Genomic DNA, 68,185 nt, shown 5'->3' with positions numbered 1-68,185 from the left:
AAAAAAAGAATTCTAATAAAAATTAAATTTGTATAAAAATCAATGCAGATTCAAACAATACTTTTAGTTTAAGTTAAATGTTTATTTATAAATGAATGTTACGAACGTATATAAAATTATTTCAAATAAAATCTTAATTAGATATTTTTTTTAAAAAAAAAAACAATATCATTAAACAGATAATAAATTGTCTGACTTTTAAGTTTAGTTTCTCAGTTGTATTCTCATCAGTTCACTATTTTATGTCCGTTCAAATTCAAATAATTAAAAATGATTGACTTGAATTATTATTTAGAATTGTTAATCAAATTCTTTATTTAACGTAATATAAATATATCACAAACGTATCAAATCGTTGTTACAACGGCCTAAAAATAATAAGATAATTGCTGTTTATTTTGGATATATATATATATATGTGTGTGTGTGTATTTCATTTATACAACAAAAAAATAACATACGTGTATATAAATCTCATATAAAAAAACAGAGAAACTATGTAAAATTCTTTATTCTCACACCATAATAATGCATTTAAGTATGCACAGTAAAAAACCACACAAAAAAAAAAAAAAAAAAAAACTTTCTTTTGTGTTTTCCTCGGAACCAGACACCATTTTTGTTTCTCCAAATTAAATTAAAGAAGGCCGGTCATTTATAATATATATTTTGTCTTTATAACATTTTATATGATTTACATGTAGGCATACGTGTGCCCTCTTGTTCATTTTATTTAGATCGAGTAATTTGTTGTTAGTTGAAGGATTCAAATCTTAAGAGATACTGTAGGTGGGGTGGATTAAACAATTCTTTTTTTTCATTTTATTTTATTTTTTTAAAAAAAAGTTAATTTATATATTTGGTAATACACCTACACCTATATTTGGATAGTATTTTGTTTTTGTTTTTTTTTTTTTTGGTTCAACGTTGAAGATCATTATCATGTAATGATATGCTTGACCTAATCACACAGCCTGTCCGCGGAGTTAGTAGTAAAATGACAATATTGTCCCTGTATGAGTTGTACAATTACCTAATTTTAAAATTATTATAAAATGTGATGTGAAAAGCCCATGTGGGTATCATTCCAGTAGGCCCCCCTAATTCTGGCTATCTCTTGCTCTGCTCACACCCAAGTTTTTTTAATTAAATTTCTACTTTACATTTATTTATTGTTTAGTTGAGAATACAAACAAGAACCAAGTAGGGTAGGGTGTTGGGGGGGGGGAAGCTTTTATGTTTTTGTATATTTAAAAATCAAATAACCAAAAGAGTAATTCAAGTTGAATCTATGAGTTTAGGTTTTACCTTGTTGGAGATTGAATATCCTTACAATATTTATGATATGAACTCGAAAAAGATGCAAGAAGAAGATTGGAAATAAATGGAGTTCGTGTAGATCCAGAGATGGGAAAATGACACTAACTTTTTTTTCAATCTACAGTGGATTCCAGCTTTTTTTTTTTTTTTTTTTTTGTGTGGGTTTTTTCTTGTTAATATAAAGAGAGAGCATTTCACATCACACACCGAATATGTATCTCTATATATATTATACGTAATAGGCCTACATATGGATATAAATGTATAGACACAAGTGGGAGCATCTTGTTTGCAGAATTTTATCTTCCAAGTTGAAATTCTTATTCCCATAAATCCCAAATTTTTGTTATAAATCATTGCCTTCGCTTACACGCCACTTTCTTTTTTATTTTCCTTTCTGTTTTTCCATAAAAATTTGAGCACACCCATCTCTGCTCACGGGTACATTTACATCATACATACATACATATATATAAAATCATACATGTATAATTGAATCTACAATGGGAAAATTTTACTATGATTTTATATTTATTTTTATAAACTTGGTTAAAAATAATCTATAAAAAGATTTTTTAGTAAAATCATAAACGTTATATGGATTACATTCTACTAAAAAATAATTATTGGAAAAATAAGAGAAAGATGTGGCAATCAGTGACAGACAAGATTATGAAAGTAAACCATTAAAAGAAAGCTCGGTTAGGGATGGAAACAAAACAGTACTTATAACCATTTATATGTATATATATATATATATATATATGTGTGTGTGTGTGTGTGTTTGTGAAAAATTATCCCACTCATTCCATTCTATAGGTAACCCATGGCCCATACCCTATACAATAGGGGTGTTAAAACAAACAATGAAACTATCTTTTTTTCCTTTAAAAAAAAATAAAAAAGAAATTGAGTTTGAGAATTGGATATTTTACATTATAGTAAAATAATGATTTTACTTTTATATTATAAATTTTTATTTAATATTCAATCAAATTAACTCATCAATTTTTTAATTTAATTTTTTTTTTATTTAGTTTCTCCATTTAATTAGTATTAAGTATGATATTACGTTTCAAATTTAACATCACCCAATACTTTTTAATTGTCCTCTATATAAATAAATGTTATGTGGTATTCAATATAATATTTAAAAAATAAATGTGAATAGATTTGATCTTTTTTTTTTAAGTAAAAAATTGAGCAATCCAATGTAGTGAACCTTAAAATATCCCTTCTCTACTCATCTTTCTTTATATGTCTTCTTCTTTAACATCTCAATCGATCCCATTAGGAAAAGATTTTCGATTTTGGGTGAATAAAAAATGGAAAGGGTAGAAGTTAATGTAACGATTCCGAAAATTTTAGAGAAAATAAATTATAAATTTATTGCAGAAGCGAAATAAATAGTTAGAGTTTACATTTCTTACACAATAACTGAAATTACCAAATAAAACTTACGAGAATAACCATTTTAAAAGAACAACTAATAACCAAAGAAATAAATTAAAAGTAAACAAACTGAACGTCCTACTCGCAACTTTTTGTGGATCGGTCTCTGAATTTTAGTTCTCTTGATATGAAATAGTTGATAAAAGAGTGAGCTACACTAACCCAGTAAGAATATCACGCTACTCACCGACACAAAAATGAAGGTTTGTAGAAATCATAAAAATAATTAATAGAGCTCTTAATTAAGCAAATTTGTTTATCATAAATAAAATTATTTACCGTCTACTTACGTAGCAAGATTTACAAAAATAACCTATAGAGTCAATAACATAACACATATCATAACTTCATATGCAATCGATTGGAACAATAATTTTCTCTTTTATCAGCCTACTAATATCCATGGGGGTCCATAATGATGTTCTAACTACGTGTGAACTCTTTCCTTTAACATTTTATATCAACGGGCCATCCTCATACCCCGTCCAACATGAACGCCAAATTACCAAATCTCGATACTCCGTCCAATATGAGACAACGTTCACAGTAAGGTTTCCTATGTACCCGGTCCATCCACCATCTCCCAAGATATCCAGTAAGGCTAATGTTTCATCCATTCACTTAATTAAATAATTTTTCGTTTATTTTTAATTTCTAATTTTTTAAATTTAACTGTAATCACATAAGGCAAGCAATAGATGCATTAAAACTATAAAATCAATCAATAAGATATTATCATGCATTCAAACTGTAAAATCAATCAACAGGACCAACAGTTAATAAATACTGGTTCTGCCTCCATTAGTAATCTGTAATTAATTAAAGATATTTTTTAAATTATACAAAATACCGTATTATTATTAATTAGACTTCAATTCCATAACAGAGAATAAGGTGATGAATTCTTACTCAAATTGATGTCCAAAATGCTAAATTTTCGACTGCGCCTACTGAGGGTCCTCAGGTTCTCTGAATTTTTTCTTTGATGATCAAAATACACTTCAAGTGCCTAAAAATATCCCAAAAAACCTAAAATCGGTGTTATAAACCCCTTTTGGCCAATTCTTGAATTTCAGCACGGCGGCTCTGCTATGCTCGCGATTTACCTCGGGTTGGCTGTTTTCGGCCGAATTCGGCTGGTTTAATACCAATCTCTGCGAGAAAACACGTTAAGGGCCTCAGTTGACTGAAAAAGAGTTGAAAATTCAAAACTTACTAGCGGCGGGGTTCTCCGGTGCGGCGGCTCCGCTAGCTCACCTTCGCGCTTGGGTATTTTAGTTCTGTCAACTTGTAGAGAAGGAAATGGTGATTACAATGATGGAAGAATTATGCAGAACATGAATCGGAAAGGGGCTCATCGGAGCCATTTTTTATAATTTCCCGCGGCGGCGCTACCGGGCTTTGCCTGCGATTTTCGGCCAATCTGCCGGTCCTTTTGTTCTGATTTGGTCATTGAGATGTTTGAAATCGAATTTCAAGCAAAGGAGAAAATGTTTACCTCTTTTGGCAGTCAAAAGTGTCTCCGACACGGCAGTGGGAAACTTCCTTCCTGGCGGTTGGCTCTTCTTCTCCGGCGGGGGTGTCTGACAACTAGGGTTAGGATTTGGTGTGGAGAGGGTTATTTATATATGTCCCTTTTAATCTAGACCGTCAATCATATTTGATCTAAACCGTCCGATCGCGATTAAATTAGAAGTGAATTTGGGCCGTCCATTGCGATTTGATTTGAACCGTTCGATCGCGTTTAAATAAGAAGTAGATCTAAACCGTTTATCGTGTTTAATCGTGTCATCCGATTGCGTCTGAGGAGGGAACGAATCTGGACCGTCCGTGCATGCAAGAACGAATCTGGACTGTCCGATTGCAAGCACGCAGATCGCCCGCGTGACCTCTCGCGTGGCACCGCGTCAGTATCCCTCACCACACGGCGTGCTCTGGTTCGTCAGGCCTGCTAACTGGGCGTTCTACATGACATAATTTTCTTAAATTATATTTTAACCCCCAAATTTTTTAATTTTCTTTTAAAAATACTCCCAGAACCCAAAATTTCACTCATTTTCTCCAAAATTGTTTTTAATTTCATCATCCATTTAATTTTCTTCATTTGTACATTAAATAAGAATTAAAAAAATTAAAAAATTATATTTATTCATTAATTTTAATTATAATCAAAATTAATTAGGGCATTACAACTCTATCCCCCTTAAAAGAAATTTGATCCCTCAAATTTGTCTATTTTTCACTCAATCAAATAGTCGGGGATATTGAGCTCTGAAGTCTGATTCTAGTTCCCATGTGGCCTCTCTCGGTGTGTGATTTTGCCATAAAACCTTAACAAAGAGAATTTTCCAGTTGCAGAGTACTCTGCCCTTTCGTTCCACAATACTGACTGGTACTTCTTCGTATGACAGATCCTCCTTGAGTGAAAGAGGCTCGTGGGCCAAAATATGAGAGGGGTCCAGGTTGTACTTGCATAGCATGGACACATGAAACACATTGTGGACCCTGAAAAGTTCTGGAGGCAATTACAGTCTGTAGGTGGCGGTGCCAACTCTATCTAAGATTTCAAATGGCCAAATAAACCGGTGATTTAGTTTTTCCCTCTTGTCAAACCTACTAATCCCCTTGAAATGAGTGACCTTAAGGAACACCCGATTACCATTCTCAAATTTTAAATCTCTCTTCCGGGTGTCCGCATAACTATTTTGTCTGCTCTGAGCTGTCTGAATATTTTTCTTCATCTTGACTATTTTGGCTGTAGTCTCCTCTATGATATCTGGGTCGAACAATATTTTATCACCTACTTCTTCCCAACAGATCGGCAATCTACATGGGTGGCCATACAACGCCTCGTACATAGCCATGCCAATACTTATTTGGTAGCTGTTATGATATGCGAACTCTATCAAGAAAAAATGATCGTTCCAATGGCCCCCAAAGTCAAAAATACAAGCTTAAAACATATCTTCTAGTGTGCGGATCGTCCTTTCTAATTGTCCATCGGTCTGATGGTGGAATGCAATACTAAGAGAGAGTTTAATTCCCATGATCTGCTGAAAATTAAATAGAACCGAGAAGTGAACCTGGGGTCCCTGTCGGACACTACTATCACTGACACTTCATGTAATCTGACTATCTTCTGGATGTATATTCTTGCTAACTTGTCCAAGGGATCAATCATCCTAATGGCTAAGAAGTGGAAAGACTTGATAAGTCGGTCAACAATTACCCAGATGGCATCATCTCCTAAGCGTGCCCTAGGCAATCCTTTCACAAAATCCACTGTAATATATTCCCACTTTCACTCCAGAATTGGTAATGGTTGAAGTAGCTTGTCCAGACATTGGTGTTCTGCCTTGACCTGCTGACATACCAAACACTTAGAAACAAAGTCAGCCACATTTCTTTTTATCTCGTTCCACCAAAATCGGAGTCGCATACTTTGATACATCTTAATGTTTTCAGAATGCATGGCAAACTTTGAGCTATAAGCCTTTGTCATGATGTCATTTTTCAACTCATTGTTACCTAAAACACACACATTGTCCTGAAATCGAAGCAACCCATCGGTAGAGACTCGAAATTCTGAATAAACTCCTTATTCTGCATCTTTCTTGAGGACTGTTAGGGTGGAATCGACGGATTGAGTTTCTTTTATTCTTTGGATCAACTCAAGTTGAACAGTCAGGTGGCCCAAATATGTGACTCTTTTTCAAGTCCTGAAGTCGTACCTGTTGTGTGGCCCCTATTTTTCTACATTCTGAAACCATCAAGTGAGCTAATATACCTACATTTTTTCTATTAAGTGCGTTGGCTACCACGTTACCCTTACCCGGGTGATATAAGATATTGCAATCATAGTCCTCAAGGAGTTCTATCCATCTTCTTGATGTATATTGAGATCCTTTTGAGTGAATATGTGTTTGAAGCTCTTATGGTCGATATAGATATGAAAAGTCTCCCCATACAAGTAATGACACCAAGTCTTCAAGGCGTGAATAATTACGGCAAGCTCTAAGTCATGGATGAGGTAGTTTTTCTCATGACTTTTTAACTGCCTGGACCCATAAGTTATGACATTCTCATACTGCATCAAAACACAACCCAACCCTAAGTAGGAGGCATCACTACAAACTGTATATCTACCTGATCCGCTTGCAAGGCCAACACAGATGCGGTACTCAACCGTTTTTTTAGTTCTAAAAAACTTCTTTCACAGTTCTCGTTCCACTCAAACTTGACGTTTTTCTTTATAAGCCGAGTAAGAAGAGCATTTAGGCTAGAAAATCCTTCCACAAACCTGCGGTAATAATCTACTATCCCTAGAAAGCTACGAATTTTCTTGATGGATGTCAATTTTTCATAGCCGAGCACTACTTCAACTTTTTCAGGGTTTATTGACACTCTACCCTTTAATATGATGTGTCCTAGGAAGGTAGTCTGCTCAAGTCAGAACCCACACTTACTCAACTTTGCATACAACTTCTTCTCTTTGAGAACCTACAAAACCTGAGTCAGATGGTGAGCGTATTCCTCTCTACTTTTTGAATAAACTAAGATATTATCAATGAATATAATGACAAACTAATGCTAAAATTGTCTGAAAGTCTTGTTAATCAAATTCATGAAGATTACTTGTGCGTTGATTAGTTTAAATGATATGACCAGAAACTCATAGTTTCCGTACCTGGTTCGAAAGACTGTTTTGAGAATGTCTTCTGTCCTTATCTTTATCTGGTGGTAACCTGAATGCAGGTCTATCTTGGCAAAGAGTTAGGCACCCTACAACTTATCAAAAAAGTCATCGATCCTAGAGAGGGAGTACTTATTATTAATCGTAACCCTATTCACACCTCTGTAGTCAATACATAACCTCAACATTCGATCTTCTTTTCTTGCAAATGTGACTCCAGTACCCCAAGGGGACATACTATATTAGATGAATCCATTATTCTGCAATTCATTGATCTGTTTCTTTAGCTCTTCTATCTCCACACGACTCATGCGGTGAGGAGCAACCGAAATAGGTTGGGTGTTTGGCTGAAGGTCTATGGTGAATTCAACTTCTCTGTCCACTGGCAGTCCAGGTAGTTCATCCGGGAATACATCTGGAAAGTCTCAGACTACCAGAATCTCTTGAATATAAATTTTTCTATTGGGTTTGTCCAGTTAGAGAAAACAGCCGAATTAAAGCACTTAATAATAGAAAAATTACCATGAGGGAACAAATGTTAAAGAGTTTTATTAATTGTAAATGACTCCTTATTAGGAGGGTTAAATACAACTTTCTTATAAAAAAATCTATGGTGGCATCATATGCCGCTAGCCAGTTCCTTCTTAAAATTACATCAACGTCCCCCTTATCAATCTCTATTAGGTCCATACTCAATTTTCTACTATATCTATGATACAAGCTCTGTATATAACTTTTCCCAATAGTGTCCTGCTCCTAGGAGTAGATACAAGCAACACAGAATCAAGTCTTTAAAGTAATACATTTAATTTTGATATAAAAATATGTGAACCAAATAAATGTGAGGCACCAGCATCAATTAAAATATGTGTAAGATGGTTACAGATAGTGTACGTGCCTTGTACCACATCCGGGTTCGCTTTTGCACCTTGCTGAGTGAGGTTATAAGCTCTGCCCTGAATAAGAGGTCTGGTCTGGTTCTGGTTCCTTGAGCACTCCCTTGCATAATGCTAGGCACTACCACATATGCGACAAATGTTGTTGAGGTGATAGTAGGGTCGATCCCCATGATCTTTGTCACAGTACTAGCAAGTCCTACCGTGTCCTATTGTTGGAATCTAAGTGGGAGCCTAAGTCATCGATCTGAGTCTCTTATTCTGTTGAACAGGCGCAATAGGTGCTGGTATACGGTGTGGAGCCGAGGGCCTGAGGTTCCCCACTACTTGAGGGAAAATGCGAAGATTCTTCTCCACTAACTATGCCTTGGCCAGAACAGCCGAGTAAGTACTAAGCTCGAACACATACAACTGTTGTCTGATCTCAGGATGGAGACCCCACTCGAACTTTCTTAATTTTTTGCCTTCATCCATCATGCTCTAAAGGGAATACCGATCAAACTCTAGGAACTTTCGAGCATATTCTGATACATTTATGTCCCCCTAGATCATGTGTGCAAACTCCATTTGCTTCAGATATCGAAAATGCTCTGGAAGGTACTCTGCATGAAAGGCCGTCAAGAATTATTCCCAAGTGACTTGAACAGGCATGGTGGCCTGCTTGAGTTGCCACCAGCGACCTGCCTCTCCCACCAACATGTAGGTAGCAAGAATGATTGTCTGTTCGAGAATCATCCCAAGAGTCATGAAGGCTTTCTCTGTCTCAACTAACCAGTACTCGGCATCTTCAAAGGATGATCCCCCTGCAAAAGTATATGGATTTAGTCTTTTATACCTCTTAATGTAGTTTGGATCCATCATGGGAGGAATTGGGTCCCGTGGAAAAGAGACTGGACTGTGCTGAAGATAGACTGGATGGCCCTGTGATAGTACTGAATGATATGATGGAGGCACCAGATTGTACTCTGGTGGTGTCGGGTGATGTCGTAGAGGAGCAGGGTTATACCAGGGTGGCTCAGGATCCTCTCACTGCAGGAGTGGCTCAACATGTGGCAGCGAGGAGAGGGTCAGGTAGCTCCCTCCTTTCCTCCCAGGCCTGTTGAGCAGCGATGAGTCTCTCCAGTATTTCAAATAACCGGTTAACATCCTCTCGAAGTGAACCCTCCGGGGCTACTCAGTTTAATGGAGGTCTTCCTCTCCTCATCTATCTGTACCTACATTTCATAAGGAATGGTTGAGTAATAATTTATTGTTTTTTGTGTTTTCTAAGGATTTTGTGTAAGTAATGGTTCAAAGGAACGCGGCTCTGATACCAACTGTAATGATCCCAGAAATTTCAAAGAAAATAAATTATAAATTTATTGCGGAAGAGAAATAAATAGTTAGGGTTTACATTCCTTACACAATAACTGAAAGTACCAAATAGAACTTACAAGAATAACTCTTCTAAAACAACAACTAATAACCAAAGAAATAAATTAAAAGTAAACAAACCAAACGTCTTACTTGCAACTCTCTTGTGGATCGGGTTCTAGATCCTAGTCCTTTTGATATGAAATTGTTAATGAAAGAGTGAGCTACACTAACTCAATAAGAATATCATGTTACTCACCGACACAGAAATGAAGGTTGGTAGAAATCATAAAAACAATTAATGGAGCTCTTAATTAAGTAAATTCATTTATCATAAATAAAATCATTTACCGTCTACTTAACGTAGTGAGATTTACAAAAATAACCTATAGAGTCAATAACATAACACATATCATAACTTTATATGCAATCGGTTGGAACAACAATTTTTTCTTTTATCAGCCTACTAGTATCCATGGGGGTCTATAGAGATATCCTCACTACGCGTGAACCATTTCCTTTAATATTTTCAATTAACGAACTGTCCCCATACCTTGTCCGGTATGAACATTAAATTACCAAACATCGATACTCCATCTGGTATGAGGGTAAAACAGACCGTCTTCATACCTCGTCTGGTACGAATGCCAAATTACTAAATCTCGATACCCCGTCCGGTATGAGACAACGTTTACGGTAGGATTTTCTATGTACCCAGTCCGTCCACCATCTCCCAGGATATCCAGTAAGACTGTTGTTTCATCCATTCACTTAATCAAATAATTTTTTATTTACCTTTAATTTTCAATTTTCCAAATTTAACTGTAATCATATAAGGCAAGTAATACATGCATTCAAACTATAAAATCAATCAATTAGGTATTATCATGCATTCAAACTGTAAAATTAATCAACAGGACCAACAGTGAATAACTTCCGGTTCTAGCTCTATTAGTAACATTAATTAATTATGAATATTTTTTAAATTACACAAAATACTGTATTATTATTAATTAGACTTCAATTCCATAATAGAGAATAAAGTGAGGGATTTTTTCTCAAATTGATACCCGAAATGATAACTTTTGACTGCGCCTACTAACGGTCTCCAGGTTCCCTGAATTTTTTCTTCGTTAATGAAAACGAGCTTTAAGTGCCTAGAAATATCCAAAAAACACAAAATCAGTGTTAGGAACCCTTTTTTGTCCAATTTCAGAATTCCGGCACAACGGCTCCGCCATGCTCCGGCGACAACACCGCTACTTGCATTGGCAGTTTGCCTTGGGTCGGCTGTTTTCGACCGATTTTGTACTAATCCCTATGAGAAAACACGTTAAAGGGTCTCAGTTGGCCCAAAAAAGTTAAAAAATCAAAACTTACCAGCATCGGGGTTCTCTGGTGTGGCGGCTCTGTCGGCTCACCTTTGTAGTTGGGTGTTTTGCTTTGGTCAACCTGTAGAGAAGAAAATAATGATTATAATGGTGGAAGAATTACACATAACGGGAATCGGGAAGGCCCTCATTGGAAGCCCTTTTTGTAATTTTTTGCGACTACGCCGTCGGGGTTTACCCATGATTTTCGGCCAATTCACTGGTCTTTTTGCTCTGATTTTGCCATGGGGGTATTTAAAATTGAATTTCGAGTAAAAAAAATTTTTTTTTACCTCTTTTGGCAGTCAAAAGTGTCTCCGGCACGACGGCGGGCGACTGGCTCTTCTTCTCCATCGGGGGTGTCTTGCAGCTAGAATTAGGGTTTGGTGTGAAGAGAGTTAGTTATATCCGTCTTCTTTTAATCTAAAATGTCAATCATGTTTGATCTAAACCGTCCGATCGTAATTAAATAGGGAGTAAATCTGAATCATCCATCGCGATTTGATCTAGGTTGTCCGATCACGTTTAAATAGGAAGTGGATCTGGACCGTTCATCGCATTTAATCGTGACCGTCCGATCGTATCTAAGGAGGGAACGGATCCGGGCCGTCCGTGCGTGCGGAAATGAATCTGGACCATCTGATCATAGGCACGTGGATCGCCCGCGTGGCACCGCGTCAGCGTTCCTCGCCACGCGGCGCACTCCGGTTCGTCGGGACTACTGATTGGGCGTCCTATGTGGCACAATTTTTTTAAATTACATTTTGATCCTCAGTTTTTGAATTTTCTTTCAAAAATACCATCAGAATCCAAATTTTCACATCTTTTTCTCAAAATTATTTTTCAATCATCATCAATTTTATTTTTTTTATTTTTACATTAAATAAGAATTAAGAAATTTATATTTATTCATTAATTTTAATTACAATCAAAATTAATTAGGGCATTGCAGTTAAAGTGAGGAATGTTGATTAGAGAAGCAACAACTTCAGGTTAATTTAATTTCGATTATGAAATGTAAAACTCAAATTCTTGGCATGTGTTAGTAGAACTCTGTCATTGAATCACTGCCAAGAACAACATAACTACAAACTGCAATCAACAAAAAAGAAAGAAAAATAAAAAATCAGGTTTATTTCTTTTTTAATAGACAATTGAAGTAAACATCTAATGGAGAGGTGCATATGCAGACCTTGTGGAAGGAGAGAGCAACAACATTGCCAGAGTTAATTCTAGAAGCTAGCAAGAGAGAAGTAACTCCATTGATTGAGTTGTTAGAGTTGAGAGTGAGCTAACATCGAGCTTTCCAGAGATTCTCTTAATATAAATTCAACATTATATTTATTTATACATAAATCAATCAGAAAATGTTATATTTGTTCTAATCATAGTTTAATAGGGAGGAAGTACTTTCCATATTGTGCTTCTGATTTATTTATGGGTAATGCTCTATATAAAATAATAAAAATGTTATTATTATTTTAAAATATTAAATATATATAAATACAATCTGTTTTGAATTTAGGACATTTTATATAAAAAAAAATACTAATTATTTAGCTAATTAGTAATTGATAATTAAAATAATAATAATAATTGAATCTATTACAATTTTTATTTTTATTTTTTGTATAAATGATATTTTTTTAAGTTCAGCATTTAAAGTCAATTTTTTATGAAAGAAAAAAGTCAAATTGAAGTGATATAAATCGAATAAAAACTAACGAATTTTGCACAATTTGAGGGATTAACAGCGACGAAAGAATAATTCAATGAAACGAAAAATATTTAATATGAGAATTTAATAATTTTTTTATTAATTAAAAATCATAAGTTTTCTGTTTTTTTTTTTTTTTTTTAACAAGGGTAATTTTGGGTTGTGCAAGTGACTAATTTTTTTTGGTAACGTTGGAGCATTAATCACATCTTATCTTACAAATTATTAGCTTAACTCAGGACTAACCCAATTTAATTATTAATCAAGGTTAAAGCTTATGAGAACACATAATTTAATTGCTAACTCAATTTAACAAGTTTCGAATCCAATATGTTTTTCAAAAACTTTTCTCAAAAATAGTAAAAATCACATGGTATTTTTAATTTTAACTCTCAACATAATAAATCAAAACGAAAAGAGAAGAAAAGAGTAAAAGTGAGGTCCAATCTTGCGCCAGTTTTGGGACAAGTTGAATGGCCCCACTAAAAGATCTCAATTACCACCCACCATTCCCGGTTGAATTTTGAAATTATTTGAATAAAAAAAACATTTTACCCATTTGAGTTTTAAATTTTTTATTTTCTAAAAACTGACAGTTGTAATGATTTATTTTTAATATATAAAAAAGAAAAAAAAAAAGAAGAAGAAGAAAAAGAAAAAAATACCGGTACCGCAATCACAGGCCTTTTTGACCATTTCAAAGTTAAACTAATAATTAATATAAAATTTTGTTAAATTAAAATAAAAGATGTAATTACTAATATTTGTTATAAACTATTCTTTTGAAGTCAAAGTGTCACACAAGTTAAACCCACATCACATACTGAGACAGAAAAGGAAAATTATTTAGATAAAGATCAAAAAGTTTAATAAATCTTGTCCCCTCTATATTCTACAACCTGGATGTTGGTTGGACGGACGTTCACTGTATCAGATTATGGAGCATCAAAAAGTTTAAGTCTGTAAAGGATCAATCACTCCATCACCATTCATACACAAAAATTCCCCAGTCAGAATACTGGTGAAAACCCAATTGGATTCGAGCTTTCATTCACAAAAGAAGATATACATTCATAAGGTATAATAATCAATCAAAACACAGAAAATGGATAATACGTATGACTATATATGGATATGTGTGTGTGTGTATGTATCATGGAAGAAACACATGAGAAAAACAAATGGCAGCCTGAAAATGGCCATGGGGAAAGGAATCACCTGAATTGCTGAAATCAATACAAGTAAAATGTTCATGATTATACTATAAAATGAAAAGAGCAAAATAAATTAACAAAAGTATGATAATAAAAAGAAAGGAGAAGATAATAAAAAACCCACAAACCAGCAGCAGCAGCAGAGGAGAAGAGCTGCTGCTGCTTTTGTAAGCCCCTTGATTATGGTGGTCCGATCGTCTCCAAATCATCCCTATACATACATTTTATCTGCAATCTAAAATCTTTCTCTGCCATTTTTTATTTCACCCACTCAAATATCCATAACAATTCGAATAAATATGGAGAGACTTTCTCCTCTTACCTCTCCTCTCTACATATATATAGATATATATCGAATTTTTCTCCTCTTCTTTGTGACCTTCGCAAGCAATCAGTTGAACAGACCATTGCAAGACAGAAATGGAATTCTACAAACTGCACAGACTTTCTCATCTGTTTCCTTTTTTTTTTTTTTATTCTTCTTCCAAGAGCGACGAGAATTGCCCAGAGAGAAGAATTTTCCCAGAAAAAATATGAAGAACAAGAAGAGGAAAAAGAAGCCGTTTTTCGAGCTTTCGACGAAAGGTTAGAGGAGGAAATTTCTCAAAAGAATCAATAGAAAGGTGGAGGCGGAGGTGAAGCATATGAGACTCCAGGAATGGGTGGCAATGGGCCCTCATATACGGGAGCCGGTGGAGGTGGGCTCCCGTAAATAATTGGCGGTGGTGATGAAGGAGGCGGAGGCTCTACGCATGGGATTGGAGGTGGTGGTGATGGGGACGGTGGTGGAGGTGAACTATAATGAACTGGTGGTGGCGGCGAACTGTAATGAACTGGTGGTGGCGGCGAACTGTAATGAACTGGCGGTGGTGGACTGTAATGAACTGGCGGTGGTGATTTGTGAACCGGTGGAGGCGGTGGAGATGGTGAGGGTGGCGGCTTGTAAGGAGTTGGAGATGGTGGTGGAGGTGGTGAATACTCTACACAGGGCGGCGGAGGAGGTGGCTCTATACAAGGAGGTGGCGGTGGGGGAGAATGTACCGGGGGCGGTGGAGAATAGACTGGTGTTGGTGGAGGCGGTGGCGACAAGTAAGGATAGGCTGGTGGTGGAGGAGAATGTGGAGGCGGCGGAGGCGAGTGAGGTGGCGATGGCGGAGGTGGGGAGCTATAGTAGTACGGAACCGGTGGTGGTGGAGAAAACACTGGTGATGGTGGTGGGGGCGAATGTGGTGGAGGTGGCGGCGGGGGATGGACACAGTATGGTGGTGGCGGAGACGGTGAAGGTGGTGGGGGTGGTGATGGTGAGGGTGGAGGGGGAGATGGAGGTGGTGGTGATGGTGAGGGTGGAGGGGGAGATGGAGGTGGTGGTGATGGTGAGGGTGGAGGTGGAGATGGAGGTGGTGGTGATGGTGAGGGAGGAGGAGGAGATGGAGGTGGTGGTGAAGGCGGCGGAGGAGATGGAGGCGGTGGTGGTGGGGGTGAAGGGGACGGCGGTGGAGGTGATGGGGGAGGCGGAGAAGGTGGCGGAGGAGACGGTGGGGGCGGAGAAGGAGATGGTGGAGGTGGAGAAGGGGGTGGAGGTGGTGGTGGTGGTGGAGAGGGAGGTGAAGGAGAAGGCGGGGGCGGCGGCGGGGGTGGAGGTGGTAGTGGAGAAGGCGGTGGCGGAGGCGGAGAGACAACTGGTGCTGGTGGTGGTGAAGGGATTGGCATTGGAGGGGAAGGAGGTGGAGGAGGCAATGAGGGAACAAAAGGAGAACATCTAAAGGAATTACAATCCACAGGCCGAGATAAGAATGCCTTACATTGACCAGCTGACCTCTGTTTTGGCCTCGCCGGCAAGCAGTTCATCATGTCGTCGAAATCCTTCAACCTCAAACACTCCGGCGGCTCTCCGGTGAAGAAATTGAAAGAGTACGTGAAGTTCTCCAAGTTTGGCAGCTTACAAATACTCGCCGGAATGCTACCAGAGAGCATGTTATGAGCCACATTCAGCTGTTCAAGGCTCACCATTCCGCCAATCGTCTCCGGCAAAGGCCCCATCAACTGGTTAAAGCTCACATCAAAAACCGTTAGGTTCTTCAACATGCCTATCTCTTTCGGCAGACAAGATCTCAAGCCGTTGTTCATTAAGATAATCTCGTTTAGATTCGACATGTTCCCCAAGCTCGACGGCACGCAGCCATGGAACTTGTTGTTGGCCAGTACGATGACAGAAACCGGAGAGTTCCCAAAATTATCCGGGAGCTCGAATCTGAACCTGTTATGGTTGATGAAGATGGCATCCAAATCTTTGTCGAAAAGCTCTTTTGGAACAGATCCTTCAAACTCGTTGAATCTCAGATCTAGGAATTTCAGCATTGGCAACTCAAGAACCACGCCCGGGAACTTTCCGGCGAACCTGTTATTGCTAAGATCTAGCTCGAACAGCAGCTTCAACTTGTGAAACTTGTGCGGAACAGTACCGCAAAAACGATTAGAGTTTATGTGAAACAATGCAAGATCAGTGAGTAAGCCAAGCTCCTCCGGCAAGTAGCCGGCGATATCACCGTGGTTAAGATCAATGCCGGCGACGGTGATGATAGAAGAATTATCGGGCGCGGGAGCACAGAAAACTCCGGTGTAGTTGCAGACATGAGATCCAACCCAATCGGCGGTGAGATTAAAAGGATCGGAGAGAATAGCTTGCTTCCAAGCTTGCAAAGCTATGTAAGCATTTCGCTGTCGACTATTCTCGAAAACGAGTGAAGGATCGACATCAACTTTCTCCCCTCTGTCACCAAACTCATCCCTGTAGTAGAGAAGCTGGCGCTGCCGGATGTAGTGGGCTTCCTGGTCAGTAAGCCCGCCATGGCTGGAAATGTGGAGAGAAGAAGAGAGGCATACGGTGCCAAGAAAAGAAAATAAAGCGATAAGAAGAGAGAGACGAGAACAGGGGTTGAAATGAGTACTCTTCCTCTTCATCTCACATGAGACATCTGATTTTCCAAATGCCACTTTTCTTGATTTGGAGTCTGCTATCTTGCTTCTTGTTGTTGTTGTTGTTGTTTGTTCTCAAAAGATGAGACGAGCACAATGGGAGTCGGCAAGTTGCAGAAACGCTGCCGTTTGAGAATGTTTAGGTTAAGATCTGAGAGAGGGAGGGAGGGAGGGAGAGAAGGAAGGGGAAGTTTGGGGGGGGGGGGTTAAGGAGAGAGAGAATGGAGCGGGGGGGTATTTTCTAGGGATTTGGAAGCGTGTGAGAAAGAGAGAGAGAGAGAGAGAGAATGGACAGCTAAATCACAGCTCAAAGCCCACCAGATTCTCCTCCTTTCTCTCTCTTTCCTTTTTACCACTGACTTTTTTTTTTTTTTTAATTATTTAAATCTTGATTTTTTATTTATTAAAATTAATTCTAAAATATTTTCTTCCAAAATTACACCATAAACTTTTTCATTTTTGGTATCCAACCATCCACAGTCTGTTTTCATCACATTATATAAATTATGATAACTTTTATTTTCAACTTGGATTTTATTGTGGACACCTAACATTTATCTTAACAAAAAATAAGAATATTCTGACTCGTAAAGGAATATAATCTTTAACAAAAGTTAAAATCTTAAAAAAAATTATGATTGATTAACAAGTTTAAGACTAATAATTGCTTCTCATTAAAAAAAAAAAAAAATGCAGACTAATAATTTGCCATCATTTGAAAATGTTGTTAAAAAAATAAATGGAGTCGGTGCTGCTGCCGTATTCCGGCGAGTTTTGACCCGCCAACGCGTACAGAATTAAAGCAAACCCAGGTTGCCGGTTATCACGAGATTACTGTGAATATGTCACGAAATATTGATATTTTTGTGGGGGCCACGGATGGTGAAGGGAAAATTTTTTAAGAAGAAGAAACTTTAAATTATTCTTTATAATTTGAATTAATTACTTTGCCTTTTTTATATATATATTTTTTTAATTTGTGCCGAGTTATTATCTCAGAATTGTAATTAATTAATATTTTTATTTTATAACAGCACTTTTGAGCGGTGGTGGTTGTTCCGTTTGTTTGTTTTAAGTTGAGTGCGTCTATTGTCAAATCAAACGACTCTTTTGCAGTAAATGAACTGCTGGTAACGTTCTGTGAAATGACAACATTGCCCCTCGGAGCTTTTTTTCTTTTTATGGAATTCCTCCTTGGGATTTTACAGTCTTGCTTCTTACTCTTGGTAAAAGGCTAGTAACCGTTTAACAATGGACAAAACGCGGAAATTTCAAGTCGTCTTTAATTATTAAAATATACTCTCTCTTAAAGTTGCGCGGAAAAGCCTCGGGTTAGCAGCGCAGCAAGTGCAGTGTCTGTTGAAATATTTTAAGAAATCATATTATAAATTGTAACACTTACTCTTGTGATTTATAATTTTGGTTTTTTTTTTTTTTTAATTTATTATAAAATTTATTTCTGATTTATACTTTTTTATATATAAAAAAAATGGCTAGTTTAAGATGGTATCACAATCAAAATTTAAAAATAAATAATCTCACATTATCAGCTTCCCATTTAAACAAATAAAATAAAAGAGCGGTTATTAGAAGACAAATCCATGCTTGCTTGCTTGCATGCATGCCTGCCACGAGTCCACATCAGGGTTTGATGAGGACGCCACATCTACTCTCCGAAACATAGGAGAATCGCCCATACATCCCACCAGCAGCGCCAGCCGGGGAAAAAAAAAAAAAAGACGGCCAATCAACAGGGAGTGCGTTAGGCCGAATCTGGGACCCACGCGTCACATCCTGCACGGCTGGATCATCTGCGTTCTGAGGGGATAAATGGACCCCACTTCCTTCTGGTGCACCGTATCCGCGTAGCACCACGTCATCTCTCTATTTAATTCATTTCGGACCAAAGTAGCCGCTGCCGGGATTACTAATAATATAATATACACACGGTGGTGTGTGAAGAGCAGCAAGGACGCATATTTGCTCACCTTAGATGGGGTAGGATGGTTTTAACGGTGGTCCCTCAAATGCGATATTAACTGAGATATATGACTCTTAACTAATTTTTGTTAACATATTTTGTACTTGTTATATTATTTTTTAGTATTTTAACATTTAATGAAATTTATTGGTTGAGTTTGAGATTCAGTCCAACTCATGCACCAATTAAGGTTACTAGACCAAATGTGTGGTAGACAATTTGCTTTGACCAATTTTAAGTGGTAAATTTGTTATTTAATTTAATGTAAATCATAAAAACTTAAGTACGCTATTAACTCGTGGAATTCATTCATATATATATGCATATTAAATTGTTAAGTTATCATCTCATTTGTTTTAAGTAATGAAATAAATTGGTTGATTATAAGCTAGCTAAGTAATGATTTACTAAACTTTTGTCTCATCGTATTCATGCACCCACTAAACCTTCAAAATTGTTATAATGTCTCCTTGGCGTTTGTTAAAAATTTAATATGATTTTAAATGAGGTAATGTTTTAACTTAATAAACATATATGTAAAACTAAATATTTAAATATTCAATTAAGTTATCTTATTATGTGTATATAATAATAATGATAACAATAATAATATTATTATATTGAGATTTCATATATGTATACTGATATATTATTATTATATAAATTAGAAATACAATAAATATGAAAATAGTGTATTAAAATTTACAAATATTGATGTATATACTATTCAATTTTTTTAGTACAAAATTTTATATAGAAAATTTAAATTAATTAATAATTGAAACTAATTCTCAAATATATAAAAAAATATATATAATTACCGAGTCAAACTCGTTAGTTTGTTATTATAAATTAAATTATCAATGTGCTATTTAGTATAATATTTATTTATTTTTGTAAGATATGTATACATATATATGTATATATATCTTTTTCATGTGCAACGAACATTGGATTCATGTATAATATCATACCTTTTAAAAAATTGTGGGAAAAAATAAAACAAAGTAGACATAAAATATATGATGATTGGTTCTTGTCAACTACTCCATTTTTACAAATTCCACACCATTAATTTAGACATTTAATCAATCAAAATAATTTAAAATGTTTATACCAATTAAAAAAAAAAGAAAAAAAAAATATATATATATATATAAACATAAAAACAGAAAAAAATAATAAATTAATTACATAAAACATTAAAGTTGCTCTAAAAAAGGAGAGAAAAGGCAAGAAAAAACAGATAAGCTTTCATATGTTTCGCTTACAACTTCTAATTGACTATTTCCATCCGCGTGGCAGAAAATACGTTGCGGCTTACAGATTTGTTTGGATTGGTGTATATGTCAGCACAGAGCGTGCGGGTCCCTTTAACCACGTAGGACGAAGAGCCACTTGAGCCCCCCAAACAACTGCCAGCTGTATGTATTCTTATTTAAAAAAAATGTAATGACACGTGGACTATCCGGTGCGTTTCGTCATCTACTTTCCTAATTGCATATTATAGCCTACAGGAGAGGAAAGCCGAAAGCGGGAAAGGCGGGACCCGCCTCAAGTTGTTTTTAAGGTACAGGTAAAACAATAATTAATATGAGATTTTATTTACAACAATTTTGAGTAAATGAGTTTGTAAGCTCATAACTAATTTAGTTATAATAGAAATTTCAATATAAACACAACCTCATGTAATTTTAATTATTTATAAATGAAATAAAAATATAAAATTGGAAAGTGGGGAATTTCTTGCAAAATTATTTACTCTTTTATTAAAAATATTTATATACATTTAAAAAGAAAAGCACGTTTTTTTTATTTGTTTATTTCCTATGGATGCTTTAACAAGAATCTCACGTAAAGTTAAAAATCATGATTAAGAATTTTTCAAGTCATAAAGAGGTTTTTACTCGGTACGTTTAAAGTAATTGTAATTTTATTTAAGATTAACACCATAAATTACTTATAAAATTACAAGTCAATTAGATATCATCGTACTTTATACACACACACACACACACACACATACATATATATATATATATATATAATTAGGTTTTGGAAAGAGTGTTATTGGGGTAAAATAAAAGCAAAGTCATTGAACATAAAAACGATTCATGTAGATTGCCAAAACGACATGTGGAGTAATTAGTATTATTTTGCAATAAAATTAATACTCTCGTACTTATAATTAATTTTAAAAAAAAAAAAAAGAATTAGCAGTGTAAAGTGAAGAAAACAAGAAACGCATGTAGGAAGAGAGGATATGACACGCAATTTACGGATTTAAAATTCAAAAATTTACCCTGAATTTCAGACTCATTCCATGCTTTTTTTATTTTTTATTTTTATAATTAATCTTTTTTTTACTTTTAGTGTAATATTTAACTCACATGTTTATATTGTTTATTTATTTTAATTAAAAATTGATTCAAATTTATAGTATCTTATATACATTATTAATTAATTCTGGACATAAAATTATTTTTGATTAAATAAAAATAATACAAAATCAAATAATTTATATTTTGGTAGCTTTAAGAAAATTAAAAATTCCGACAAATTTTATTTTTTTTACATTGGGTGGGGCCCGCGCCGAGAAACTGGAGCAAAATCATATATCCCGTATCGGCAGATTTTATTTAAAATATTTTTGAAGAGGCAACGCCGTAACGGACTCTCTGGCAGCTCCGGTGACATGACGTGTGTTATCGTCATCGTATTATTATTATTATTATTTTTAATCTCAAATATAGATGGTTAAGAAAGGAATATAAGGGGATGAACAACCACTCTATGCTTTGAATATCGGAAAAATTCTATAGTGACATGATTATTATATGATTTTAATAGATTAATTATTAAATATTTATGAAATATTAAATAAAGAAAACCTACATGCAAAGTGGCTGCAAAACTAATGTAGCTCGATATAGAAACTCTTGAATAATATACATATATAGTTTTTGAAAAGAAAAATCGAATGAAAATTTAAATTAGGCAATTTTGCATATAACCAATAACATACATTGCTCTCGACTCGGCGTTGGGCACGAGTAGCTCAAGTGAAAAAGCCTAATCCACCACAAACATATTAATAAAGACCACAAGTTGATAAAGTTTTTTTTTTTTTTTTTTTTTTGGTGGCGTTCATAATAAAATTAAATATTTATACCATTATAATTATAACCTTGTTTTTCTCTCGGTTGTTATGGTTCTGCTGGTATTAAAATAATTCACAGACAGATGACAACAATTCAAAAAGCCTTCTGTGTTTATTATGATTTTGGATTCACTCTACTAATTGTTGTTGAGACGTCATAACTTCTGTGCGTTATATGCATTTATTATTCGGAGGAATGATGATAATATATACGACTCTGCATTTAGATAATTGTTTATAGCTTTCACACCAACAACTAATGTTTAAGTTTTTTTTTATAATTTATTGGGAAGTTCATGAGCTCAAATTTTTTTTAAGTAAGTATAACTCAATTATTTTGTAAATGTATTATAGGTTGGTAATCAATTTATACAGTTTAATTTAGCAAAAATAATATTTTAATTTATTACTGTATTGATGGAGTTGTCATGAATAAATTACAATTTTATTATAATTAGTTATGATATATTTAAATAAAAAAAAAAATATATTTCGTAAAAAATAAGTTTGATTAGTCGAAATAAAGATGCAAATAAATTACTGATGTTAAGTAAAAACCAAAATAACTATGGCTTGATGAGTATTACTATGAGAATATAATTAGCGTACTCATTATTCATTAGGTTGAAAGATGTAACGGAGTAAGGAAGGTAGATGTGGTTTCAGTGCATCATTCCCACATTATTAGCATTTGTCTTAGAAGCAACGCAGAAAATTAAAGTGTTATATGCGACTAAAATCATAGACTTATTTGATAAATCAATTGACATTTATTTTTTTAAATCTAAATATGCACTGAAATTTATATATTCTTATGGTATTGAAATTTATTTGCAAATACCATATAATTTGATTTAAATAAACATACTACATGAAAACTACAAATATTTTCAGATATCAAACAAAAAGATATATCTTCTATTTATTATCGTCTCATAAATTTAAAATGATTAAAAATATATTTTCAATATTATAACACACCCACAGAATAACGGTGGGCAAAGTTGCTCGTTACAATAGAACCAAATACCATGACATGACCTTATGAATAGTTATAAAGAGCGACCATTTGCGTATTGACTACATATCTAATTTCTCTAAACTCACATGCTAATACAAATACACTAACCAACATTATTAATCATTAGCCATTTATATAATCTATTTTTCTTAATCAATGTTTAAGTTGGCTAATTAGTTCAGATAATAAAGAAAACAGGAAAACAAAAAAGTAGCAAATGATTAGAAGAGATAAGCGTGGAGAAAATAACAAAAAATTAAAATGAGTGGTCCCCAATTCACAACTGTGGTGAGGAGTGCCATGTGGTGGTTTCTCATCGCATCCAAAGACTTTGTACCCCTTGAAGATAAGATGCCTGCGTCCTCCATGTAAAAGAAACCTCGCCCCACCCTAAAAGCTTCCATGTGATGGGTTTAGCTCCTTCTGCTTAAACTTTAGTAACATTTATTGCTTCCCACTTCTGATATTTGCTAATCTTGTGTTTCCTTGCTCAAAGTTGATTTTGACAAATCCAAAGCTGATTTTTGTAACACAAGAAAAACAATAAAAGCCTAATCCCCCCAAAAACAAATTCTACCCAAATTTTGTTTTAGCTTTTACAAAGAAGGAATTTTATGTCATGGTAATCTCACCAATTTGGAGGTGTAAGCGCCTTCTGCAACAGTCTTATCATCAACATGATAGCAAATAATAATAAAAATATATTCATATATGATAATTATTAAAAAAAACCAAATTAGTAACTATAAATAACCAGAAAATTATGATATGCAAGTACCTCAAAACAGAAAAACGTATGATAGAAAAAAGTTTATAAAAAGAACTTGAGTTGAAGTAGTTATGGTTTCTGGCACATACAATTTGCAGCTGCTAATCAAAGCTAGGAGGAAGAAAAAAGAAAATTATCCTAATCATGGGCCAAGTTGCAGACAATCCTATTTGGAGAGATTTTTTACCAAATGAGAAAAATGTCTACTGTTCTATTCTACTCCCTGACTGCTTAGGGTCAGTATCTTACCACAGGCAACACAAAGTTCGTACACATCCTCCAGTCCCAGCAGGTGAAAAATGGTCGGAAATTAAATCTCTTGCTAAAACGCCTCTTAGATTACAAAATTGATCGTTTCCAAAAACCTTCTGGATTCAAATGCGGTATATCAGATAATGAAATCCTAGTATTAGAAACAATAACAGTAAAAGTGAGGTGCAGGAGAAAGCCTTAAAATGCATGCATTTGATCTCAGTCTATCAATCGTTGTGCATACTTAATAATGTTAAACGCACCGAATGTGAACAAAATTGTTTAACCACTATTTTTAACCCCTATTTACAAGCTACGTATATGCATCTTTTATTTTAGTTTTGAAGCAGGTAATATGTCTCTTTCTCAATACCACAAAGCAAAAAAGGTGCTTTTATGTGGGTTGGCAGAAATCACATTATTTGTACTGAACATGAAGACCACTAGTAATTTTTAAGAGTGGAAGCAGCAAGAAAAGACTAACCTTTATACTAAACTAAATATGTGTGAATCTTTCCCCTAAAAAAAATATGTGAATCTGTCGGCACGCGGGAACAAAAAACCCTTATATAATTGAAACCTAACCACAACAAAGTTAGATTCGCTTTAAACGCTCCCCAATAGCAAAACCTCATACCCAATCAGAAAACACTACATTGAAAATGCCAGCTCAGTTCACCTACCTACTCTATAACACAACACAGCAAGAAAAGGCACAAAAGGCAAAGTTTTAAATGTATATGTGTGTGTATATAAATATATATCATGACATTCTTGTGACTTAAAAAAAAACCCTTTTCTTTACTCTCCCTTACCTCTTTGTTGTTGGCGAATAATTTTGCTGAGTATTCTGGTTCATTGTCAGTGACAACCTTTGCTCTTGCATGAAATAATAACCTTTATTAGAGAGAATATCAAATGATTGGCCTATGATTTAACAATGACTATAAGGCATTACATAATGTTGGACTAATTTAACAATGATGACGAAAGATTAAATTAATACTAGAATAAAAAATTTGAGAATAAAACGAATTCTAAATCAAGAAATGGATGATAAAAGAAACAGGATAAATATGTCAACACAACAAAAATTTACTTAATGCCGGAATGTAGTTCAATTCATTGGAAAAGTTTCAACGATCATGTGACATTTCTCCAATTACTAAATTACTGTCAGCCAAAAACAATGGGGCCATTGATTTGCCCCTTATAGGCAACTGGTCTTCCTGCTATGAACCTGTCATGGTGTAATTGTAAGGTGTAGGACATAACAAAATCTATTAAAAATCTTTATCAGATCTTACATAGAGCACTGTTTGCTCTTTTTTTTTTTTTTTTTAACATTCTTTCGTGGAACGTCAATTTCAGCTGTAAAAGTAAAAAAATGTTCAAACAGAGACTAGCAACTTGAGATATGATAAGAGATATCCGTTGAGGGACTAGATTTACAAAGGAACGAATACAGGTCAGCCAGCAAAAAGAAAGTTTGAAGGGTAAAAAAGAAATTATAAAGGCTTCTTCTAAAGGAGAACAGTAAAAGATGCAAAATTATCAGACGCAAGCCATCAGGGACCTACCTAGAAAGACAGCCTAGTCGTCGGTAAAACTTTCAGAAAATGGATGGAAAACCTGTCTATGAGTGGAACCCACTTTAACAAGTCACCAAAAATTGCCGCTTGATCGAATTCAAGCTTTTACCGTAGTACATGAGCATTATCCTGTGCCTCAGGATGATTTCACTTGGTCTAGAATCAGGTGATGTGCTGTACTCTTTTTTACTGAGAAATTAATAAAGGATAGGTATTAACCACCAGTGGTAAACACATCTATAACAGTAGAAATCATACAAGTCATAGTGATTTCTACCAGCTAGAATTTCACTAAGGCACGTGAGCAAAATGTTTAATGGTTTTGCCCGTTGACGCTCTGCACAGAGAAAACTCTCTACAGAGAGTGGCAGAAATCAATGGTAAAAAGCAAATATTGGCCCTCTATTAAATCGGGTTATTAATTCAAAGGGTCCCGCCTACAAGATTAACCCAAATTTCAAAATGATATTGAATGAATGAACCACTGGGTTGTCTCCATAACAACCGAAATACGAACAGAAGATGCAACATTTCAATTTTTATCACTGTGTGATGGAACATATGAATTCATGGTGGCTCCCAAATTCAGCTGCAAGAATCAATGAGGTGAAGGCAGTTTCTAACACCCCTCCCCAATTCCTTCGACTATGTCAAAAATATTTTTATTTCATTTTTTGGACTAATGTAAGAAGGATCAGGTGAGAAACTAGGCAAATTGTACAGAACCCCACGGGTGAAATAATAAATTGAAAATATCGTGATACGATAATTCTGAATAATACCGAAAATTAGATACTTATCAAGAGGAAACAACAGAGGAACTAAAGATTTCTGGTGCAAGTTTTTATAAGTAAAGAAAAATAGTATATAGCTTTTGTGTAACCTGAAAATTGGTGTTTGACAGCTGGAACAACCTGTCTTGATTGGAGCTGGTGAAATGACGTGGATATTACTACCTCATCCAAAACTTGAAGAAAAGAGGGGAAAAAAAAAAAGGAGAGAAAAATTCAGTCCCATTAAGGTCATGCCATCATAGTACTAAAATATTCAACTTTGGATGATACAAACCTGAAACAGGAGAGCATGCAATACAACCTTCAAAGCAAAAAATGTTCCTCAGCAAGAAACAACGGAAGCAAGAAAAGCACTCTTAGCATCTAATTTCAAACAGGAATTAACAAGCAAGTGAAGAGAAGGCCAGCAAAATACAGACTACTCTGATATGAAATGTCCTAAAGGGATCCATTCACACACAAAGAAAAGTTTATTGGAGGTAATTAGGTATTAACATCTTTGTCCAGGTTACTAGTAAGCAAACCTTACCATATTAAGCAACGAAAGTTGCAAGACTAGGAGAATAACAGAACATGTTTTTGGAACATCTTATATAAACTACAGCATCTTATTCACATTCAGCAGTTGACAAAAAGCTAAAATCTGGAGCAACTAAAATTAAAGACGTATCTAAACTAAAATCTGGAGCAATTAAGAAAAGATCTGCAACATCATTTCCAAACTAAAGTAATAGATATATTCCTTAAAAGGAAAAACTTAAAAAGCCAATTAAAAATTTTAGGAAGGTGACTCACTCTGCTCTATGCATATAGAAATAGAGCAAGTGATTCTGAAGCACCCCTGATTTTGAGCTCAACAACTCGGGTAAAATTCCTGCAAACATAATAAGCCCTACATTGATCATAATGTCTAGATTAGAGATTTTAGGCTTACGAGCTTCGTTCATTATACCTCACTCTCTAATGAGCTTTGTTCATTATACCTCACTCTCTTATGAGCTTCATTAATTATACCTCACTCTTTTCAACCTCATTACCTTGTGACGAGTAAAACACCAGCCCTAGACACTCTTCTCTAAATCTATATCTTCATTTTATTTTAACTCATGCAGAAGATCAAACATGCATGCCTACACAGTTCCATTAGAGCATTCATTGACAGATAACAATCTTAAAGTACTTCAGCTAATGAACGAAAGATAACTTGACAAATCAATTATACTATCATATTAATTTTGCTTACTGCAGTGCGTGTAATTATAGGGTAAGCTCAAATTTTGATATGATATTCTGCATGAGATAAGGGAGATGTTGTTATGGTTTCTGTAAATATAAGGTGAAAATACTAATCTGATTCAGTAGATTAGTTTCAAATTATGATATCTCCTTCTTCAAATTACAATATCTCAGTAGATTAGTTTCAAATGTTGGTACGTAATCGCCCCATTAGAGGAAGAAAGGAAGTATGCCTGATGTAAACAAAAAGGACTTCTAAATGAAGCCTTTGACTTACAAAAATTACACATCCTCGGATTAAGGGCTTAGCAGATAAAAGAAAATGGATCAATACCTTCTTAATTTTAAATTTAAGATTCTATGTGAAGAACAACCATCCAGTAATAACAAGTCAGGGTGGGGGCAATCTTCAGGTTCTTTAGCCAAAATGCTACAAGATTTTAAAACCTGCTAGGAAGGTATAATCAGGCCACTAAAGCAAGTTCCATTAGCAGATAAAAGGACAACGAAAGAGTAGAGCAGAACCAAAATGCAAAAGTTCTCTTACAATAACAAGCAGTAAAGCCTTTTACCTCCCTACCCCAAATAAAATGTGATTTTACTCTTTCCAAGCTCATTTATTAAAGATGCGAGTTTTACTTCTGCTTTCAGCATCCACCAAAAGATAACAAATCATCCAAGTCCATTCCACTAAATAAGCATTTCTTAGCAATATCTAACTGTATAACTATTCAATGCTTCAGATAAACCTTTTAGATATAAATAAAAACCACGTGTACTGAAAGATTTTCACTGAAGCTAGCAACTAAATGTTGGCCAACTCATCCTTCACATAAATAAATAGCAATAACCCTTATTTTTCAAGTCTACTACTGGTTATTGGACACAACCCTGGTTTATAATATAAAGAAGAGGCATAGTTCCACATGTTAAAAGCATGAAAAATCACAGAGATCAAGGCCTAGCAATATCTGCTACAACAACAAGCAAATAACTAAGATGAAATACGTTTATAAATCTAGCTTAATTAACATGTAAACATTAAATACCTTGGATGCAATGAAATCCAATTTTGATAATCTAAAAAAGTTTCAGATTGAACAAAACAAATCAGCTAATCAATGAGCAACTACAATGTGTGTGCATTCATGGAGATGTACAGTATGTTGTATATCTTTAACACACGATAAGTTCTTTATGATGCAGTAATTCATTTTGGCTCCTTCAGGACATGCATGCTTTAAACTTCTCAAGAATTAAACTGTATATATTTTTTTATGTCACCTTAGCGAGAAAATGGTCAATCAGCAAAGAAAAAATATATTGTGTTTGTGCTGGATCAAACACATAATGAGAGCATCTTCATCCAATCTCTTATACGATTAATCTGCCACTTGAGTCAACTTATTTGAGAGTCAGTTTCTGTTTGCATAAAAGTTTCTGATGAAGAGAGTTTACAAGTGAAGATATGAATGGCTTCCGTTTAGCCTCAGCCTGTACTTGCTTAGTGCAATATACAGATGAAAAACACATTAGACAATGGTTAGAAGTGAATCCAATTTAGCTTCTGCGTGAGTTCACTCTATGCTTCCTTAGTGCAATATACAGATGAAAGACATGTCAGACAATGGTTACAAGTGAATGCAGTGAAGTTAATCACTTAAAAAGAAATTGTCAAAACTCATAATGTTTGGACCTTCTTATACATTGTACAGGGGCTGGCACCCCCTAGGTGCCGCATACTAATACATTTCACACTTTATATTTAAAAAAAAAATGTTTAGACCTTCTTAGCCCTAAACAGCTTTATTTTGCTTTCACATTCTCCAGAATATTAGCTTATGCGGTTCTGAATCTAAAGTCGTGATCCGTTACAACTTCTAGAGTATCTGACTAGTTAGCAAAAACTTTTATAACAGAGAACTTCAAATGAAGTGCCCATTAGGTAACACAATTTGTCTATACATGGTTACTTATCATTTCTAACAGTCCCATCCTTGGGACTAGCAAGCCACAGGAAGTTCAGGACAGAAAACAAATTGCATACAAATGAACACTATTTGAGAAGGATAGGCTTCATGTCTCAGCACTACAATGATCAGCATCAATTATTCAAATAATTAGCAGAATTTATCCACTTAGAACTGATATCTGATATAAATTCATGTCAAGTGACTCAAGATTCCAAATCTAAAAACAAAAAGATGATGAATCATCAGTACTATATAAGAGCAAATTATTCTCCAAAGTAAAACAAATTTATAGCTATAAGATTAGTTATCGGCATATTCAATCGTACCTTTTACAGTGATTAAAGGGAGGCACTGGCAAAACTCTTAGTTGTCTTTCTTTGGGTTAAATCACTTGCTGAAAATGCCCCTCAAAGAGTTGACAACAAATCCAACTTTTAATCTCAAACCAAAGCTTTATGAGCACGTCAAAGATGACAATAACAGTGTTGGATTGGCAGCCACAAAACTTTTCTAGTCTGTACGTACTTCAAAAAAATTTAATCTTATCCATTCTATTGCAGTTGCTTGCAAAAATAAACATGTCCTTGGTCCCAGATGACATCCCATTATTTACATCTACTATCGTTTAAGCAAATAAACATATTCTTGTCCCCAATAATTCCCCAATGTTTTGTATAATTTTAATGGCTGAACTACAGCCTATAGCACCTTGCTTCCTAGTTACACAATGAACAATAGCTCTTTGGTTAATTGGCAGTTTAAGGATAGCTTTAAAGAGACAATCATATAGGAACCTTGTATTTTGGGAATCGCAGCAAGACACAATAATGTCAAAATGATGGGATGAAACACATAGACATTAGTATTTCAGCACAGTTCTCTAATAAAAAATAGTGAAAACAATCTAGCCTGTGCACCTTGCTTCTGAAACTGCGACTTTTTTTTTTTATTTCTAATTATGATATGGATATTAAATTAAATAAATTTTAAAGTGCATACAACTCTGCCATAAGATCTATAAAAGAAAGCAATATGTCATTTAGCGCTGAATTACATGCTAAACCTGATGCTTACAGATAATTAGAACTCAAGCTACTGTTAAGAAAATCACAAGAACTGAATTATAGAAATACGACCAAGCTATATCGAGCAATTCCAAAATGCACACAGTTCCGTATTAAAGACTTGCAAGTACCATGCCGGAAATATATACGACATAACAGATAATGCATTTATTATCTGTAAAGTAATCAATACAAGTATCAATATACCTCTTTTGAACTTGAAAATACAGGAAGTATTAACCGTAGGTGGAAGAACTTAATTTAGAGTAACATCATTTCTCAAAATCGGATTAACAAGGTTCAGATTAACAGGCTTAACACTCCCGGCTCTTTGCCAAAATTTCTCTGATTATGATTAATAGAAGTCTACATGATTATTAGCAGAATTGCTAGACAATAAAGTAAAAGCAAGAACTAAGACAAAGATAGAGATTATTAGTAGAAATAATATAAACCAAACTGAAGTTTGAATGCGTTGATTGCAAGCACACGCGGCAAAATCACCAAGAGAACACGCACAACAAATAAAAACTAATTGGCACAAACCAAACAGCAGTGAGTTGAGTTTCGGGACGCAGACTGGGGAAATCCCTACTCATGTTTGGCTTACGAGAAAGAAATAATAATTCCGAGAAAATTTCTGTAGGAAACCAAACAATATCATGTAAACGAACAAGAGCGAGAAATCCGAACCATGACAGAACGTGGAGAATCCATGATGATATCTTAACACAACTTTAGCAGTGAAGGTAAAGATAATTAGATGATCGAACATGTAATTTGGTTGAAGAAGCACCGGCGACGGAGAAATGGCAGAACCGCAGAATAGGTAGCGTGTTGCTGATTTTGTACGGAACGGGTATCTCCTGGTGGATCTTGATAGACCCGGTTGGCCAAAAGATTTCGGCCGTCTTGGATCGGGTAAAAATAAGAGCAGGCCCCATTTAAAATTCTAAAGCCCGGGTTACGTTGGTCAACTACTTCAACAACTCCATCTATTTCAAATGAATTTTCTAGTAAAACAAGAGAGAAAGAATAATAAACAAATAAAAAATCCTCTCTATGAGGCTTCCTCCTCTTAGTGAGCCTAAAGACCCACTTTCTTTTTTTTTTTAAAAGTGAATCTTTATTTCTAAAGATTTATTTTTCGTCTAAAAATTATTTTAAAAAGCGAAGTTACCGTTTCTATACTATTTACTAATTACATAGCAACACATAGGAGGGTTATGTAGTCTCCAAATCATCTGCCAAAAGAAACAAAGAGATCAAATTCAAGCATTTAATAGTCAAATGGAGCCATTACTAATCAAGACAAAGTCTACATAGAAGAGTCTTTATTGCTATAGAAAGAGTCAAACAACAATAATCTTTAGGAGCTACCATTGGTAGGTAAAATACTAAGTAACATTAGGAGAATAAATGAATATGTCTCCTTTAAATCCCTAGGCAGGAACTCATTTGTTTGCTTATTTGAGCATGAAACTGACAAAAAAAAAAAAAAATCAATTAGTAGATGTCTATTGAATGTAAGGGGGTTTGCAAAACTCTCAATTGAAAAATTGAATTTTTCAAAAACATTTTTATAGGTTAGAATTACTAGAATATTATTGAAAAATATTCTATGAATATTCTAATATTTTATGAATATTTTCAATATTCCGTGAGTATATATTATTATTAACTATTTCAATTGTAAATGTATAAATTATTTCTCTTTACAAATCAAACCATTTTCTACATATATACATGTATTTTGTATCATATCAATACAATAAAAAAGAATATACTGATTATCCATTAAACGGTTTTTTTACTTTTTTTTTTTCATGGTATTAGAGCGGTGATCCTACCTCTTTATTTGTGTTTGATTTTTATTTTTCCTTCATATGGTTGACAACGGAAGCACCAATACAAACCAAGGTATTTCAAATGCCTTTATGACTACATTAGAAATTAGTAACTTAAATGATTTATGAGTTGATGACAAATAAACTAACTAATATCCCTGAGTTTAATTCTTATACAATTCTTTTGCTTCGTTAAACTAATGAAAAATGTGCTCCTTTCAAGGATAAAGATAAAATCAACCTTGTCTTTAGTACCGTAGAGTTTGATGTCTTTATGTTCCTTCTTTTCCCTTTGAATTGCTCTCTGTTCAAAAATTGATATCACCTTCTAATTGTGAAGTTATATTTTCTCCTTACAAGATTATCTTTTAGGACCTTATTACCAAAAAGACGACTGGTGAAAGATTTTATTTGCATAGACTCTATTATTTTCCTAATTCTTGAGTTTCTAAGAGCTTTCAAGTTGTTTCTTCTTCTATCAATGAACATCTCTTATGGCATCATTGTCTAACACATCCATTAGAATCTATTTTTTCAAAACTAAATCTGGGTTTGCCTAAAGGAATTTATGATTGTGAGATCTGACATGACTCTAAGTTTGTTAGGCTTCTCTTTAATTTATTGTTATCTAAAAGTACTCAAGCGTTTGAACTTGTTCATTTAGATGTTTGAGGATCTTTTTCAACTTCTGTTGATGGTTTTATATATTTTCTAACCTTTATTGATGACTTTTCAAAGGTGACTTGAGTATATTTATTAAAGTCTAAATGCAAAGTTTTTAGTTATTTTAAGGGCTTTCATAGGTTGATTACTACTCAATTCTCAACCCATAGTAAAATTCTTCAAATTGATGATGAAACAAAATACATGTCTCATAACATAAAAAGTTACTTAATTTCTAATGACATACTGTATCAAACTAGTCATGTTAAAATACCTTAGATAAATAGGATTATTGAAAGCAAAAATCATGATTTGCTATAGAAAACTCCAGTCATAATGCTTCAAATGAATGTTCCAAAATCCTTTTAGTCTTATAGAGTCATAACTGTCACTTATCTTGTTAATCGCTTACCCAGTCGGGTGTTGGATTTTCAATGTCCTCTTGAAGTATTGTAGGCTAAAAACCAAATATATCTCATTTAAAAATTTTTGATTGTACTTGTTTTATACATTTATTTGTGACTTACCGTAACAAACTTGATCCGCGAGTAGTTAAGTGCGTATTTCTATGGTATTCATAAATAAAGAAGGGGTACACGTGTTACAATGCTGTCAATAGAACACTCTATGTTAGTATAGATGTTCAATTTATTAAAATAAGTCCATATTTTACGACCTCTACTCAGGAGGAGATGTTAATTGAATTATTTCCTTTACCAAGTGTTGAAGCTTCCCAATAATAACTAGTTAATTTGCTTTACAGAGCATGATACACCTACTAAAGATTCAAATGACAATTCTCTATTAAATATATATACTAGTGATAATTCCTTAAAAATAGACGATGATGTATCTCAAATAGCTCTTATCAATTTACATGAACATAAATAATCTAATATATAACAGTTCTTATTAATTTAAATGAACATGAATCATCTAATACATAAGACTAATCGGTAGTCCCTTGGTGTAATCCTCTTTGGGATCATCATCCTCCTACATAACTACAAGATTATACTATTTATATAGTCAGATATCCTTTTACTAAATTTTCGACTTATCAAAAGTTATCACCTTTTACTCAGCTTTCCTTACAATTATTTTGCATTGATGTCATTTATGCAATTCTCAAAATGGGAATAGAACTAAGATGAACAAAGTCTACGCTTTTCTTTCGCTTGTTCTATTAACGAGCCTGTATAAAGCAGACTAACCCGACCCACGTGACAAAAGACCAAAACACACCGGTTCATTAAATAGTGATTCAGTGCGTTCGAGCTCATGTAAGCTCAGGGACAGAACGGGTTTTTAAACCCATATTCTTCCTTGAAAAACCCTAATTTTTTCTCTTCTCTGCTACCACCGATGGACACCGAAAGCTTCCAGTTTGCTTTATTTTCTTGCATTTTGTTTCTGGTTGTTTGTAGGTGAATACATATGCACATCGCACAACCACTCTAGCGAAGAACTTCTCTCTCCATTCACTCGCCTCCACGCCTTCCGCCTCCACCAAGCTTCTCTCCCCATTCGCTCGCCTCTGTACCTTTCGCCTTTGCCGAGTTTTTCTTTCAATTCACTCGCTTCTGTGCCTTCTGCCCTCACCAAGGATCACCTGCACAATCCAATATTTTTCTTCAACTTTACTTGTTATTTTTTATACAAAACGTTGATTTCTAGATAGCTTGAATAGTAAAATTTATTTTCTTTCATGGTATCAGAGTATATTAGGAATGGAGAGTCAAAATTCTTACCAAACCACTGTAAACTTGAACCCAAACTTTAGGGATTTGGCTATAGCAAACCTGGACCCCTAAAATGTCAACAACTCATATTATCTTGATAAATCACTGAATTTTATGACGGTTCTTATCCTAGAACTACTTAATGACAACAACTATTACATATGGACAATTTCTATGGAGTGGGCATTGAGTATACAAAACATGATAGGGTTTATAGATGGAACCTTAACACAACCCACGGATCCAAACCCATTGAGAATGCACTAAAAACAGTGCAATGATATGGTGATTATTTGGATACAAAATGCGCTAGCACTTGATATTAAGATCGACACATTTTATGTTCAAACAACACATCAGCTATGACATAAACTAGAACAAAGACATTCTGAACAAAATGCAACTAGAGTGTATCAAATTAAGCTATCGATATTTGTTCTCATGCAAAACCAAGAGCCAGTATGGGCTTATTTTTCAAAATTCAAATTTTTTATTGATGAACTCGTAAATTATGAAACCATTCCCATATGCTCATGAGGGGACTTAATCCGATTATTGGGTACCAGGAGAGGGATCACACAATGAGGTTTTTAATGTGACTTAATGAGTCATATGATAAATTAACATACTAAATCTTGGCAAGGAAGCCTCTCCCTAGTCTGAACGAGGCATTTTCTATCATCTAACAAGAGGAGAAAATGAGAGAAATTTTTTTGAAGTCTGCCATTAACCATGCTATGACCTTCAGTATAAAAGAGGCCAACAAGCCACAGAGGACTACCAGCCCAAATAAGGAGAAGTATTATTGTACCTATTATAAGAAGATTATACACTCTTTAAAAAGATGCTTTAAGGCCAATCCAAATAGACTTGTATGCACCAATTGCAATTTGCCAAAACATACATGTGAGGTATGCTATAGAGATAAGAACTAAGTAAAAGGACAAAGGACCCAAAACAAGATAAGACAACCCACTATCAATAAGGTATTCTCTATTTATGCACAAACTGAACTCAAGGGAGAAGAACACAATCTATTGACAAAGGATCAACTCCATTAACTTATGGCCTTCATTTAACGAAGTTAAGCTACTGTCAATATGGTACAAGCAACTTCAGAACAAACTCAAGATTAGAAACTCACTGTATTCTCTTATACATTTTCTTATTTCAGTGTATGGACAATAAATAGAAATATCAACAGACACAACTTGGATAATTGATACTGGGGCCTCAGATCACATAGTACACACACCGCAATTATATATTGAGATAACATCGAATGTTAAATATAAAGTTGTATTATCAAATGGAGAAAGTGTAGATGTGTTTCATGTAGGAGTAGTAAGATTAGTGATAAACTTGTGTTAAACAATATGCTATGTGTGCCCTCATTTAGATTTAATTTATTATCTGTAAGAAGGTTAACACAGGATATTAGGTGTTGTCTAATTTTTTTACAACAACATTGTATCATTCAGGACCTTTTGACCTGAAAGACACTTTAGATGAACGAGATTAAAGATGGACTATATCAGCTTAGACAACCCAAGGATTTAGAAAATGCAAGTCAACAAATCTTTGTAGAAATGACACTACAAAGCTTCAGCAAAGAGGAGAGAGACTTTGATTTATGGCACTACAGGCTTGGACACCCTTCATTCAAATATAGTTTTGATTTTGATATGTTACTAAACAAAGGCTCTAAGTTATGTTGTGTATGCCCATTAGCAAGATGCATAAATCTTCATTTTTTGATAGTAGTAATAAAAAAAAAATAATGTTTTAATTTAATACATTGTGCTATTTGGGGACCTTGTAATAAAATTTCTTATGATAGTTTTAAATATTTTTTAAAAATTATTGATGATTTTACTATATGTACTTGGGTAAATATGATGCAAGGTAAGGTTAAAATAGGTTCACATTTGCAACATTTTTGCACATTTGTTGAGACCCAATTTGACAAAAAAGTAAGAATAATTAGAATTGATAACGGAAGAGAATTCTAAATGAAGAGATTGTATGATGAGAAGGGAATCATACATCAAAAGAGTTGTGTGGAAACTCCACAACAGAATGGGAGAGTAGAGAGAAAACATCAATAAATACTTAACACTGCAAGGGCATTAAAATTCCAAAGTGGAATGGACACTAAATATTGGAGCGATTTTGTTCTTACTACTGCTTATTTAATTAACAGAACACCCTCCTCCGTGTTAAGTGGGAAGACACCTTTTAAGGTTCTACATGGAAAGAAACCAAATTATAGTCACCTGGAAGTATTTGGGTTCTTAGCCTTTGTGTCTACTTTATTGAGTGAAAGACAAAAATTTGATGCAAGAGCAAGAAGATGTGTGTTCATAGGATTTTTTTTTAGTATAAAGGGATACAAATTGTTAGATGAAGAGATCGATGAGATTATTATTTATAGAAATGTAATATTTTATGAAAAAGTATTTCCTCATAAGGAAAGGAAGTGTATAAAGGATATGCAAACTATACATGAGCATAGAAATATATTGATAGACGAACTAGAATCAAACACCTTTGTACAAGATAGCATCAGGGACCAAGTGATGGATCAAGATAGCCCAGATATGGAGGTTAGAGACCTCACACAGATAGAAGAGATATCCAACAATCAAAAAATGATTGATGGGGAAGGAGAAAGAAAAGAAGACCATATGAAAGATGAAGAGATTTCAAGGAGAAAATCAACGAGGACAAAGAAGCCACTAGAATACATAAGAGACTATATATGTGATTAGATTCAGGGGAACAACGATTGCATAGAGCTGTCTGAACCACAAGTCTGCAATGGTGGTGTTGTTCCCCTATCAAGCACAGTTGTATACAGTAGACTTATGGGGGGACATAAGAAGTACATACTTGCTGTAGCATCCCATAATGAACTAAGTTCATATGAGGAGGCCAGCAAGGACCCAAACTGGAGAAATACTATGGAAAACAAACTCCAAGCTCTTGAAGAAAACAAGACTTGGAAAGTAGTTGACTTACCGGCTGGGAAAAGAGCAATAAGATATAAGTGGGTCTACAAGGTGAAATTCAAAGCAGATGGAACCATTGAAAGACACAAAGCTAGACTTGTTGCTAAGGGCTTCACTCAAAGAGAATGTCTAGACTATCACTAGACATTCTCACCTATGGCCAAAATCGACTCTGTAAGAGTATTGTTGGCTCTAGCTGCAATTAGAGGATGACACCTTCAATAGTTAAATGTCAACAATGTTTCTTTACAATGAGATTTAAATGAAGAAGTGTACATGGAGCTTCATCCTGGACATCCTAAAAGGAAAGAAAGAAAAATATGTAGACTTCAAAAGAGCTTGTATGGGCTTAAGCAAGTATCCAGACAGTGGTATGCCAAATTCTCTAAATTTATTACTCAATAAGGATTCAAGCAATCCAAGGCCGACTACAGTTTGTTCGTGGGGACCAATGGCAAAAGCTTTACTATACTACTTGTATATGTTGACGACATTATTGTGGCAGGTAATAATGAATATGTTATTAAAAAACTAAAGATAATATTGGATAATGAATTTAAAATTACGGATTTAGGAAACTTAAAGTATTTCCTTGGGGTTGAAGTTGTTAGGTCAAAGAGAGGGGTTCATATAAGCCAAAGGAAATATGTCATAGACCTTTTGAAGGATGTAAAGGGTTAGGAAACAAAACTTCGTCGCTCCCCTTAGACCAGAGTATTAAACTTTTGAAGGATAAAGGAGAGTCAATACTAGATCCAACGATGTATAAAAGGTTGATTGGAAGGTTAATGTACCTCACATTAACAAGACCTAATATGGCTTACTCTATTTAAGTTTTAAGCCAGTTTATGGAGAGTCCTAGAGATTGTCACTTGAAGGCTGCATACAAAGTCCTAAGGTATGTTAAGGGCACACTAGGCCAAAGTTTATTTTACTCAAATATATATGAGCTAAAACTAAATGCTTATATTGACAGTAACTGGGTGGGATGCCCAGATATAAGAAAATCTGTTACAGGATATTGTGTTCTTCTAAGTAATTCATTGATATCTTGGAAATATAAGAAACAATAAATAGTTTCTAAATCTTCAGCAGAGGCGAAATATAGAGCCATGGCCAGTGTGTGTTATGAGTTAACTTGATAAGATACTTGCTTGATGACCTTAAGGTGTGTAATTTAGGGGCAACAGACTTATATTGTGATAATAGGGCAGCCATACACATAGCTGTTAATTCTGTGTTTCATGAAAGAACCAAATACATTGAGATAGATTATTATTTAGTTAGGGATAAGGTACAAGAAAGAAGTATAGTTACAAAGCATGTGAACAACAAACAACAACTAGCAGATATTTTCACTAAAGCTCTATCTAGTTGGCTTTTCAAGGAGCATATGATCAAGATGGGAGCAGAAAACGTCTACTCTCCACCTTGAGGGGGGATGTTATCGAGTCTATATAAAACAGGCTGACCCGACCCACGTAACAAAAGACCAAGAAGCACTGGTTCACTAAAGAGTGATTCGGTGCGTTCGAACTCATATAAGCATGGGGACAAAACGCGTATTTAAACCCGTCTCCTTCTACGAGAAATCTTAATTTTTTCTCCTATTTGCTACTGCCAACAGACACCAAAAGCTTATAGTGTGCTTTCTTTTCTTGCATTTTGTTTATGGTTGTTTGCAAGTGAATACATATGTATATCACACACCCACTCCCGCAAAGAACTTCTCTCTCCGTTCACTCGCCTTCACACCTTCTGCCCTCAACGAGCTTCTCTCCCCGTTCGCTCGCCTCCACTCCTTCTGCCTTCGCCAAGTTTCTCTCTCCGTTCACTCGCTTCCGCGTCTTTCGCTCTCATCGAGGATCACCTGCATAATACAGTATTTTCCTTCAACTTTATTTATTATTTTTTATACAAAATGTTGATTTCTAGATAACTTGAATGGTAAACTTCATTTTCTTTCATGTTCACTTACCTATTTATATGTTTTTAAAATTATTTTTATCCCTCAATATATAGAGTATTAAGGTTAAAATTTTAATTTGTTATTACTACATTCTTGTCTAAACTTTAATATTGAATAATATCTTTACTTTTATTGTTAATTTAACTTGTCTATTATATATATTCATTCGAAAAAAATCAATGTTTATTATTAAAAAAATCAACAATTTTAGAAACTCATTCTCAAACACACTCACAATATGCAACCAAAAAAAGCAAACGAAACAATTTACTTGCAAAACATTAGTCTTTTGCTCAAGAATCCCTCCAAGTATCCCCTCTATTTTATTGCATCCATTGCAAATCTCTCTGTTCTCCTCTCTCAATTTCACATCTCCCTCATGTCAGAAAACTTTTTAGGTTTTTTTTTTTTTTTTTAGTTTTCCAAATTGCAAGATGAGCTTTTTAGCATCTATTTTCATTGATGAAGTAAAGATGCTGTTTGTGTAGAAGAAAAGAAGAGAATGTGGAGAAGTAAACATTAGGAAGACTGAAAAAGTAAATTGTCCCAAACAATTTGAGAAATTTTTATTTTAAAATTTTTAAGAGTTTTGTTTGTTTTTTTTTTAATTTTTAATTTTATTTTTTCCATAGGACTATCTTTTCTACTATAACTATAGATGTTTATTTGGTTCAAGCCATATTAAACTGTAATAAAGATCAAAATTTTAAACTTTTACTGAAGACTAGACTAAAGGAAGGAGATATTGGATTTGATCAAACTATTTTTCAAATATACTTAACTTGGTACTAATATAAATTAATATTATAAATTAAAATAAAATAATAAAACATCTTTCAGTTAACTTTTCTAAATATACTATCAAAAGATGATGAAAACCAAAATATAATTAGCACATAACTTATTAGAATAAAATTAATAAAAAAAATATATATATAATAAACTGCAATTTTTAGCTTGGACTAGATTTAATCCTTTGGTTTCAATGAGGAAGGGAAAGAATCAACAAAATGAAAAGAAAAAAAAAAAAGAAGATTAAAAAATATTTTTTTTTTGAAATTTTTTTGTATATTTATCAACCATGTGTATATATACACAAATATTAATACAATGAAAAGTACTTCCAAACTAAAGCACATGTGGGACAAATCCAAAATTTTATACAGCAAACATTCTTAAAAAAATTAAATTTTCATTTGACCAACTAAAGTCAACAACCATATCAACTAATTTAATATCTTAAGTTAAAATAATTAATTATTATCTTAAGTTAAAAGAGAATTCATTATTCAAATAAAACTAAAATTTTTTGAACTTAATAGGAAAATAAAATTATAATTAATTTGAACAATTTAAAAGGAAGTGATGGAATTTAGGATTCTTAGCCATCCATTGTTTTTAAGTTTTTGCAAACCTTATTATTATTATTATTATTATTACTACGTAGTAGTAATATTGATGAGGACAGTCAAAGTGGAGAAGCTTACTCTTGGTGTGAACACCATAGAATTTTATTTCTGATAACAATAACAAGGAAAGTAGTAATTAAATCAAGGAAACAAAAGTTCTAACCTGAATTACAATTGATGCTAATTCATCTTTTATTCTTAAAAGGCATCAATTGCAATTTGTGCTAAATACCCTGACAATTAGATTAAAAAAATATATACATAAATGGACTAAAATTAATCTAATCTAATCTAATCTTTCTGAACTTCAGTTGATGCAGTATTATCGTCATCATTCGTACTGTCGTCTATTGTTGCTAATTGCTTTTCTTTAGAACTATTTAGAGAAAATCGGCATGCCTCCACCGCATCTTCAATGCACAAAAAGATCGATTCTTTTCCAACCGTGTCGACAAAATGTGATAATGTGAACTTCTCTAGCACTTCTAATCTGGGATTTATCAGTAAAGTCTGTTGCAACAACACAAAGATTGAGGTTTCAGTGTTAAAATTATATTATTTTTTAATAATTAATATGTATATCACAAAAATCGCAAAAAATATATAACAATTGTAAGGAACAATCAATATTCACTCACCTTGATTCCATTTCTCTGCATAGCTCTACGTATTTCCATCAATATGTCAATGCCAGGCAAGTCAATAGATGAAACTCCTACACACACAATTGTAAGTAATTGACATGAATATAATGTATATATAAATGTGTATTATGAATCATAGTGTTATACGTATATATATGTATCCTACCTGTCAAATCTATTAGAAGGTGCTCGATAACATCGTCTTCGGCATTTGAAATAGACTGTTCTTCTCGAATCCACCTCATTACCCTACTCAAGAAGCAGTATAAAAAAAATAACTTTAGAATCAGAAGCTACAACAAACATCTGACTTTTACAAAAAAAAAAAAAAAAAAGTTAAACATCTTCAAAATGGTAATAACACCTCTGATTATATTAAACAATTGAATTAATAAACAAAAAAAATGAAATAAAATCAAATTATGAGTTAAATTAGTATAAATAATACATAATATATTACCTTTCTTTAATGTAAGATACATTTGCATAGTAAACAGGAGATCCAAGTTGCAGAATTAGGATTCCTGGCACAGTTGCAACTCCTGGATATTGCTCTGTGTCGCGATATAAATTTGAATTTGGTAGTCTCCCAAGCTTGCAAGGTGCTGGCCTTGCAACATACAGAAGTCCCCTGATTATCGCCAGTAAAACCTGAGAAGAAAATTAATTTAATTATTAATTGATATATAACGTTACATAAAAGTTGGAAAAAAAAAAAAAAAAAGCCTCAAGTAAACAAATTAAATTCGTACAAAATGTTTGCCGGAATTAAAGGATAGAAATTGGATTAATAGTGTTTGTGATGTGAGTTTGTACTTACAGAGAGGCTGATGCCGACATCCATGCTCAAGAAGGCGACACCCAAGAAGGCAGTCATAGCAATACAGAAATCAAATTTGTCTACTACGAATAAGTGATAAAACTTTTCATATTTGATGAGACCTAACATTGCGGACATAATAATGGCGGAGAGAGCCACGATAGGAGTGTAACTAAAGAGAGGAGCCAAGAACAAAAGCACCAGCATCATGGAAATCGCCATTACTATATTCGACATTGCTGTTCTAGCCCCTGCGTTGAAGTTCACCGCAGTTTTGGAAAATGGCCCTGCCAAAACCATTTCAAAAATTTTTATAAATTAAAGAAAATCACATATCTTTAAGTAATAGTTAAAATCATATATCACAATCTACCGGATGTCAAGTAGCAGGAAGCGAAAGATCCAAAGATGTTCATCAGACCCAAAGCTATCATCTCTTTATTCCCATCAGTTTGCTCGTTTCTCATTACAGCAAAGCTCCTTCCAACTGCTATACCTTCCTGCAAGCATTATTAGTTTTCAAATTAAATGACATTTATCAATTATTTAATAATTAAAATATGAATTAAGGCAGCATTATAGATACAGAAAAAACAAAAAAAAAAAAAAAAAAAAGAAGAAGAAAGAAATAGGGAGGAGAAGTCTTACTGCCAGAGCCACAAGGCCAGTGACGGTGCCAGCTTTCAATACGGCAGGGAGAAACTCGGGGTTAAAGTTCAAAAATTGAATTGATATCGGATTCAATCCTTTCTTCAATTCACCAACCTGAAGTAAATTACAGATTTTTAAAATTTTTTAACAATGTTTTCAAATTATTGAATCGAAAAAAGTAATAATGGCTTACAATTTGGATTCCGTGTTTCTCAATATCGGCTAAGTAGGCAAACAAACAACCGGCTGCAACAGAAATCATTGGAGCCACGGCCGATACCCAAAACAACTTTGGATTTCTTTTACTCTGCCATAATTTAATATCAGTATAAATGTAAATATTATCTATTTAATTTCTAATATTAAAATAGTTTAGATTAACTAATTATATTAATTTAATTTTATAAATACTTTTTAAAATTAAAAAAAAAAAAAAAAAAAAAAAAGTGATGTAGATAACCCACTCACCACACATCTCGTCACTTGAAGGAAAATGAGGAAGCATACACCAACAACTGCGCTTTGCCACCTCCACTGTAATGATAATTACGGAATTAGCTTCAACTTTTTTATATCACAAGTGGATAAATACATTTAATACATGTTGTTTGATACACCAACCACTGATTTATTCTTTCTGACCGGGATGATTTTCTTTTTAAGACGGAATTTGGAAAAAGAAGACTAAAGTTGACAAACCTCGGCTCTATTCTCGAAGATGCTATGCAAAACTGATATGACGTCGGTTTTATTGGTAAATTTTACCAACCCGAGCATTCCCTTCATCTGTTGCAGGCTTATGATCACGGCTGTGCCTCCCATGAAACCAGTAATCGTAGAATGAGACAAGAAGTCCACCAGAATCCCCAGTCTGCATAAATTACACCATAAACATCCATATGTAATTAATACATGCATACAAAACAGATTGATAAATGGGATAATAGCAACAATAAGGAAGAAAATCAGTAAATATTATTAATTCATGTAATGATGATATTTGCTCTACATTTTCATCTTTCGCCTATGTTTCAAATTTTTAGAGTTGTTCGCATTATAAATAAAATAAAAATAGCCGGTAATTAATTTAAATAAAAGGATAAAAATAAGATCCGATAGTAAAGAAGATCACTGCTATAACACACTAATACTAAATCTTCTTCATTCTAGATTCACAATTTTTATAAGACAATCATATATATACACATATCCGGAATTAAATAAAAACACACACATATATATGTATGCATAGGAAAAAAAAATGCAGGGTAGCGGGAGACTGCACCTTAGAAAACCTAAGGCAGCTTGGATAACGCCGGTGACGAAGGCAGTGGTGAAAACCAGGTGAAGATACAACGTGGGTTGTTCTGTGGGAGACGCTTTTTCTCCAAGTGTTTCTGCTATGAGCAAGGTGCAAGCCGCCAGCGTCCCCACGGCTAGATATTTGGAGCTCCCGAAAATGGCGTACACTATGGGTGGTAAAAAGCTGGAATCTGCCCAAAATTAAACACAACAGATTTGAAACACGCCATTGGTGTGTCTTAGATATGCAAAATAATTAATTAATTTAAAATCTCCAACCGTCCATAAAATTAGGCAGGCAATACAATGGTTAATATTCTAGTTAAACAATTAATTAATAGGTAAGAAGACATTAATTCGAAAGAGGAGTCATACAGAGGCCGATAATGGGAGGAATGCTGCCGAGTTTGGCATAGCTAATGCCCTGAGGGATGGCGAGGCTGGTGATGGTCATTCCGGCGAGCAAATCGTATCTAAACAAACGGAAATTATAGGACGGGAGCCATCCGAAGATAGGAACAAAGTATTGGAGAGCCTTTCTGGCTCGTCGGAGAGGCTTGTCATCAGAGAATTGCTTAAAAGGATCGTCGGGGAAGAAAGTCTCTCTGCAGTCAGATTTGAAGGTGGATATAAATCCTCTTGGGGGGGCAAAGTTGACACGATTGGCAGATGCCATAATTGGTGAGTATACACGTTAGCTTGTGATGGAGAAAGAGGAAGACGATGTGAGGGTGAGTGTTTGAGAAAGAGCAATATATAGGAGAGGTGGAAGCAGCTAAGTAGGCATTTATGTAGAGAGCAGGAAGCAGGTAGTGGAAGATGAAATTACAAAAAAGACAAGTTAATTAGGAAAACATTAACGTGAGTGAATCTGTTAGGATTTTGAGTAATTGTCAAATTAGTTAGTTTATCTCTCTCTCTCTTTCTTGCCCTAGTTTTCAGTCAAATAAGACCAAGCAACTAACTACTTTTACAGCTCCAACCAGTTTCAGTAAAATAATATAACTGATGCCAGTGACTGTAAACACTTGTTTTATTATTTATAATTAAGATTTTAATAATTTTATTGAACATCTACAAATATGGATCCACCAAAGAGCGAGTCAGATACCCCATGATCATGGTAATTACTATGCTAATAATATGTTGTAAAGTAACACAAATAATGAGGAAATAGTAATCTCAATTAAAACATGCATTTAATTTAAAATCTGTTGTGGAAATGATAACATAATTAAGCACTTAATTAGAAAATAATTAATAAAAATAAAAATTAAGCATTTATATTATGCCTAAGTGTTTTAGAATTAGAAATGGTTGTCATCATTAACCCGGAAGTGGTAAATTTTAAATACGACGGAGAAATGAAATATATATACTTGGAAATTAATCTTTTTGATCCCTTTATTCCGCACCCATAGAATTAAAATAAAATATATATGATTATTACACATTCATATCATTTGTCTATATAACACGTGCCTAATTAAAATAACTAATTTCCTGTTCTTCCTCTCCTTCTTTTTCTTTTTTGAATTTAAAGTTTGACTCTGTATGTTTCGGAACAAATTAATCACCTACTTTTTTTTTTTTTTTTTTTTTTTTTTTTTTTTTAAATTTGCTTTAAAATTCTTATTTAAATTTTATAAAATCTTTCCAAACAAATACGGCAAAAATATATATATATATATATATATATACATGTAAGTAAATTATATTAATTAGCCTAACATCAATACCAAATTCATATCCATATTTTTAGATAAAAGTTTATATATCTCAATATTGATAAAAGTACAATTAATAATGTTATAATTTTTAATGATAACACACATTTTATTTTGAATTTATATATAAATTATATCACACAACTGAAGGAGAAAATAATAATGAAAAATGACATTTTAGATTTCAATAATCATTCCATTATTACGGTTAAAATGTATAACGTACGGAAAGAAGAGCTCATAGGGCCAGAACTCAGGCCGGCAAAGCAAAATATTTAGCCCAACACAATCCGAATAATCTAAAACTTGAATTACAAGCTGCAATTTCTCAATAATCGAACATATATTGATTAAGAACAAATCAACGAGAAGAATCAATTGGCTTTTCTTTTCTTTTCTTGAAAAAAGTTGGAAAATAACACAATATCCATTAATTAAATAAATTTATACCCACATTAGGATATAATTAACTTAGTTAATTAATTGATTAACGTATTGATTTTTGCTTCCAGAACATCAGAGTAAAAACCCAACCCAGATCACCACACACACACCTCCCTCAAATGCGAACTTTCATAATGCACATCTCTCTGCGCATGCACTGCCACCACATCCATTTCTCTGATTGAGTTTAATTTAAAGTAACTAATTTTAGATCTTAATCATTTCATATGTAACAATTAATCATTAAATTAATTCTATGTTATGTCTGCTTGTACACAATAAGAATTAGAAAACTGTGTTATTTTCATTCACATTTCTAGTTTATGTAACTAGAAATTTGGACCGAATTAATTTAATAGTTAAAATATTAATGCTTCTCGTTAATACCTTTATAGATAAATCAATCATAAACCATAACTACCGGTTTTAGAGTAATTTGAGTTCAAATCATTACGAAATCGATTTGTTTTAAATATATTCTTATTTACTTTCTAAATTTTAATTATTTAATATTTAATAAAAATATTAAAATTCTTAATCAAAATATTCTAATGAGCTTTTTTTAATTTATCATTAGAGTTCAAAATGTCGGAAAATTAAGTATCAATTGCCTATTGACATATTTAATATATTACGATTAGGATCTAAACAATCTTGAGTTAATATAAATTTATTATTTATATTAGGCGTTAGTAATTATTGATTAGAAATCACTAGTTCATCGTTTTAATGAAATTGAATAAAGTGGGAGTGCATGATAATGATGCATTATTTGCATAAATTATAGTTATATAGTTGAGTTTGTATAAGTGTGTTAGTGTACAAATGGTGTTTTGGGAAATGATTATGTTCCATATAATGTAAATATTTCCCACATCAACTCACCCATCTATATAGATGTCAAAAGTAATAGTTAGTTATTTAATTTTTGTTGGTATATTAATGGGTAATGCTAATTAAATATTTCTAAAGTATGATACTAGAATGAAGTAAATAAAATTTTTTGATTAAATTTTGTTTGGTCGAACTTAATATGTTAAAATGTTAATAATGTGTGAATTGAAAAGTAGACACGGTTAAAATATTACATGAAAATTAGTCTACTCCTCAAAACTAACAAAACATATATATAACTTATAGATTATTATACACATTGCAGCTTCCTTACTGTAGCTAATATATTAAAGATTTTGTTTTGTATTTTTTTTTTTAGACAATTCATAAAATATTTTATTAATATTAAAAATATCAAAGAATAATTTTTTTATAAAATCAATAATATAAAAGTCAAAGTACTGTCTAATAGTTTATAAAATAATGAATTTTTATTTAATATTTAAAAAGATGATGATTTTACATACTACAACAAATTTTGGTGGGCAAAATGCAATTATTCTAAAGGATATTATAATATATACATACATAATATATATATATATATATATATGTATAGAGATGAATATCTATTACATTGTGTAACACGTTTTAATATACTTTTCCGAAATTCTTTAACCGATTTAAAAATAAAATCCTAAAAATAATTTTTTTTTATTTTTATTTTTTTTACATCCAGTTACTACACTACGGTTTGTTAATTGTGGCGTACACCTACTAGATAAAGTATTCACTTAGTATCTTTAAAACAGTAAATGTAATTAATAAATTTATGAAATGTTGCCTGTTGATGATAATTTGTAATAATATATTATTCCTGTTTATTAGAGGTAATATATAGCTTAATTTTTACTTGTCCGTTTTTCATACACGCTGTTATGCACGAAGAAGCTATTTAAGAGATGATAATCCCATAATAGCCAAATACAAATATTTAATTATAAAACCCATTTATTGGTTTATTATAGTATAAAATAATGTCTTTTCTTTGTCACCACTTGTAGTTTTTTTAGCTAAAAACTTGTAAATGATTAATAGGAATGAGATACTAAAATCGATATGTCAAATCTCATATCGTATGAATATTTAATGAGATTAACTTTGTGATTGGATTAACCCATTAATTCAATAAGCTTAATAGTAATTTCCTCCAAAAATATGTGAGAGTCAATTTTAGAATTTAACCTTAATCTCATATTATGATTAAAAAAAAATATTTTATTTGAGAAGGTTAAAAAAAAATTAAATTAAATATCTGCTATACATTTTCAGTTATTACTAATGCAATAAATATATGCAAAATAAATTTTTTTTTTAAAAAAAAAAACAAATCATGATTTTAGCACGAATAACTCAAAAAATAAAGAAAAAATATAACTATTCAAAATACACAAAAGCTAATCGGACGCGGCCTCTTTTTTACCTCAAAAAATATATAAGCCTTTGACAAATTCATTGACTGTGATATATAGTATTGCAGAAGTCTTGAAAGTTAAACGCCTCATATTTGTTGGTCATATACACATATATATATATATATATATATATATGGAAATATACGTGGCACCCATTTTTGTATATACTGTATATCTATTTATTGAAATCGAACGTAGATATTGTTGATGCAGAAGATTTCCTCACCAAATCCCATTATTGCTAATGACCAAAAGGTTTGTACATAAATGAAGCTACTCGGGCAGCACCTATTGATAAGATGTTAAATTAAGAACAATTATTAAGTATTTTAATAACATAAATCAGTTAGTAGATTTTATGTATACTTTTAATTTTTTTTTTAAAAAATTGAAATAAACTAATAATATATTTTTAAAATTTATCAGTTCATATATATTTTTAAAAACATTTTATAATTACTCTATCATAAATCTATATTTAGAGAATATTTATATATGTATGACGCCCATGCTATTCCTTAAAGGAATTACAATTGTCAAATACTATATATGCAGCAGAAATACAATTAACAAAATATTTATAAATTCAAAATATTCATCATCTATCATTTGACCATATTATAACATTGTTTACAATACATGATATTCGTATGATAGAGTTAAAACAACATAGATACTCGTTTGGTTGTAAAATATAATTTTTGTCACGGGTGCTCATACAGTTTCTTCTTGATTCGGTTCACATGTGAGATTCTCATAATTCACAATCGGATCATCTTGATCTAGAAAAATGATAATTTAATGGGATGGATAATTTCAACGCGCTCAGTAAGTATGAAAAATAGTTTACACTCTAAGCATATGACATGAAGTCAAACAATCAATCAAGGATGTAAATTTTTTTTTTCTCTTTTTATTTGAAACCTATGAAATGCAAAAGTATTTCATTTCTTATCTCATCTCTCATTGTTCCCCCTAACTTCCTTCTATCTCTCAAAATTCCCCTAAGTTTAGGTATTATCCCTCTAAATTTTCTTACACTTATTTTTCCTCAAAATCCATCTAAATTCATTTTATTCCACAATTTCAAACCATCTTTTTTCTCTCAGAATCACTACAAGAATTTCTCACAAATTTTTGGTCAAATCAAGACATATGTAATTCAATATCCAGGTCTGAAAATTAAGTTCGGGATAATTAAATTATAATAATAAGATAAATTAGAAAATTTTAGTTTTAATTTTTAATTGAAATTTTTAAGAAACTTATGTTTCGAGTGTATTTGAAAATATTTTCAAAAATTAGGGTCAAAGAAAAAATAAGAGAAGATGTACTTAAAAAGAAATCTGAAAAACTGAAGAAAAAAATGAAAATAACAAGAATTCGGCTACGTGGATCGCCACGTCAGCAACGCGGCCGGTCGCCGTGCACTACGTGGTAGACATGCAAACACATGTTCACCCGAGAAGTCACGCAGGAAGCCACGCAAGTGATTCGTGTGCCCACAGATCCAACGACCTAGATCTCCTCCCATGCGAACGGACGACCCATATCCGTTTCCTCTTCAAGAACGATCGAACGGTAAGATTTAATTCGATCATGCGGTCTAAGTTAATTTTCTAAATAAGAGCGATTTGACGGCTGAGAATGGGCCACGGTTCCTGCATGGACGATTGAGATCGATCCGGAGAGGGTATTTAACCTCACTTCCTAAAAAACTCTAACCCTAGCTACAGTCAACCCTCGTCGGATAAGAAGAAGAAGGGCGGCCGAAAAGAAGGCCTATTTCTGTTTCACGTGATTTTTCGATCATTGTACTCACCGTCATTTTTTGTACAGGCAACCAAAGAAAGAACCTCAACCGCGAAGGAGGACTGGCAGAGCCACCGTACTCGGAGGTTCTCCCGTCGGTAGGTTCAGTTTTTTTTTTTTGAAATATTCTAGCCAACTGGGGCCCTAACGTATTTTTCTACAAGAATACAGCCAAAACCAGCCAAAAACTGACTAGGCTGAGGTGAACCGCCGCCGTGCCGAAACCCTAAAAATTGGTCGAAATGAGTTTTGGACACTAATTTTAGATTTTTGAGGTATTTTTAAATGTGTGACGAGTGTTTTGAATTCTATAAGAAAAATTCAGGGAACTTCGTACTCATTAGAAGACGTAGTAGATAGTTTGACATCTCAAAATGCCGATCTGAGTAAAGATCCCTCACCCTATTCTCCATTATGGTAAATTGAGACGTAACGATATATAATTACATGTTTTGTGAAAATTTGAAAAATCCTAAAAATAATTACAGGTCACTAATAGAGCTGGAACTGGTTAGTTGACAATTATCTTGATTTTCTGTTTATTTTTCTGTACTGTCCTACTTACTTGATTTTTGTATAGTACATGTTTTTAATTTATAGCTTCAATAGTTTTATCGACTTATCTGATTATTTTAGTTATGTACCATCAGCATGAATGTAATTCAATTGATATGTGAATGTGATATAAGATATTAATGTAGCACCCGGAAAGGAGGAGGAAAAGAAAAAAAAAAAAAAAAAAAAAAAGGGGGGGGGGGGGGGCCACGTCAGCAGCCACGTCAGCAGTCCCGGCCAACCGGGGCCTGCCACGTGGCAAGATCGCGTCACTCCAAAAGGAGCCACGTTGGCGATCCGCGTGGGTGCGATCCGACGGCCCAGATCAATCGCGCGATCGGACGGCCCAGATTCAAACGCACGGACGGCCCAGATTCAATCAAAAACGAACGGCCCAGATTAAAACGAAATGAACGGCTGTGATCAAAAGGCAAGGGGTTATAAATAGAACCCCCACACCAGACCACAAACCCTAGCCGCCAGCCGCTCGCCGGAGAAGACGAACCAGAGGCCGACCGCCGCCACCCGCCGCCACTCGCCGCCGCACCGGGGAAATTTCCGACCGCCGATCGAGGTAAATTTCATACCCCCGACTCGTTTTTCCCCACTGATTCCTCCTATGGCCAAATCGAAGCTGAAATCCCGGCCAAACGGCCGGAATACGCGGCCGAAGCCCAGCGGCGCCGCCGCGCCCCCTCTCGGTTTTTGCCTCCGACGAGGCCCTTCCCGGCCTCCGTTCGATGAAATTTTTATATCACCGTGATCACCATTCTTTTCTCTACAGGTTGACCGAAGCCAAATCACCAAAACACGAACCTCTCCGGAGAGTCGCTGCACCCGAGAGCGCCGCCGCCGGTAAGCTCCGTTTTTCCGTGATTTTTTGGCCCCCCGAGGGCCCTAGGGTTGTTTTCTGACAAGAACCAATGCGAGCGTGGCCGAATTCGGCCGAAAACGGCCGAAAACAGCCAACCCGAGGCGACTCGCCGCCGCCAGCGGCGGTGCCGTCGCCGGAGCACGGCGGAGCCGCCGTGCCGGAGTTGCGATTTGGGCCGAAAGAGGCCCTGGGCCTAATTTGGATTTTTTTTGGAACACGTGCAGGTACTCTTAGTGTGTTTCAGTTTCCCGGGAAAAAAATTCAGGGAAAATTAGGGACGGCCTGCAGGCGCACTGTGAATCGTATTCGGATCTCGAAAACAAGTAAGGACCCCTCACCCTATTTCCTATCACGGTATTAAAGTTCAAAATGATAAAACGGTATTTCTTGAATTAACGAATGTGTGAAATTGCTTAAGGTGGCTAATGGAGCCCGAGTCTAGTGTGATTGATGATTTACTGTTATTTGGCCTGTTTACAGCTTTAAATGCAAAATGAGGTTTGATGTGTTCATTTTACAGATTTGTGTGCATGTACTACGTTTTTATTAATTATGGGTTGAATGACTGAAAAACTGATACTGTATGTTGTCTGTTTGGTATGAATTACGATTTGTTTGTTTAAATGTGAATTGATGATGCTGATTGAGGAAAAGGAAAATGAAAGATTGTGTAGACTGATAATTGTATTATGGGGGTCAGCCTGACTAGATATCCTGGGAGATGGTGGACGGACCAGGTCCGTAGGGAACCCTACCGGGATTGTGGTCTCACATGCCGGACGGGGTATGGAGATCTTATGGTTTTGGCGCCCATACCGGACGGGGTATGGGGACGGCCCGTTTCACCCTCATACCGGACGGGGTATTGAGGTTTATGGTTTTGGCGCCCATACCGGACGGGGTATGGGGACGGCCCGTTTCACCCTCATACCGGACGGGGTATTGAGGTTCATGGTTTTGGCGCCCATACCGGACGGGGTATGGGGACGGCCCTGGAAACTGATTATGAATGTTAAAGGTTAACGGGTAGCGGAACCCCTATGGACCCCCACGGATACTAGTAGGCTGGTAAATGAGAAAAAAAGATATGTTGTACAATGATTGAATTACAAGAGGCGTGATAAGTGTTATGTTTTACAGCTTAGATTATTCAATGATTATGATAATGTTATTGTTTTTCTCATATTGTTTTCATAAATTCCACCAAGGTAAGTGGATGGTAAAGGTTTTCATGTTAATAAACGAGTTTGTTGTAAATTATGCTCCATTGGTCTTTTTGTGTTTTTCTACCCACCTTTATCTCCGTGACGGTGAGATATCGTGATGTTCTTACTGGGCTAGTGTAGCTCACTCCTTAATTAACCATTTCAGATCAGGAAGACATGGTTCCCGAGCCCGTTCCGCAGGAGGACGACGAAGGGGATGCCTAGAGACTCTGTAGTCATACGCATAGTTTATTTTCGAGTTTTCTTTCTTAGTTAGTTTAACCTTTTATATTTTAAGTACGTTTTTAGTTTTTCGTGTAAGGGATGTTAACTGAAATTTTGATCTCGCTTCCGCATTCGATATATTTAAATACTCATTTCTTTTTAATATTTTCCGGGGCTGTTACAATTAACATGCGTTGTTGGTTGTTTACTGATTAAAATTTGTATGTGAAAGACTTACTAGGGACCTATGAAAAAGGTAGACAGGTCCGGTACATAAGAAACTCTACTATGAACATTATCTCAGTCAGACAGAGCTGGAAAGTCCCTTATCGGGATAGTTTGGGAGATATGATTCACTCTCATACCGGATGAGATATCGAGACAATGGAATGTTTGACACTCATTACCGGATGGGGTATGGGGATGACCGATTAATTGTTAAAATTGGTTATTGGATTCACGAATAAGGGAGATACCCCTATGGACCCCCTAGGCTACCAGTAAGCAGGTGAGGAAAGAAAGCTATTATTTTTTTTTTCTCTTATGTGTCAAAGTAAAGAGTGATATAGATATGGGTCTTTATAAGTTGTTTTGAAAAACTCTTTACGGTAAGTTCGTAATAAACAGTTTTCTTTATAGTAAATGAATTTACTCAAATTAAGTGCTCCATTAGTTTTGTTATGATTTTTACTAATCTTCAGTTTTTTGTATATGTAATTAGCGTAATATTTTTACTGGGGTAATATAACTCACCATTTCATTAACTACTTCAGATCAAGAGGATTAAGATTTAGATCCCGATCAGCAAGATGTTTGAGAGTAGTTCATTATCCAGACTCCTTCAAGTGTTAGTGAATGTTGTTCTAGGATGTTTAGTTATTCGCTTTTAGTTTCATTTCTTTATTTTTTATTTATTTTTTAGAAGGGACATTCCCGTAATCCTATTAAACATTCTAAATTATTGTGTAAGGAATGTAAACTCTAACTCTATTAATCACTTTCGCATTAAATTTATGAATTTATTTCCCTTCTAATTCGGGGTCCTAACATTATCCACTAGTAAGTCACAATTTTTCCCTTTTTTCGACCAATAGAGGCCACCTAACCTCGTCTTTTGTAGGTTTTCGCATGAAATCAATCGAAACTGGCCAAAATCGATCAGACCGAGAGGAGATGAAGCTGTAGCGGCTGAGCCGGCCCCGGAGCACGGCACCGCCGCCGTGCCGGAACCCTTAATCGACTGAAAAATTTCAAAACCCTTATTTTGTCTTTTTTTGGGTATTTCGGGATATGTAATACGTGTTTTCAATTTTTGCAGAAAAAATCCAAGAAATCTTAGAACCACCGAGAAGTGCAATGAAAAAGGCAGTATTTTGAACATCGACCCGGGGTAAGAATCTCTCACCCTTTCTCATGTTACAGTTAATTAAAGTTTAATAAATAATAAACGGTAAAATTTGTGAATATTAAAAATCCTTAATTAATTAAATACAGGTCACTAGTGGAGTCGGTAACTGGTCAGTACGAAATTACTTATTTTATTTATACTATTCATTTATTGCTAAACTATTATTGTTCCTTACGACATGTACTTTAATTCATAGGTTTATTTGCCTTCTCGTTTATTGATTACTTAACCATTTATCCCTATATGTTGATTGTTTTGAAATAAATGACCTGATCACATTTTTCTTAGTTGTTAAAGCGTCAATTTATATTGCTTGTTTAATTGTTGTTCTATCATTATGTAAATATAAAATGAGATGGTTGTGTGTAATTAGTGGCTGGTTGATGATGTGAACATGCATGTAAAAGGTTTAGCAGGTATCATGGGAAAGGGTGTACGGACCCAGTACATAAGAAAAATCTTAACGTGGATATTACTTCAGTCGAACGAGGTTGAGAAGTTTTATATCGAAAAGGGTTGGGAATTATTTGTTTACCCTTATACCAGACGAAGTATCGAGGCAGTGGTACGTTGGCACCCATTATCAAATGGCGTATGGGGACAACCGGTTAAATGATAGATTGAATATTGGGTCCACATGTAGGGAGAACCCCTATAGACCCCCAGAAGTACTAGTAAGTAGGTAAAAAGGGTGAGGTTTGACTATTATTGTTACTTAAAATGTATAATTAATTGTTATCTTGATTATTGCCTTCACTAGTTGAATTTGAAAACTTAGAAGGTGGATATGAAACTTATGTTTTCACATTAAATCAATTTTCCTAAAAATGAAAAATGGCTCCATTGGTTATTTTGTGATTTTTACTAACCTTTAATTTTTTGTATCGGTTGTTAAGTATTGACATTTTTACTAGAGTAGTGTAGCTCATTCCCCTTATTAACCATTTCATATTAGGAAGATCAAAATTCAGATCTTGAACAGTAAGAAAGTTAGCAACTAAAGGTTATCTCTCGCGTCCCATCAGAGTTGCCCTGCGGAGGTTGACCCTATAGAAATTTTAGTTACATTTCTAATTCTATTATTTTAATCTCATTAAAGGATATTTTTGTAACCTTATTGAATATTCTAATTTACTGTGAAAGGAATATAAACCTTAAATTCTCAATTACGTCTTATATTATTTTCATGAATTCAATATTCCATTTCAATTAAATTTTAGGCTTTTACAGTTGGTATCAGAGCAGCGTTCCTTAGAACCATTCATTACACAAAAGGTTATAATCATTCAATACAATCCAACTCTCAACCTTTATTGTGAAACGCGGGTACAAGAACATAAGGAGAGGAAGGCCCCCACTCAACAGAGTAGCCCGGGATGGGTCACTTCGAGAGGATGTTGATTGGCTCTTCGAGATGGTAGAAAGAATCATCTCTGCGCAGCAGGCTAGAGAAGAAAAGAGAGCTGCATGATCTTCCACCACTGCCACAGTATGAGCCACCCTTACAACGAGAGGATCCAATGCCACATCAATATAATCCTGCTCCTCCACGCCACAATACAATTTGGTACCCCCACCATACAACTAGGTGCTGCCATAGGATCACCTAGCCCCTCCCTAGCATAATTTAGTTCTCCTTCAACAGGACCCAGCTCCACCCATGATGGACCCAGGCTATATTGAGAGGTACAAAAGACTTAGTTCATCTACTTTTGCAAGAGCATCCATTTTTGAAGAAACTGAGTACGGGTTAGCAGAGACAGAGAAGATCTTTGCAACTCTTGTGGTAGTTATCAAATAGAAGGTCATACTTACTATTTACATGCTCGTGGGTGAGGCAGGTCATTGGTGACAACTGAAGTAGGTCATTCTACCCATTCCAATTACCTAGGAATAGTTCCTGACAACTTTTAATATAGACTACCTCCCAGAACACCTTCGACATTTGAAGGAGATGAACTTTGCACACCTGGTCCAAAGCGATATGATAGTGTTTGAGTATGCCCAGAAATTCCTAGAGTTAGGTCGATATTCTCCTGAGAGTATGATGGACGGAGGTAGAAATGTGAGAAAGTTTGAGTGGGGTCTCCGTCCTGAGATTAGACAGAAACTATATGTATTCGAGCTCAGTACCTACTCAATAGTTTTGGCCAAGGCACAACTGATAGAAATGAACATCTGCATCTTCCCTTTAATAGTGGGCTTTTAGGACCCTGCACCGATTCAACATAATAAGAGACTTAGGCCCACGACTCAAACTCCTCATCAGGCCCCGGTAATAGGATGCAACAAGACTTACCAGCACTGTGGCAAGGACCATGGGGACCAACCCTGCTATTACATCAACAATACCTACCGCATATGTGAAAGTGCTCAGCACTACGCGATAGAGTATCCACGAATAAAAATCAATCCAGACTTCAAATCCAAGGCAGAGCCTATACCCTCACCTAGTAGGATACTAAAGCTAACTCGGACGTGATATATGATACGTACCCTATTTGTGGTTACCTTGTACATGTTTTAATTGATACTGGTGCTTCACATTCTTTTGTTTCACATATTTTTACAAAAAATTTAAATGTGTTACTGAAAGCCTTAATTCTATATTATTTATGTCTACACTTGGGAATGAGACACTATTAGAAAATGTCATATACAAAGCTTAATATCATAAAAATAGTAAATAGAAAATTGAGTGTAGATCTGATAGCACTAGACACGAGGGATTTCGATGTAATTCTAGAAATGAACTGGTTAGCAGCGTATCACGCCACCGTGAATTATTTTTATAAGAAACTTGTATTCAACCTTCCTAATGAAAAGTCATTCATAAATTAATAAAAGTTTTAGATATTATTCACTTATGGTAACTATATTTTTTATCAAATGCTTTAACTCAATTATTCTTTTTTACGTTAGGCAAACCTAAAAAAGAAATTTGCATGCAAGAGATTCTTGTGGTTTAAGATTTTTTGGACGTATTCCCTGATGAATTACTAAGACAGGTAGTGGATAGAGAAGTTGAATTTGTCATAAATCTTCAGCCTAACACCCAATCCATTTTGATTGTCCCCTACTAAAGGAGTCGTGTCGAGATGAAAGGACTGGGGAAACCGATCAAAGAATTGTAGGATAATAGATTAATCCAACATAGTATATCTCCTTGGGGTTCTAAAGTCACGTTTGCAAGGAAATGTGTTGGGTCCTTGAGGTTGTGTATTGACTATAGGGAATTAAACATGGTCACAATCAAGAACAAGTACCCCATCCTTTTCGATTAGTTACAAGGTACTCAGGTTTTTTTCAAGATTGATTTACGTTCGGGTTACCATTAGGTAAAGATCAAAGTAAAAGACATCCTCAAGATGACGTTTAGAACCTAGTATGGGCACTATGAGTTCTTGGTCATGTCATTTAGGTTAACCAATGCACCTGCTATTTTTATGGACTTGATGAACAAGGTCTTCAAGTAGTTCTTGGATCAGTTCATCATAGTATTTATTGATGATATTCTATTCTATTTAAAGAGTAGAGAGGAATACCTCAATATCTGACTCAAATTTACAGGTTTTTAGGAAAAAAAATTATATATAAAACTGAGTAAGTGTGAGTTTTGACTTGAGCAGACTACCTTCTTAGGGCATATAATATCAAAGGATGGGGTGTCAGTAAATCTCGAGAAGGTTGATGCAATGATGGGTTGGAAAAGGTTGACTTCAGTTAATAAAATTTGAAGCTTCTTGGGCATGACAGGTTATTACTGCAGGTTTGTAGAGGGGTTTTCAAACCTAGCCGCCCTCCTGACCCGACTTACAAAGAAAAATATCAAATTTGAGCGGAATAATAAATGTGAAAGGAGCTTTACAGAACTGAAGAAATGATTGACTATCGTGCTAATTTTGGCTCTACCAAGTGAGTCTGGTAGATATACAATTTATAGTGATATGTCCTACCAATGACTGAGTTGTATTCTAATGCAGCACAGATAGGTCATAACCTATGGGTTCAGGCAGTTGAAAATTCATGAAAAGAATTATCCCACCCACAACTTGGAACTTGCTGCCATTATCCACACCTTGAAAACCTAACGCCACTACTTGTATGGGGAGACATTTAAGATTTATAAAGATCATAGAGTTTAAAATATATATTCACGAAGAATGATCTCAATATGAGTCCAAAGCGTTTGATAGAGCTCCTCAAGGACTATGATTGTAAAATCTTGTATCACCCGCGTAAGGCTAATATGGTAACTGATGCTCTCAGTAGGAAGAGTGCAGTTATGTTGGTTCACATAATGGTTTCTGAATGCAGGATAATAAAGACTGCGCAGCAATATAACTCTAGGATTTGAAAATGGCCACATGTCTTGCCTATCTAGTAGTCCAACTTGAATTGATTCAAAGAATAAAGGAAGCTCAACTGATTGATCCTACCCTAGCAGCTCTTAGAAAATATACAGAACAAGGCTTAAATTCTGAATTCTTAGTCTCTGTCGATGGGTTACTCAAATTCCAGGAAATGGTATGTGTTTCAAATGATAGTGAACTGAAAATATATATCATGACAGCGGCTCACAGTTAAAAGTTCACTATGCATCCCGGAAGTACTAAGATATATGAAAGCATACGACCCTGATTTTGGTGGAATGGGATGAAAAGAGAAATTGTTTATTTCGTCTCCAAATGCCTTGTATGTCAACATGTCAAGGCGAAACATCAACGTCCAAACAGGCTACTTCAGCCATTACCAATCCCGGAATGGAAATGGAAATATATCACCATAGATTTTATAACATAGTTGCTTAGGGCACGCTCGGGGTATGACGCAATCTAGGTAATTGTTGATCGATTCACTAAGTCCTCTCATTTCTTGGCCATCAAAATGACCGACCATTTGGATAAACTATGTAGAATCTACAATTGGGAGATTGTCAGGCTATATGGAGTTCTAGTGAGTAATATCATACAGGGACCCCAGGTTCACATATCAGTTTTGGACAAGTTTTCAGCAAGTAATGAAGACGAAACTGTCCCGTAGCACAACATTTTACCCTCAAACAAATGGATAATTAGAACAAATCATTCGTACATTAGAAGATATGCTCACAGCTTGTATTCTAGACTTCAAAGGGCATTTGGACGACCACCTACTCCTAATAGAGTTCACTTACAATAACAGTTATCAAGCAAGTATTAATATGGCTCCGTATGAGACATTGTATGCCTGACTCGATAGATTGTCATTTTGTTGGGAAGAGGTGAGTGATAGAAAATTAATTGGACCAGACCTTGTAGATGAGACTATAGAAAATATAATTAAAATCAGAAAAAAATATTCAGATAGCCCAGAGTAGGTAGAAAAGTTATCCGAACACCCAAATGAGAGATTTAAAATTTAAGAAGGGTGATCGAGTGTTCCTTAAGGTCACTCCCTTTAAGGGTATCAACAAGTTTGAAAAGAGAGGGAAGTTAAATCCCTAGTTCATTGGACTGTTTGAGATCTCAGACAGGATTGAAACATCCGCCTACAGACTAGCACTACCTCCAGAACTATCCAGAGTACATAATGTATTTTTTGTGTTTATGCTACGCAAGTACAACCCGGACCCTTTACACATCTTATCTTATGAGCCACTTTTACTCCATGCGAATCTATCATACGAGGAGGTATCAGTTGGTATTTTGGACTAGAAGAGCAGAGTGTTTTGCAACAGAAAAATTTCCTTCGTCAAGGTCCTATGATAGAATCACTCGAAGGACAAGGCCACTTGGGAGCTAGAATCAAACTTCAGTGCCCAGTATTCTCAATTGTTTGACTAGTGAGAGAACGATAAATTTGAGGAACTAAATTTTTTTAAGGGAGGAGAGTTATAACACCAAGGTTCGAAAATTAGGCCCGAGATAATTAAATTATAATAATAAGATAAATTATACAATTTTAATTTTAATTTTAATTTTTAATTAAAATTTATAAAAAAAATTGTGTTTTGGGTGTATTTAAAAATAATTTTAAAAATCATGGTCAAACAAGAAATAAGAAAGGACATATTTGAAAAAAAGTCTAAAAAGCTAGGGTAAAAGTGAAAAGAACAGGAATTAAGCCACGTGGACGGCCACGTTAGCAGCACGGCTTGTCATCGTGCGCCATGTGGCAGGCACGCAAACACACATCCACGAGGGCGATCCGCGTGCCCACAGATCCAACGGCCTAGACCTCTTCCCGTGCGCACGGACAACCCAAATCTGTTTCCTCTTCAAGCGTGATCGAACAGTCAGATTTAATTTGATCGTGCAGTTTAGGTTAATTCCCCAAATAAGAGCAATTTGACGGTTGGGAATGGGTCATGTGTCCTTGTACAGATGACCTAGATCAATACAGAGAGGGTATTTAACTTTGTATCCCAGAAAACCCTAACCCTAACAGCAATCGTCCCTCGCTGGAGAAGAAGAAGAAAGGCAGCCGGGAGGAAAGTTGACTATCGTCGCCGCTGCACTAAAAATGCCGCTGATACCAAAGAGGTGAGTTTTTTTCCCCCTTTCGCTTCGAAATTCAATTATAAGCATCTCTACACCTATATCGGCTCCAAAAAGCCAAAAGGGAAGCCAAAAATCAGGAGCATAGCTCGGTTAAGTTACGACACCCACGACCCAAAACTGCTATAATGAGCCCGATCCTGCTTCTCGTTTCCTTCCTTTTTTTGACCTTTGTGTTCCTAATCTTTTTCTGGTGCAAGTCGACTGAAAAAATTATCAACTGTAAGAGAGGAACATTGAAGCCACTGCACTGAAAATCCACATTCAGTAAGCCTCGATTTTCCCCTTTTTTGGCCAACAGAGGCCACCTAACCTCGTCTTTTACAGGTTTTTGCACAAAACCAGCTGAAACCAACCAGATCGAGAGGCGACGCCGTGCCGGAACCCTAAATCGGCCAAAAAATTTCAAAACTCTTCTTTTCGCCTTTTTTTTTTGGGTATTTCGGTATATGTGATGCGTGTATTCGATTTTTGCAGAAAAAATTTAAGAAATTCGAGAACCACCAGGAAGTGCAGTGAAAAATGTAATATTTTGAACACTGATCCGGGGTAAGAATCTATTACTATTTCTCCCGTTACGGTTAATTAAAGTTTAATAAATTAAAAAATAGTAAAATTTGTGAATATTAGAAACTTTTAATTAATTAAATATAGGTCACCAGTCGAGCCGGTAACTGGTCAATACGAAATTGCTTATTTTATTATACTGTTCGTTTATTACTATAATATTATTATTACTTACCGCATGCACATTAATTCATAAATTTATTTGTCTTCTCATTTATTGATTACTTAACTGTTTATTATTATCTATTGATTATTTTGAAATAAATGACCTGATCACATTTTTCTTAGTTATTAAAGTATCAATATGTATTATTTGTTTAATTGTTGTTCTATTATTCTGTAAATATGGAATAAGATGGTTGTGTGTAATTGGTGGCTAGTTGATGATGTGAACATGCATGTAAAAGGCTTACTGAGTATCATAAGAAAGGGTATACAGACCCGGTACCTAAGGCTAACCCTACCATGGACATTACCTCAGTCGAACGGGACTAAGAAGTCCCATACCGGAAGGAGTTAGAAAGTATTTGTTCACCCTCATACCGGATGGGGTATCGAGATGGTGGTACATTGACGTCCATTACCGAACGGGGTATTTATTGGTTAAATGATATATTGAGTATTGGGTTCACGTGTAGGAAAAACCCCTATGGACCCCATAAGTACCGATAAGTAGGTAAAAATTGTAAGGTTTGACTATTATTGTTACTTAAAATGTATAACTAATTGTTATCTTAATTATTGCATTCACTAGTTGAATTTAAAAACTTAGAAGGTGGATCTGAAACTTACGTTTTCACATTAAATGAATTTTCCTAAAAAGAAAAAATGGCTCCATTGATTGTTTTGTAATTTTTACCAATCTTTGGTTTTCCGCATCTATTGTTAAGTGTTGACATTCTTTATTTAACTATTTCAAACTAGGAAGATTAAGATCTGGATCCTGAACAGTAAGAAAGTTAGCGACTAAAAGTTACCTCCTGCGTCCCATCAGAGCTGCCTTGCTGAGGTTGACCCTATAGGAATTTTAGTTACATTTCTAATTTTGTTATTTAATTTTCTTTAAGAGACATTCACGTAACCCTATTAGACATTCTAATTTACTGTACGAGGAATATAAACCATAAATTCTCAATTGCTTCCGTTATTATTTTCATTAATTCAATATTATATTTCAATTAAATTTTGGGCTTTTACACGTAACTCCACAGCAGGTATCCCCGATTCTCAATTTACCCCAACACAATCACCATATTGAAGTTATTAAAGTTTTAGAGTTTTATTTGATATTAATTAATATATTTGTTATTTAATTAGTACTATTATGAGATCAGAATTCTCACTATCACAAGAGGATGCACACACAAACAACACATGCACATTGGTTATAGCAGTGTATCGCCAAGTGATCCGGAACATAACACACATCCCAACTACCTCTAGAAAGGTTTCCATATACTCAAGGATAAGGTTCACCACGCCACTGAATTTTAGCTATACCAATCTTAAATGGTTATCTCTAAATTTTTGTTTCTTTCAATTTTCACATTATTTTCTTTTCTTCCTATTCTAATTAAGATCAATATTTTATTTTACTTTATTTCAGAATTGAAGTTTCACTTGTCACTATTTCCTTTTCTTTTTTAACTAATTCCCTCTTAATTTACTTTAGAAAATTTGTTTAATTATTTGAGTTTTTTTTTTGTTAATATTTGTTTAGTTTATATAATTCTTTATTATTTATTAATATTATATATATATATTTGCTAGTATTTATTATTATTGTTATTATTGTTGTTATTATTACTATCCTATTTTATTAGTAATACTTATATTATTATTGTTATTATTATTATTTAATTTGTTATATATATATATTTTTATTTTAAATATTACTTCTTTTCAATTGTCATTATGTATAATAATTATTATTTTTTATCTTATCCTTACTCTAATTCTTTTTATTTCTAACTTAATTCATTTAGCAACTTAAATCTAATTTTTCTTTATTTCTAATTTATTTTCTTCCCATTTTTTAATCTACTTAATTTCTTAAGTTTAATAACTTATTTTTTTATAGTATATAAGTATCATACATGCATTCAATTAATTCAATCAAATAAATGAGAGCTTAAAAACATGATAAAAAGTATCAAAATATGTAACGCCCCATTTTTTTTTTTGTATTTCTAATGGTGTAATTTACAACAAATCTATGATCAAATACAGAAATTTCGTTTCAAGTCAGGTATGCACATAGAAACACCATCACAATCTATTGTTCAGAGTTAAGATAGATCGGCAATCACACATATAACATCACGTGAAATATAGCTGTATACATTATCAACAGACATACTATCAACTCTATTACCAACTTTTACACATTCAATCTGTCCATAAAGATCCTTATTTTGTTGTTCTATATGCTAGGCTCGAAAACCAGCAACTCCGATCCCGACTCCATTCCTACATCGTCTGTGAATAGTAGAGGATGAGTTCATATAACTCAGTACAGTAAAAATTAAGTTATAATTATGATATGCATCAAATATGAAATGCAGTATTTCTATATGTACCCCATCACCCAACCTAAGCCTACCTTGTCATCACATGGGACTACGGAGGACTAAAACGTACCCCGGTATCCTAAATACCATGCATACCATGTGTGACCACCCCCCAACGTCACCCCAAGAGTATAAATATTCACACCAGTCACCAAGATCGGCGACCACCAATAATCCGCCTATCTCTTGACCCCTAATAGGCAGCTCACACACACAATAATACTATCCTTTACCATCACCAATATCGGCGACCGAATCCATTCTCGTCGGAGTCTCCCGACCATCACCACCATCGGCGATCAACTTACTTTGCCTAGGTAGCGATAACCAATATCGGCGTCCCCCGATGCTACCGACCCAACACAACATCATCCTGTCCTTACTCCTCCACCTTATCTTGAAGCTTTCTTATACTTTTAACCTGTGTACCTAAACTACATCCATCTCCCCATAAAGCATGCACTAACACTCAACATACCCACACCTGCAACGTTCCCTTGCCAACTACTAAATTTACAGCAGCTATACCAACCTATACACGACCCGTACCCTCACACCACACAGCTACCCCACACATCCTGTAACGGCCCCAGAAATTTAAAAGGAAATGTATATAAAAATTTTAAATATAGAAGCGAAATAAAATAGATTATGGTTAACATCCCTTACACAATAACTAAAAGGTATTAAAGATATAAAAGAATAAGCTAACAAAAGAAAATACTAGAAATAAATGCTATAAGGAAAACTATAAAATCTTTAGGCTTCTACTCGCCGTCTTCCTGCAGAACGGTCTCGGAAACCAAGTCCTCCTGATTTGAAATGGTTAAGTAAGGAATGAGTTACACTATCCCAGTAAAGATGTCACACTATCTCCCTGTCACATAAGTAAAGGCTAGTAGAAAACAAAACTAACCAATAGAGCACAATTTGTAACAAATTTATTTATCAATAATAATACCATTTACTGTCTACTTACCTCGATGAGATTCATGAAAATCCCTTATGAAAATAATAACATTATAAATATCATGAAATCATATGAACTCTGTAACATAACACGTGTCATACTTTTATATTTCAAACATCAGGCAATAGATTTATCAGCCTACCAGAATCCATGGGGATCCATAGGGGTCCCCGCTACGCCTGAACCATTCACCTTAACAACTTAGTTCCAGGGCCGTCCCCTTACCCCGTCCGGTATGGGCGCCAAACAATAAACCTTAATACCCCGTCCGGTATGAGGGTGAAGCGAGCCGTCCTCATATCTCATCCGGTATGAGTGTCAAAACTTTTAAAGTCTCCATACCCCGTCCGGTATGAGACAACGTTCTCGGTAGGGTTCCCTATGGATCCGGTCCGTTCACCATCTCTCAGGATATCTAGTGAGGCTGTCAACTTACCCAATTATCAATTCAATCCCATTCCTATTTATCCTTAGTCTTCGTTACCCATTCAAAGATAACTATTTAAGCAAGCAACGTGCATACACAAGGCAAACATATATTAAATTAACAAAATCAAGCAGCAGTGAAGCAAACAGTGATTCATGCATTCAAAATTATAGAATAAATAAGCTACATACCGTAACACATTTAAAACTGTAAAATAAATAAAATAGAAACTGACCAAAAAATATGTCAGATTCGGGCTCTATTAGCAACTTTAATTAATTATACATATCTATTATTTCATAAAATACCGTTTTATCATTTATTAGACTTTAATGCCGTGATAGGAAATAGGGTGAGAGATTCTTACTTGATTTAGAATCTAAAACCGATTTTTAAATGCACCTACGGGCAGTCCCTAGATTCTCTAAATTTCTTCCAAGGAACTGAAACACACTTCCGGTACCTACACATGCCCCCAAATAACTCAAAATCAGACCCAGGGCCTATTCGGCTAATTCTGAAATTTCGACACGGCGGCTCCGCCGTGCTCCGGCGTCGGCGCCGCCGCTTGTGGCAGTGATCCACCTCGGGTTGGCCGTTTCTGGCCATTTTCTACTGAATTCGATCAAACTTGCATTGGTTCCTGTGATAAAAGACCCCTAGGGCCCTCGGTGAGCTGAAAAAATACCGAAAACTGAAACTTACCGGTGGCGGGGCTCTTTGGTGCGGTGGCTCCTTCGGCTTGAGTCGCAATTTGGTATTTTGCTCCGGTCAACCTGTAGAGGAAGGAACGGTGGTCACAATGGTGTAAAAATTACATCGAACAGGAATCTGGAAGGGCCTCATCGGAGGCAAAAATCGAAGAAACCCGCGGCGGCGTTTTTCTGCCAATTGGCCGGTGGTTTGGTTCCTATTTAGCCACAGGTGGGTTTAGAATTGAAATCCGAGCCAAGGGGAAAATTTTTACCTCGTTTGGCTGCCGCAACGTGCTCCGGTGCAACGGCGGGTGGCGGCGGTCGGTTCCCCTGGTGGCTGGGCGGTCTTCTTCGGCGAGGGCTCTGGCGGCTAGGGTTAGGGTTTGGGTGTGGATGAGATTATTTATAACCTTGCACTTTTAATCTGAGCTGTCCATCGCAATTTAATCTGGGTCGTCCGATCGCAATTAAAAAAGAAATGAATCTAGACCGTTCATCGCGATGCAATATGGGCCGTCCGTGCGCGATTTTGATCTGGGCCGTCTGTGCGCGCGGGAACGGATCTCAGCTGTTCGATCACGTGCACACGGATCGCCCACGTGGCTCCCTTCTGCGTGGCCTCCTGCATCAGCGTCTCTGCCACGCGGCGTGTCCTGGTTGGCCGGGGCTGCTGACGTGGCACAATTTTTTAAATTACATTTTGACCCCCTGGTTTTTGATTTTCTTTTCAAAAACACCCTCATAACTCAAATTTTCACCCCTTTTTCCCAAAATTATTTTCAATTAAATCTCAAAAATAATTTTATCCCTTTTTATTATTATTATTAATTTTTTTCCTATTTAATTAAATTAAACCAATTTAAAAACATATATTATTACAATAAAATTTAAAATACAATAAAATAATATATAAAAAAAATAATAATAATAATAATTTGAGGTGTTACAACTCTCTCCCCTTAAAGAA

The 68,185-nt window shown here is 34.6% G+C and overlaps 3 protein-coding genes across 52 annotated transcripts; all 3 read right to left on the bottom strand.

Moving 5' to 3' along the window:
* Nucleotides 1-13,983: 13,983 nt before the first annotated feature.
* Nucleotides 13,984-17,210, bottom strand: LOC110818566 (Leucine-rich repeat (LRR) family protein). The gene has a single exon (XM_022047482.2). It carries the CDS (start codon nt 16,974-16,976, stop codon nt 14,628-14,630), a length of 2,349 nt encoding a protein of 782 aa, XP_021903174.1. The 5' UTR covers nt 16,977-17,210; the 3' UTR covers nt 13,984-14,627.
* Nucleotides 17,211-23,079: 5,869 nt separating this feature from the next.
* LOC110818623 (uncharacterized) lies at nt 23,080-31,920 on the bottom strand. Of its 50 annotated transcripts, XR_015813189.1 has the most exons (6): nt 31,527-31,842; nt 26,835-26,861; nt 26,650-26,733; nt 24,990-25,071; nt 24,172-24,325; nt 23,080-23,670 (listed from the first exon to the last, which is right to left on the bottom strand). XR_015813189.1 is itself a non-coding variant. In XM_088207143.1 (5 exons), the coding sequence occupies exons 1-5, from the start codon at nt 31,606-31,608 to the stop codon at nt 23,598-23,600; spliced, it is 348 nt and encodes a 115-aa protein (XP_088063269.1). In that variant the 5' UTR covers nt 31,609-31,836; the 3' UTR covers nt 23,080-23,597. The 50 variants fall into 50 exon arrangements, 6 of the variants coding, with proteins under 6 accessions (XP_088063269.1, XP_021903247.1, XP_088063272.1 ...); XM_088207143.1 differs by lacking the exon at nt 24,172-24,325 and having other exon boundaries at nt 31,527-31,836; XM_022047555.2 differs by lacking the exon at nt 24,172-24,325 and having other exon boundaries at nt 24,990-25,053; nt 31,527-31,834.
* Nucleotides 31,921-41,539: 9,619 nt separating this feature from the next.
* Nucleotides 41,540-45,643, bottom strand: SULTR3;5 (sulfate transporter 3;5). The gene is made up of 12 exons (XM_022037312.2): nt 45,267-45,643; nt 44,875-45,082; nt 44,289-44,460; nt 44,058-44,123; nt 43,783-43,896; nt 43,587-43,703; nt 43,312-43,438; nt 42,939-43,225; nt 42,579-42,769; nt 42,285-42,367; nt 42,113-42,189; nt 41,540-41,984 (listed from the first exon to the last, which is right to left on the bottom strand). The coding sequence occupies exons 1-12, from the start codon at nt 45,565-45,567 to the stop codon at nt 41,766-41,768; spliced, it is 1,962 nt and encodes a 653-aa protein (XP_021893004.2). The 5' UTR covers nt 45,568-45,643; the 3' UTR covers nt 41,540-41,765.
* Between the last annotated feature and the right edge of the window lie 22,542 nt (nt 45,644-68,185).

This window comes from Carica papaya, chromosome 7 (assembly GCF_054855325.1).
Source record: "Carica papaya isolate Zhongbai chromosome 7, ASM5485532v1, whole genome shotgun sequence".
Taxonomy (NCBI): Eukaryota; Viridiplantae; Streptophyta; class Magnoliopsida; order Brassicales; family Caricaceae; genus Carica; species Carica papaya.
Note: the sequence above shows the minus strand (reverse complement) of the source record. Positions and strands in the feature narration are given on the sequence as shown.

Excerpts from the sequence above, each read along its gene's own strand:
- LOC110818566 (XM_022047482.2), bottom strand. The coding sequence starts at position 16,976 with ATGAAGAGGAAGAGTACTCATTTCAACCCCTGTTCTCGTCTCTCTCTT.
- LOC110818623 (XM_088207143.1), bottom strand. The coding sequence starts at position 31,608 with ATGTTCGATCATCTAATTATCTTTACCTTCACTGCTAAAGTTGTGTTA. Across the intron at positions 26,734-26,834 it reads TGCATGCTCTCCTGTTTCAG|TTTTGGATGAGGTAGTAATA; the intron begins GTTTGTATCATC and ends CTTTTCTTCAAG. Across the intron at positions 25,072-26,649 it reads TGTCAAACACCAATTTTCAG|GTTATTATTTCATGCAAGAG; the intron begins GTTACACAAAAG and ends TCTCTAATAAAG.